The 72,089-nt window shown below is 44.0% G+C and overlaps 1 protein-coding gene across 1 annotated transcript; it reads left to right on the forward strand.

The window, feature by feature from the left end:
* Positions 1 to 38,412: 38,412 nt before the first annotated feature.
* LOC123446713 (UDP-glycosyltransferase 83A1-like) lies at positions 38,413 to 40,346 on the forward strand. The gene is made up of 2 exons (XM_045123269.1): positions 38,413 to 38,956; positions 39,288 to 40,346. Exons 1-2 carry the CDS (start codon positions 38,434 to 38,436, stop codon positions 40,190 to 40,192), a joined length of 1,428 nt encoding a protein of 475 aa, XP_044979204.1. The 5' UTR covers positions 38,413 to 38,433; the 3' UTR covers positions 40,193 to 40,346.
* The last annotated feature ends 31,743 nt before the right edge of the window (positions 40,347 to 72,089 follow it).

The raw sequence follows: 72,089 nt of genomic DNA on the forward strand, positions 1-72,089 counted from the left end.
GATCTAGTTGGCCAAACAAAACCCAAGACTCGGAGAGACTTACAAGGTTATCAAATCATGCATATAAGAAATCAGCAAAGACTCAAATATATATCATAGATAATCTGATCACAAATCCACAATTCATCGGATCTCGACAAACACACCGCCAAAGAAGATTACATCGGATAGATCTCCATGAAGATCATGGAGAACTTTGTATTGAAGATCCAAGAGAGAGAAGAAGCTATCTAGCTACTAACTACGGACCCGTAGGTCTGAAGTGAAGTACTCACGAGTCATTGGAGGGGCGATGATGATGATGAAGAAGCCCTCCAATTCCAAAGTCCCCTCAGGCAGGGCGCCGGGAAGGGTCTCCAGATGAGATCTCGCGGAAACGGAAGCTTGCGGTGGCGGAAATGTATTTTCGAGGCTCCCCTGATTTTTTGCTGAATATTTGGGAATATATAGGCCAAGCATCTAGGTTAGGGGGCGGCCAGGGAGGCCACAAGCCCTGCCACCGCCGCCTCCCCCCTGGTGGCGGAGTGGGGGCTTGTGGGCTCCCTGGAGCCCACCTGGCTTGGCCCAAAGGCCCCCTGATCTTCTTCCGTTCGGGAAAAAATTTATTTCAGGGTTTTCCTTCCGTTTGGACTCCGTTCCAAAATCAGATCTGAAAAGAGTCAAAAACACGGAAAAAACAGGAACTGGCACTTGGCACTGAATTAATAAGTTAGTCCCAAAAAAGATATAAAAGGTACATAAAACATCCAAAGAAGACAAGATAACAGCGTGAAACCATCAAAAATTATAGATACGTTTGAGACGTATTAGTGATCTATATATTCACACATGTATTACTGTTTTCGGTTAATACAATTATAGCATGAACAATAGACAATTATCATGAACAAGAAAATATAATAATAAGTACTTTATTATTGCCTCTAGGGCATATTTCCAACAAGAACAAACCATTAAAAAAAATCAATGTTAACATCTAATGGGAAATCAATTACTTCGCAAAAAAAAGATCTTTGGTGACTTACCTTGCACATCAACTACTTTTAGTATGAGAAACTCATCCGAAAGTAAGGTATGTTAAAAATATAAGCTTGTATGATAGAAAAACTAATCACTATCAACGTCCATTTTGTCTAGCTAAATGTTTTTACATCAATACACGTGCATCATGAATTATCCGAATCCGACAAATGAACAGAGCAACTAGTTGTGCATTAATTGAATACTTTATGACAATTTGAGAAGGGTCACTTTTGTGTGTCTAGCATACCAAATTAGTGATAACTTTAAAGTGAAATATTCATATAAGAAAGCAATATTGGAGTAGAAACTGCAAGGCAATAGGGAGTCTACAATTTGAAAATCTCTAACACTTGCAGAACATGCACAAGCTAGCCTTAAAATGGCTCAACTACGTCCCACCTAGGAATTCTCCTTGTTAAATAAAGTGTAGAACAACTACGTCCATATCCATATGCCCTCAATTGGCACCCCCTAATTAACTCACCATGATGTTAATGTTCTTTCTAAACCACAATACACTTTATTTATCATGATCCTCCAAATTTGTTAGTATGCAAAATCAGTGAAGTTATACCCAACACTAATGAAACAACGTCACAACATGAAAGAGATGTGCAAAAAACGAGAATACTATGTATGGAAATCAAAACAAATAGAAATATATACCCCCGAGAATGTTTTTGTTCTCCTTGATGTGCCTGTCCCAGTCCAGTGACTCATCCTTCTCCAGTTTCTTCACACCACCGTTCACCTTCTGTTGAGGTAAATCTTATGAAATATGAAATGCTACGATTCAGATCATGTTGACAAACAATGACACGTTAATTCCATATAAGAAAATGCTGCTGACTGTAGGAATAAAAATGCAGTGCCAAACTCTCACCTAGATTCGAGATGATTAGATGAGAAAAATATAAGAACCAAAATTTGTAACACAACATCAACAAAGTTTTGTAGAAATACATCCTATACTTGTATATAATGATAACAGAAGCAAATCACCTCACTCCCCCCTATCTTCTTATCGATTTTATAGCTCACCTTGCTCACCAAATAGAGGCCACTCCTTTGATTTCAGTATCTTATCAAATTATTGCAAAGGACTAACAATCTCTAGCACATACGTAACCATTATATTAATGAACCTATATAAGTACACAGTTACCTGATTTGTCCCTCAAGATCATCGATGAGGGACGGCGTCAAAAAGGTATTCAAGGATGCCTAAATATATTAACACTGCAACAGTTCGGTTTTCGTAAGTGGAACAATGAAAAAGCTTATTCTGTAAGACTAATTAATCTAGTCACAATATGTAACTAGAAGTCATTATCTGCACAAAACAGGGATGCACACTTTCTTCAGGTCCAATTTTCACAAATTAGTTCTTAGAAACTACAAGATGGCACTAATTTAACTGAAGTAAAACCAACCATGTATGTGCTCTGACTATCATAAGTGCCAGTAAAATCAGTAACAAACTATGTATACCAAAGTGTATAATGCTCCGGGTTTGGTAGGGAACAGGCACAAGGGACGGAGGACGTGTACCTGAAACATGTTGGAGTTTGCTTCGGTCTCCCTCCCAAGGGCCAACCCAAAAACATATCCACCGAACATTGTGGCTCCTCCATGTCAAGCTTCCCCCTATATTTGAAAAGAACCTAAAAAAGATGGAATTGACATCAAACATAAATCATAAGTTCTAGGCAAAGAAAAGAGAACTATGGATAAGTTAGTGTTGTCAAATTCAGTTTGATAGTACACATAACCTTTAAAATCATCAGGGGATAAGTATGAGAATATGGCTACCTTCAAGAAACTAGAAGCAAAGAATTATTCTTGAATATGACAACACAACATAACTTCAGTTAGAGATAATAATGGCCAAACAAGCACACCTTTCGACAAAACATTTCATACACAATCGTTAACATTTCGCTTTAAGAACTTGAATGCCTTCAAGGATAAAAGGATACATCATATACATACATGATGGTACATTAAACAACGTTACCAGTGAAGTATGAACTACAAGCAGATCTCTGAAAAACAAGAACCAACGAATCATCAAAAACAACCTTTGAATATAGGAAACAAGAATATATCCACAAACATTGGGTTTCAACACACGCAACATGGCAATGTTTGGTAAAGTAGGAAACAACCCTCAAAGTTATGTATTAATTATAGTTCAGGATATGAAAGTTTTGTTGGATAGTTATCTGGATGGCTCCATTGAGAAATGAGCAATTTTGATTTCCCCAACATGGACCCCTAGAAACAGGATATATATAATTCTTTCTGGAACAAAAATGAATTAGAGGACTACTCTATATTTAGGAAGCAACGTTGCATGTGTGTGTGCGCGAACAACATAACAAAACTCTCAAATCTACCACGATAGTAGCGTTTATCACCAAAAATTGATTAGCTAGTTTTGCAACAATCAAGATAAATAAAAACCAGTCTAAGTAGCAACAACAACAGTTGGGAGAGGGTTAGAGGCATGACCTTGTGTGGGGAGTAGTCGAGATCAAGATTATGATGATGTTTTGATCATGCTCACCCGCTTGCGTTTGGGTCCCGGTCGGCCTCGTCGATGGAGACAGGCAAGCGACTGCTGCACCAAATCTCAGAGAGACGAAAGTAGAGGTGATGGTCAGAGCTCGAGCAGAGTAGAGAGGAAGAGGAGGAGGGGCATGACCTCACTGATGCAGACAAGGCATCGCCCAATGCACCACGTCACCTCCTGGCCATCGGGTGTGGGAGGACCATCTATGAAGTGGAGCCATGTGGGGGTGGGGGAGGACGAGCTGCGAGAGGCTGATAGAGCCTCGCTGATGACGAAAGGGAGGCGTGCCCAAAACCCTAGCCACGGTGATGGTCGGGAATGAGCATGGGAGGCCCCTAGCGACGGATTTGGATAGATTGGAAGAAGGGGGGCAAGCGCGGGAGGCCTCTATCCATGACCTGCAATTGGGTCGTGCCATGAGGGCAGCTAAGCTTCGTGACGTTGGGGCAACTACAGGTATGTCAGAAAACACTAGCTGTTCTATTTTGCATTTCCTTGAGGAGGATATTATTTTAAATGCGAATAAGCTAGGAGTCTCGTTGGGTAATAATGGGAAGGAAATCTCTAAATATGTGAATGATCTGCTAGACTTAGAGGCGGAGAGGGCAATATAAATGGTTAGGAATATCGTAGAAGTTAAACCTATGAATGATGATGGAACTAATGCTCTTGGAATTGGGGCACTAGAGAGCCTATGTGAAGATCTAGTACCACCATCTATAATGTCACATGAGGATGATGCAATTGGTTCGGAGGGGCATATGTCTCCTACCAACCAGAGGGCGACGTTTAGCGTGAGACCGGTTGTATGGACCGGGCGGCTAGCCAGGATAAACTCAAAAGGACCTATAATACGAAGGTTTATTACATATATGCGACATGCAGAAGCACAGGATTTAAAAGTGCAAAAAATTCTACGATGAAGGATGAGAGGAATCTTTTGGAATAGTACAAGTCTATCAGACTTAGCTAAAAGAAGGTTTCTCGCGGAAGCGTCTTTGGAGCACAAACTTGACTTTATTACCCTAATGGAAACCGGTAGGGATAATTTTACTTCACAATTTCTTAGCACCCTATCCGGTGGAGTAGATTTTGATTTGCACTCCTTACTGTTGGAAATATGCCCTAGAGGCAATAATAAATTAGTTATTATTATATTTCTTTGGTCATGATAATCGTTTATTATCCATGCTATAATTGTATTGATTGGAAACACAATACTTGTGTGGATACATAGACAAAACAGGGTCCCTAGCAAGCCTCTAGTTGACTAGCTCGTTGATCAAAGATGGTCAAGGTTGTTGGGGAACGTCGCATGGGAAACAAAAAATTTCCTACGCGCACGAAGACCTATCATGGTGATGTCCATCTATGAGAGGGGATTTCCGATCTACATACCCTTGTAGATTGCACAGCAGAAGCGTTAGTGAACGCGGTTGATGTAGTGGAACGTCCTCACGTCCCTCGATCCGCCCCGCGAACCGTCCCATGAACCGTCCCACGATCCGTCCCACGATCTAGTGCCGAACGGACGGCACCTCCGCGTTCATCACACGTACAGCTCGACGATGATCTCGGCCTTCTTGATCCAGCAAGAGAGACAGAGAGGTAGATGAATTCTCCGGCAGCGTGACGGCGCTCCGGAGGTTGGTGATGATCTAATCTCGGCAGGGCTCCGCCCGAGCACCCCAGAGACGCGATCTAGAGGTAAAACCGTGGAGGTATGTGGTCGGGCTGCCTTGAAAAAGTTGTCTCAAATCAGCCCTAATTGCTCCATATATATAGGAGGAGGGAGGGGAGGCTTGCCTTGAGGCTCAAGGAGCCCCAAGGGCTGCACCACCAAGGGGAGGAGGAGTCCTCCTCCAATCCTAGTCCAACTAGGAATGGAAGGTGGAGTCCTTCTCTCTTCTTTTGGTTTTTTCTTTCTCTTGCACAAGACAGCCTTGGGCTGACCCCACCTACTTGGTGTGCCACCCCCAAGGTCCTTGGGCCCTCCCGGGTTTGTGGCCCCCCCTCCCGGTGAAGATCCGGAACCCATTCGTCATTCCCGGTACATTACCGGTAATGCCCGAAAACCTTCCGGTAACCAAATGAAGTCATCCTATATATCAATCTTCGTTTCCGGACCATTCCGGAAACCCTCGTGACGTATGTGATCTCATCCGGGACTCCGAACAACATTCGGTAACCAACCATATAACTCAAGTACGCATAAAACAACGTCGAACCTTAAGTGTGCAGACCCTGCGGGTTCGAGAACTATGTAGACATGACCCGAGTGACTCCTCGGTCAATATCCAATAGAGGGACCTGGATGCCCATATTGGATCCTACATATTCTACGAAGATCTTATCGTTTGAACCTCAGTGCCAAGGATTCATATAATCCCGTATGTCATTCCCTTTGTCCTTCGGTATGTTACTTGCCCGAGATTCGATCGTCAGTATCCGCATACCTATTTCAATCTCGTTTACCGGCAAGTCTCTTTACTCGTTCCGTAATACAAGATTCCGCAACTTACACTAAGTCACATTGCTTGCAAGGCTTGTGTGTGATGTTGTATTACCGAGTGGGCCCCGAGATACCTCTCCGTCACACGGAGTGAGAAATCCCAGTCTCGATCCATACTAACTCAACGAACACCCTCGGAGATACCTGTAGAGCATCTTTAATGTCACCCAGTTACGTTGCGACGTTTGATACACACAAAGCATTCCTCCGGTGTCAGTGACTTATATGATCTCATGGTCAGAGGAACAAATACTTGACACACAGAAAACAGTAGCAACAAAATGACACGATCAACATGCTACGTCTATTAGTTTGGGTCTAGTCCATCACATGATTCTCCTAATGATGTGATCCCGTTATCAAGTGACAACACTTGCCTATGGTCAGGAAACCTTGACCATATTTGATCAACGAGCTAGTCAACTAGAGGCTTACTAGGGACAGTGTTTTGTCTATGTATCCAGACATGCACTGTGTTTCCAATCAATACAATTATAGCATGGATAATAAACGATTATCATGAACAAAGAAATATAATAATATCTAATTTATTATTGCCTCTAGGGCATATTTCCAACAGTCTCCCACTTGCACTAGAGTCAATAATCTAGTTCACATCACCATGTGATTCCAACGAATCCAACACCCATATAGTTATGGGGTCTGATCACGTCTTGCTCGTGAGAGAGGTTTTAGTCAACAGTTCTGAAACTTTCAGATTCATGTGTTCTTTACAAATCTTTATGTCATCTTATAGATGCAGCTACTATGTGCTATTCGGAAATACTCCAAATATCTACTCTACTATACAAATCCGTTTCACTACTCATAGTTATTCGGATTAGTGTCAAAGCTTGCATCGACGTAACCCTTTACGACGAACTCTTTAACCACCTCCATAATCGAGAAAAATTACTTAGTCCATCAGTTACTCAGGATAACTTTGACCGCTGATCAGTGATTCAATCCTGGATCACTCTGTGTACCTCTTAACAGACTAGCTGCAAGACACACATCAGGTGCGGTACTCAGCATGGCATACTTTAGAATCTACGACTAAGGCATAGAAGACGACCTTCGTCTATTCTCTTTATTCTGTGGTGGTCGGGTTTTGAGTCTTACTCAAATTCACACCTTACAACAGAGTCAAGAACTCCTTCTTTGCTGATCTATTTCGAATTCCTTCAAGAACTTGTCAAGGCATGCATCTTGTTGAAACTTCTATTAAGCGTTTTGATCTATCTCCATAGATCTTGATGCTCAACGTTCAAGTAGCTCAATCCAGGTATTCCTCTGAAAAACTCCTTGTAAACAACCTTTTATGCTTCATAGAAATTCTACATTACTTCTGATCAACAATATGTCAACCACATATACTTATCAGAAATTCTATAGTGCTCCCACTCACTTCTTTGGAAATACAAGTTTCTCGTAAGCCTTGTACAAACCCAAAATCTTTGATCATCTCATCAAAGTGTATATCCAACTCCGAGATGCTTGCACCAGTCCATTGAAGGATCGCTGGAGCTTGCATACTTGCTAGTATCTTTAGGATCGACAAAACCTTCTGGTTGTATCACATACAATGTTTGCTCAAGGAAACCGTCGAGGAAACAATGTTTTGACATCCTATGTGCAATATTTCAAAAATAATGCAACAACTACTAACATAATTCTAACAGACTTTTAGCATCGCTACGAGTGAGAAAGTCTCATCATAGTCAACTGTTGATCTTGTCGGAAACATCTTTGCGACAAGTCGAGCTTTTCTTAATAGTGACTTATCACCATCATCGTCTGTCTTCCTTTTAAAGATCCATCTTTACTCAATAGTCCTATGACCATCAAGTAGTTCTTCCAAAGTCTACACTTTGTTTTCATACATGGATCCTCTCTCGGATTTCATGGCCTCCAGCCATTTGTCAGAATCCGGGCCCACCATTGCTTTCTCCATAACTCGTAGGTTCATTGTTGCTCAACATCATGACCTCCAAGACAGGGTTACCATACCACTCTGCAGTAGTACGTGACCTTGTCAACCTACGAGATTTGTAGTAACTTGATTCGATGCTCGATGATCACCATCATCAGCTTTCATTTCAATTGGTGTAGGCGCCACAGGAACAACTTCCTGCTCCCTGCTACACATTGGTTGAAGTGATGGTTCAATAACCTTATCCAGTTCTACCACCCTCTCAATTCTTTCGAGAGAAACCTTTCCTCGAGAAAGGATCCATTTCTAGAAACAAACACTTTGCTTTCGGATCTGAGATATGAGATGTACCCAACTGTTTTGGATATCCTATGAATATGCATTTATCCTCTTTGGGTTCGAGCTTATTAGACTGAAACTTTTTCACATAAGTGTCGAAGCCCCAAACTTTCAAGAAACGACAGTTTAGATTTCTCTAAACCTCGGTCTATACTGTGTCATCTCAACGGAAATACGCGGTGCCCTATTTAAAGTGAATGATGTTGTCTCTAATGCATAACCCATAAACGATAGTGGTAATTCGATAAGATACATCATAGCATGCACCATACCAATTTGTGCGTGGCTATGACGTTCAGACACATCATCACACTATGATGTTCCAGGTGGCATGAACTGCGAAACAATTTCCACATTGTCTTAACTTCGTATCAAAACTCATAACTCAGATATTCATTTCTATGATCATATCGTAGACAGTTTATCCTCTTGTTACGACGAACTTCACTCCAAAACAAAATTGAACTTTTCAATATTTCAGACTTGTGATTCATTAAGTAAATACTCTTGTATCCACTCAAATCGTCATTGAAGTAAGAACATAATGATATCCACTGCGTGCCTCAGCACCCATTGGACTGCATACATCAAAATGTATCACTTCCAACAAGTTACTATCTTGTTTCATCTCAATGAAAACAAGGCCTTGCTCATGTGGTATGATTTGCATGTCACTAGTGATTCAAAATCAAGTGAGTATAAGTTCCATCAGCATGGAGCCTCTTCATGCAATTTATACCAACATGACTCAAGCGGCAGTGCCACAAGTAAGTGGTACTATCATCATTACTTCGTTCGTATCTTTTGGCACCAATATTATGAACATGTGTAACACCACGATCGAGATTCAATAAACCATTGAAGGTGATTTATTCAAGCAAATAGACTAACCATTATTCTCTTTAAGTGAATAATCGTATTGCAATAAACACGATCCAATCATGTTCATGCTTAATGCAAGTACCAAATAACAATTATTTAGGTTTAACACCAATCCCGATAGTAGATGGAGTGTGCGACGTTTTATCATATCAACCTTGGAAACACTTCCAACACGTATCGTCACCTCGCCTTTAGCTAGTCTCCGTTTATGCCGTAGCTTTCATTTCGTGTCACTAATCACTTAGCAACCGAACCGGTATCTAATACCCTCGTGCTACTAGGAGTACTAGTAAAGTACACATCAACATCATGTATATCAAATATACTTCTTTCGACTTTTGCCAGCCTTCTTATCTACCAAGTATCTAGAGTTGCTCCGCCTCAGTGACTGTTCCCCTCATTACAGAAGCACTTAGTCTCAGGTTTGGGTTTAATCTTGGGTCTCTTCATTAGTGCAACAACTGTTTTGCCGTTTCACGAAGTATCCCTTCTAGCCCTTGCCTTTCTTGAAACTTAGTGGTTTTACTAACCATCAACTATTGATGCTCGTTCTTGATTTCTACTTTCGCAGTGTCATAGATCGCGAATCGCTCAAGGATCATTGTATCTATCCTTGATATATTATAGTTCATCACGAAGCTCTCACAGCTTGGTGGCAGTGACTTTGGAGAACCATCACTATCTCATCTGGAAGATTAACTCCCACTTGATACAAGCGATTGTCGTACTCAGACAATCTGAGCACATGCTCAACGATTGAGCTTTTCTCCTTTACTTTGTGGACAAAGAATCTTGTCGGAGGTCTCATACCTCTTAACAAGGGCACAAGCATGAAATCACAATTTCATCTCTTTAGAACATCACTTATGTTCCGTGACGTTTCAAAACGTCTTCGGCGCCTTGCTTCTAAGCCATTAAGTATTTTGCACTGAACTATCGTGTAGTCATCAGAAACGTGTATGTCGGATGTTCACAGCATCCACAGACGACGCTCGAGGGGCAGCACACCGAGTGGTGCATTAAGGACATAAGCCTTCTGCGCAACAACGAGGACAATCCTCTGCAAAGTTTGCTACTATCAACTTTCAACTAAATTTTCTCTAGGAACACATAAAAACAGTAGAGCTATAGCGCAAGCTACATCGTAATTCGCAAAGACCATTAGACTATGTTCATGACAATTAGTTCAATTAATCATATTACTTAAGAACTCCCACTCAAAAATTACATCTCTCTAGTCATTTGAGTGGTACATGATCCAAATCCACTATCTCAAGTCCGATCATCACGTGAGTCGAGAATAGTTTCAGTGGTAAGCATCTCTATGCTAATCATATAATACTATGCGATTCATGCTCGACCTTTCGGTCTCATGTGTTCCGAGGCCATGTCTGCACATGCTAGGCTCGTCAAGCTTAACCCGAGTGTTCCGCGTGTGCAACTATTTTGCACCCGTTGTATGTGAACGTTGAGTCTATCACACCCGATCAAAACGTGGTGTCTCGAAACGAAGAACTGTCGCAACGGTGCACAGTCGGGGAGAACACAATTTCGTCTTGAAATTTTAGTGAGAGATCACCTCATAATGCTACCGTCGTTCTAAGCAAGATAAGGTGCATAAAGGATTAACATCACATGCAATTCATAAGTGACATGATATGGCCATCATCATGTGCTTCTTGATCTCCATCACCAAAGCACCGGCACGATCTTCTTGTCACCGGCATCACACCATGATCTCCATCATCATGATCTCCATCAACGTGTCGCCATCGGGGTTGTCGTGCTACTCATGCTATTACTACTAGAGCTACGTCCTAGCAATATAGTAAACGCATCTGCAAGCAAAAATGTTAGTTTAAAGACAACCCTATGGCTCCTGCCGGTTGCCGTACCATCGAAGTGCAAGTCGATATTATCTATTACAACATGATCATCTCATACATCCAATATATCACATCACATCGTTGGCCATATCACATCACAAGCATACCCTGCAAAAACAAGTTAGACGTCCTCTAATTTTGTTGTTGCATGTTTTACGTGGTGACCATGGGTATCTAGTAGGATCGCATCTTACTTACGCAAACACCACAACGGAGATATATGAATTGCTATTTAACCTTATACAACGACCTCCTCGGTCAAATCCGATTCAACTAAAGTTGGAGAAACCGACACTTGCGAGTCATCTTTGAGCAAAGGGGGTTACTCGTAGCGATGAAACCAGTCTCTCGTAAACGTACGAGTAATGTCGGTCCAAGCCGTTTCAATCCAACAATACCGCGGAATCAAGAAAAGACTAAGGAGGGCAGCAAAACGCACATCACCGCCCACAAAAACTTTTGTGTTCTACTCGAGAAGACATCTACGCATGAACCTAGCTCATGATGTCACTGTTGGGGAACGTCATATGGGAAACAAAAATTTTCCTACGCGCACGAAGACCTATCATGGTGATGTCCATCTACGAGAGGGGATTTCCGATCTACATACCCTTGTAGATCGCACAGCAGAAGCGTTAGTGAACGCGGTTGATGTAGTGGAATGTCCTCACGTCCCTCGATCCGCCCCGCGAACCGTCCCACGAACCGTCCCGCGATCCGTCCCACGATCTAGTGCCGAACGGATGGCACCTCCGCGTTCAGCACACGTACAGCTCGACGACGATCTCGGCCTTCTTGATCCAGCAAGAGAGATGGAGAGGTAGATGAGTTCTCCGGCAGCGTGACGACGCTTCAGAGGTTGGTGATTATGTAATCTCGGTAGGGCTCCGCCCGAGCTCCCCAGAGACGCGATCTAGAGGTAAAACCGTGGAGGTATGTGGTCGGGCTGCCTTGAAAAAGTTGTCTCAAATCAGCCCTAATTGCTCCATATATATAGGAGGAGGGAGGGGAGGCTTGCCTTGAGGCTCAAGGAGCCCCAAGGGCTGCGCCACCAAGCGGAGGAGGAGTCCTCCTCCAATCCTAGTCCAACTAGGATTGGAAGGTGGAGTCCTTCTCTCTTTTCCCACCTTTCCTTTTTTTCCTTTCTCTTCTTTTGGTTTTTTCTTTCTCCTGCGCAAGACAGCCTTGGGCTGACGCCACCTACTTGGTGCGCCACCACCAAGGTCCTTGGGCCCTCCCGGGTGGGTGGCCCCCCCTCCCGGTGAAGATCCGGAACCCATTCGTCATTCCCGGTACATTACCGGTAATGCCCGAAAACCTTCCGGTAACCAAATGAAGTCATCCTATATATCAATCTTCATTTTGGACCATTCCAGAAACCCTCGTGACGTCTGTGATCTCATCCGGGACTCCGAACAACATTCGGTAACCAACCATATAACTCAAATACGCATAAAACAACGTCGATCCTTAAGTGTGCAGACCCTGCGGGTTCGAGAACTATGTAGATATGACCCGAGTGACTCCTCGGTCAATATCCAATAGCGGGACCTGGATGCCCATATGGGATCCTACATATTCTACGAAGATCTTATCGTTTGAACCTCAGTGCCAAGGATTCATATAATCCCGTATGTCATTCCCTTTGTCCTTCAGTATGTTACTTCCCCGAGATTCGATCGTCAGTATCCGCATACCTATTTCAATCTCGTTTACCTGCAAGTCTCTTTACTCGTTCCGTAATACAAGATCCCGCAACTTACACCAAGTCACATTGCTTGCAAGGCTTGTGTGTGATGTTGTATTACCGAGTGGGCCCCGAGATACCTCTCCGTCACACGGAGTGACAAATCCCAGTCTCGATCCATACTAACTCAATGAACACCCTCGGAGATACCTATAGAGCATCTTTATAGTCACCCAGTTACGTTGCGACGTTTGATACACACAAAGCATTCCTCCGGTGTCAGTGAGTTATATGATCTCATGGTCATAGGAACAAATACTTGACACGCAGAAAACAGTAGCAACAAAATGACACGATCAACATGCTATGTCTATTAGTTTGGGTCTAGTCCATCACATGATTCTCCCAATGATGTGATCCCGTTATCAAGTGACAACACTTGCCTATGGTGAGGAAACCTTGACCATCTTTGATCAACGAGCTAGTCAACTAGAGGCTTACTAGGGACAGTGTTTGTTGGAAATATGCCCTAGAGGCAATAATAAATTAGTTATTATTATATTTCTTAGTTCATGATAATCGTTTATTATCCATGCTATAATTGTATTGATTGGAAACACAATACTTGTGTGGATACATAGACAAAACACTGTCCCTAGTAAGCCTCTAGTTGACTAGCTCGTTGATCAAAGATGGTCAAGGTTTCCTGGCCATAGGCAAGTGTTGTCACTTGATAACGGGATCACATCATTAGGAGAATCATGTGATGGACTAGACCCAAACTAATAGACGTAGCATGTTGATCGTGTCATTTTGTTGCTACTGTTTTCTGCGTGTCAAGTATTTGTTCCTATGACCATGAGATCATATAACTCACTGACACCGGAGGAATGCTTTGTGTGTATCAAATGTCGCAACGTAACTGGGTGACTATAAAGATGCTCTACAGGTATCTCCGAAGGTGTTAGTTGAGTTAGTATGGATCAAGACTGGGATTTGTCACTCCGTATGAACGGAGAGGTATCTCGGGGCCCACTCGGTAATACAACATCACACACAAGCCTTACAAGCAATGTAACTTAGTGTAAGTTGCGGGACCTTGCATTACGGAACGAGTAAAGAGACTTGCCGGTAAACGAGATTGAAATAGGTATACGGATACTGACGATCGAATCTCGGGCAAGTAACATACCGAAGGACAAAGGGAATGACATACGGGATTATATGAATCCTTGGCACTGAGGTTCAAACGATAAGATCTTCGTAGAATATGTAGGATCCAATATGGGCATCCAGGTCCCGCTATTGGATATTGACCGAGGAGTCTCTCGGGTCATGTCTACATAGTTCTCGAACCCGCAGGGTCTGCACACTTAAGGTTCGACGTTGTTTTATGCGTATTTGAGTTATATGGTTGGTTACCGAATGTTGTTCGGAGTCCCGGATGAGATCACGGACGTCATGACGGTTTCTGGAATAGTCCGGAAACGAAGATTGATATATAGGATGACCTCATTTGATTACCGGAAGGTTTTCGGAGTTACCGGGAATGTACCGGGAATGACGAATGGGTTCCGGGAGTTCACCGGGGGGGGCAACCCACCCCGGGGAAGCCCATAGGCCTTGGGGGAGACACACCAGCCCTTAGTGGGCTGGTGGGACAGCCCACAAGTGCCCTATGCGCCAAGGAGAAGAAAATCAAGAGAGAAAGAAAAAAAAGGAGGAGGTGGGAAGGAAGGGGGACTCCCTCCCACCAAACCTAGTCCAACTCGGTTTGGGGGGGGGGAGAGTCCTCCCCCTTGGACTCGGCCGACCCCCTTGGGGCTCCTTGAGCCCCAAGGCAAGGCCCCCTCCCTCCCACCTATATATACGGAGGTTTTAGGGCTGATTTGAGACGACTTTTCCACGGCAGCCCGACCACATACCTCCACGGTTTTTCCTCTAGATCGCGTTTCTGCGGAGCTCGGGCGGAGCCCTGCTGAGACAAGGTCATCACCAACCTCCGGAGCGCCATCACGCTGCCGGAGAACGCTTCTACCTCTCCGTCTCTCTTGCTGGATCAAGAAGGCCGAGATCATCGTCGAGCTGTACGTGTGCTGAACGCGGAGGTGCCGTCCGTTCGGTACAAGATCGTGGGACTGATCGCGGGATTGTTCGCGGGGCGGATCGAGGGACGTGAGGACGTTCCACTACATCAACCGTGTTCTCTAACGCTTCTGCTGTGTGGTCTACAAGGGTACGTACATCACTCATCCCCTCTCGTAGATGGACATCACCATGATAGGTCTTCGTGCGCGTAGGAAATTTTTTGTTTCCCATGCGACGTTCCCCAACAGTGGCATCATGAGCTAGGTTCATGCGTAGATGTATTCTCGAGTAGAACACAAAAGTTTTTGTGGGCGGTGATGTGCGTTTTGCTGCCCTCCTTAGTCTTTTCTTGATTCCGCGGTATTGTTGGATTGAAGCGGCTTGGACCGACATTACTCGTACGCTTACGAGAGACTGGTTTCATCGTTACGAGTAACCCCCTTTGCTCCAAGATGACTGGCAAGTGACAGTTTCTCCAACTTTAGTTGAATCGGATTTGACCGAGGAGGTCCTTGGATGAGGTTAAATAGCAACTCATATATCTCCGTTGTGGTGTTTGCGTAAGTAAGATGCGATCCTACTAGATACCCTTGGTCACCACGTAAAACATGCAACAACAAAATTAGAGGACGTCTAACTTGTTTTTGCAGGGTATGCTTGTGATGTGATATGGCCAACGATGTGATGTGATATATTGGATGTATGAGATGATCATGTTGTAATAGAAATATCGACTTGCACGTCGATGGTACGGCAACCGGCAGGAGCCATAGGGTTGTCTTTATAACTAACGTTTGTGCTTGCAGATGCGTTTACTATTTTGCTAGGACGTAGCTTTAGTAGTAATAGCATGAGTAGCACGACAACCCCGATGGCGACACGTTGATGGAGATCATGATGATGAGATCATGGTGTAACGCCGGTGACAAGAAGATCGTGCCGGTGTTTTGGTGATGGAGATCAAGAAGCACGTGATGATGGCCATATCATGTCACTTATGAATTGCATGTGATGTTAATCCTTTTATGCACCTTATTTTGCTTAGAACGACGGTAGCATTATGAGGTGATCTCTCACTAAAATTTCAAGACGAAATTGTGTTCTCCCCGACTGTGCACCGTTGCTACAGTTCGTCGTTTCGAGACACCACGTGATGATCAGGTGTGATAGACTCAACGTTCACATACAACGGGTGCAAAACAGTTGCGCACGCGGAACACTCGGGTAAAGCTTGACGAGCCTAGCATGTGCGCACATGGCCTCGGAACACATGAGACCGAAAGGTCGAGCATGAATCGTATAGTTGATATGATTAGCATAGAGATGCTTACCACTGAAACTATTCTCGACTCACGTGATGATCGGACTTGAGATAGTGGATTTGGATCATGTACCACTCAAATGACTAGAGAGATGTACTTTTTGAGTAGGAGTTCTTAAGTAATATGATTAATTGAAATAATTGTCATGAACATAGTCTAATGGTCTTTGCGAATTACGATGTAGCTTGCGCTATAGCTCTACTGTTTTTATATGTTCCTAGAGAAAATTTAGTTGAAAGTTGATAGTAGCAAACTTTGCAGACTGAGTCTGTAAAACCGAGGATTGTCCTCGTTGCTACGCAGAAGGCTTATGTCCTTAATGCACCACTCGGTGTGCTGCACCTCGAGCGTCGTCTGTGGATGCTATGAACATCCGACATACACGTTTCTGATGACTACACGATAGTTCAGTGCAAAATACTTAATGGCTTAGAAGCAAGACGCCGAAAACGTTGTAAAACGTCACGGAACATAAGTGATGTTCTAAAGAGATGAAATTGTGATTTCATGCTTGTGCCCTTGTTAAGAGGTACGAGACCTCCAACAAGATTGTTTGTCCACAAAGTAAAGGAGAAAAGCTCAATCGTTGAGTGTGTGCTCAGATTGTCTGAGTACGACAATCACTTGAATCAAGTGGGAGTTAATCTTCCAGATGAGATAGCGATGGTTCTCCAAAGTCACTGCCACCAAGCTGTGAGAGCTTCGTGATGAACTATAACATATCAAGGATAGATACAATGATCCTTGAGCGATTCGCGATGTTTGACACTGCGAAAGTAGAAATCAAGAAGGAGCATCAATAGTTGATGGTTTGTAAAACCACTAAGTTTCAAGAAAGGCAAGGGCTAGATGGGATACTTCGTGAAACGGCAAAACAGTTGCTGCACTAATGAAGAGACCCAAGATTAAACCCAAACCCGAGACTAAGTGCTTCTGTAATGAGGGGAACAGTCACTGAGGCAGAGCAACTCTAGATACTTGGTAGATAAGAAAGCTGGCAAAAGTCGAAAGAAGTATATTTTATATACATGATGTTGATGTGTACTTTACTGGTACTCCTAGTAGCATGAGGGTATTGGATACCGATTCGGTTGCTAAGTGATTAGTAACACGAAATGAAAGCTACGGCATAAACGGAGACTAGCTAAAGGCGAGGTGACGATACGTGTTGGAAGTATTTCCAAGGTTGATATGATCAAACGTCGCACGCTCCCTCTACCATCGGGATTGGTGTTAAACCTAAATAATTGTTATTTGGTGCTTGCGTTAAGCATGAACATGATTGGATCGTGTTTATTGCAATACGATTATTCATTTAAGGAGAATAATGGTTACTCTATTTTCTTGAATATTCACCTTCAATGGTTTATTGAATCTCGATCGTAGTGTTATACATGTTCATGATATTGGTGCCAAAAGATACGAGTTAAAGATGATAGTACCACTTACTTATGGCACTGCCGCTTGAGTCATGTTAGTATAAATTGCATGAAGAGGCTCCATGCTGATGGATCTTTGTATTCACCTGATTTTGAATCACTAGTGACATGCAAATCATACCACATGAGCAAGGCCTTGTTTTCATTGAGATGAAATAAGATAGTAACTTGTTGGAAGTGATACATTTTGATGTATGCAGTCCAATGGGTGCTGAGGCACGCAGTGGATATCATTATGTTCTTACTTCACTGACGATTTGAGTAGATACAGGAGTATTTACTTAATGAATCACAAGTCTGAAATGTTGAAAAGTTCAATTCCGTTTCAGAGTGAAGTTCGTCGTAACAAGAGGATAAACTGTCTACGATATGATCATGGAAATGAATATCTGAGTTACGAGTTTTGGTACGCAGTTAAGACAATGTGGAAGTTGTTTCGCAGTTCATGCCACCTGGAACATCATAGTGTGATGATGTGTCTGAACGTCATGGCCACACACTATTTGGTATGGTGCATACTATGATGTCTCTTATCGAATTACCACTATCGTTTATGGGTTATGCATTAGAGACAACCGCACTCACTTTAAATAGGGCACCGCGTATTTCCGTTGAGATGACACAGTATAGACTGAGGTTTAGAGAAATCTAAACTGTCGTTTCTTGAAAGTTTGGGGCTTCGACACTTATGCAAAAAAGTTTCAGTCTGATAAGCTCGAACCCAAAGCGGATAAATGCATCTTCATAGGATATCCTAAACAGTTGGGTACATCTCCTATCTCAGATCCGAAAGCAAAGTGTTTGTTTCTAGAAACGGATCCTTTCTCGAGGAAAGGTTTCTCTCGAAAGAATTGAGTGGGAGGGTAGTAGAACTTGATGAGGTTATTGAACCATCACTTCAACCAGTGTGTAGCAGGGCGCAGGAAGTTGTTCATGTGGCGCCTACACCAATTGAAGTGGAAGCTGACGATGATGATCATTGAGCTTCGAATCAAGTTACTACAAACCTCATAGGTCGACAAGGTCGCGTACTGCTGCAGAGTAGTACGGTAACCCTGTCTTGGAGGTCATGTTGTTGAGCAACAGTGAATCTACGAGTTATGGAGAAAGCGATGGTGGGCCCAGATTCCGACAAATGGCTGGAAGCCATGAAATCCGAGAGAGGATCCATGTGTGAAAACAAAGTGTAGACTTTGGTAGAACTACTTGATGGTCATAGGACTATTGAGTAAAAATGGATCTTTAAAAGAAGACAGACGATGATGGTGATAAGTCACTATTAAGAAAAGCTCGACTTGTCGCAAAGATGTTTTCGACAAGATCAAATGGTTGACTATGATGAGACTTTCTCACTCGTAGCGATGCTAAAGGTCTGTTAGAATTATGTTAGTTGTTGATGCATTATTTATGAAATATTGCACGTAGGATGTCAAAACATTGTTTTCTCGACGGTTTCCTTGAGCAAACATTGTATGTGATACAACCAGAAGGTTTTGTCGATCCTAAAGATACTAGCAAGTATGCAAGCTCCAGTGATCCTTCAATGGACTGGTGCAAGCATCTCGGAGTTGGAATATACACTTTGATGAGATGATCAAAGATTTTAGGTTTGTACAAAGTTTATGAGAAACTTGTATTTCCAAAGAAGTGAGTGGGAGCACTATAGAATTTCTGATAAGTATATGTGGTTGACATATTGTGGATCAGAAGTAATGTAGAATTTCTGTAAAGCATACAAGGTTGTTTGAAAGGGTTTTTTCAAAGGAATACCTGGATTGAGCTACTTGAACGTTGAGCATCAAAGATATATGGAGATAGATCGAAAGCACTTAATGGAAGTTTCAACAAGATGCATGCCTTGACAAGTTTTTGAAGGAGTTCAAAATAGATCAGGAAAGAAGGAGTTCTTGGTTGCGTTGTGAGGTGTGAATTTGAGTAAGACTCAAAACCCGACCCCGGCAGAATAAAGAGAATAGACGAAGGTCGTCTTCTATGCCTTAGCCGTAGAATCTAAAGTATGCCATGCTGAGTACCGCACCTGATGTATGCCTTGCGGCAAGTCAGTTAAAGAGGTACACAGAGTGATCCAGGATTGAATCACTGATCAGCGGTCAAAGTTATCCTTAGTAATTGAATATACTAAGTAATTTTTCTCGATTATGGAGGTGGTTAAAGAGTTCGTCGTAAAGGGTTACGTCGATGCAAGCTTTGACACTAAATCCGAATAACTATGAGTAGTGAAACGGATTCGTATAGTAGAGTAGATATTTGGAGCATTTCCGAATAGCACGTAGTAGCAGCATCTATAAGATGACATAAAGTTTTGTAAAAGAACGCACGGATCTGAAAGTTTCAGAACCGTTGACTAAAATCTCTCTCACGAGCAAGACGTGATCAGACCCCATAACTATATGGGTGTTGGATTCGTTGGAATCACATGGTGATGTGAACTAGATTATTGACTCTAGTGCAAGTGGGAGACTGTCGGAAATATGCCCTAGAGGCAATAATAAATTAGTTATTATTATATTTCTTAGTTCATGATAATCGTTTATTATCCATGCTATAATTGTATTGATTGGAAACACAATACTTGTGTGGATACATAGAACAAACACTGTCCCTAGTAAGCCTCTAGTTGACTAGCTCGTTGATCAAAGATGGTCAAGGTTTCCTGGCCATAGGCAAGTGTTGTCACTTGATAACGGGATCACATCATTAGGAGAATCATGTGATGGACTAGACCCAAACTAATAGACGTAGCATGTTGATCGTGTCATTTTGTTGCTACTGTTTTCTGCGTGTCAAGTATTTATTCCTATGACCATGAGATCATATAACTCACTGACACCGGAGGAATGCTTTGTGTGTATCAAACGTCGCAACGTGACTGGGTGACTATAAAGATGCTCTACAGGTATCTCCGAAGGTGTTAGTTGAGTTAGTATGGATCAAGACTGGGATTTGTCACTCCGTATGAACGGAGAGGTATCTCGGGGCCCACTCGGTAATACAACATCACACACAAGCCTTGCAAGCAATGTAACTTAGTGTAAGTTGCGGGATCTTGTATTACGGAACGAGTAAAGAGACTTGCCGGTAAACGAGATTGAAATAGGTATACGGATACTGACGATCGAATCTCGGGCAAGTAACATACCGAAGGACAAAGGGAATGACATACGGGATTATATGAATCCTTGGCACTGAGGTTCAAACGATAAGATCTTCGTAGAATATGTAGGATCCAATATGGCATCCAGGTCCCGCTATTGGATATTGACCGAGGAGTCTCTCGGGTCATGTCTACATAGTTCTCGAACCCGCAGGGTCTGCACACTTAAGGTTCGACGTTGTTTTATGCGTATTTGAGTTATATGGTTGGTTACCGAATGTTGTTCAGAGTCCCAGATGAGATCACGGACGTCACGACGGTTTCTGGAATAGTCCGAAAACGAAGATTGATATATAGGATGACCTCATTTGATTACCGTAAGGATTTCGGAGTTACCGGGAATGTACCGGGAATGACGAATGGGTTCCGGGAGTTCACCGGGGGGGCAACCCACCCCGGGAAGCCCATAGGCCTTGGGGGAGACACACCAGCCCTTGGTGGGCTGGTGGGACAGCCCACAAGTGCCCTATGCGCCAAGGAGAAGAAAATCAAGAGAGAAAGAAAAAAAAAGGAGGAGGTGGGAAGGAAGGGGGACTCCCTCCCACCAAACCTAGTCCAACTCGGTTTGGGGGGGGGGAGAGTCCTCCCCCTTGGACTCGGCTGACCCCCTTGGGGCTCCTTGAGCCCCAAGGCAAGGCCCCCTCCCTTCCACCTATATATACGGAGGTTTTAGGGCTGATTTGAGACGATTTTTTTCCACGGCAGCCGGACCACATACCTCCACAGTTTTTCCTCTAGATCGTGTTTCTGCGGAGCTCGGGCGGAGCCCTGCTGAGACAAGGTCATCACCAACCTCCGGAGCGCCGTCACGCTGCCGGAGAACTCTTCTACCTCTCCGTCTCTCTTGCTGGATCAAGAAGGCCGAGATCATCGTCGAGCTGTACGTGTGCTGAACGCGGAGGTGCCGTCCGTTCGGTACTAGATCGTGGGACTGATCGCGGGATTGTTCGCGGGGTGGATCGAGGGACGTGAGGACGTTCCACTACATCAACCGCGTTCTCTAACGCTTCTGCTGTACGGTCTACAAGGGTACGTAGATCACTCATCCCCTCTCGTAGATGGACATCACCATGATAGGTCTTCGTGCGCGTAGGAAATTTTTTGTTTCCCATGCGACGTTCCCCAAGAGTGTTTTGTCTATGTATCCACACATGCACTGTGTTTCCAATCTATACAATTATAGCATGGATAATAAATGATTATCATGAACAAAGAAATATAATACTAACTCATTTATTATTGCCTCTAGGGCATATTTACAAGAGTCTCCCACTTGCACTAGAGTCAATAATCTAGTTCACATCACCATGTGATTCCAACGAATCCAACACCCATATAGTAATGGGGTCTGATCACGTCTTGCTCATGAGAGAGGTTTTAGTCAACGGTTCTGAAACTTTCAGATTCGTGTGTTCTTTACAAATCTTTATGTCATCTTATAGATGCATCTACTATGTGCTATTCGGAAATACTCCAAATATCTACTCTACTATACGAATCCGTTTCACTACTCATAGTTATTCGGATTAGTGTCAAAGCTTGCATCGACGTAACCCTTTATGACGAACTCTTTAACCACCTCCATAATCGAGAAATATTACTTAGTCCATCAGTTACTAAGGATAACTTTGACTGCTGATCAGTGATTCAATCCTGGATCATTCTGTGTACCTCTTAACAGACTAGCTGCAAGACACACATCAGGTGCGGTACTCAGCATGGCATACTTTAGAGTCTACGGCTAAGGCATAGAAGACGACCTTCGTCTATTCTCTTTATTCTGTCGTGGTCGGGTTTTGAGTCTCACTCAAATTCACACCTTACAACACAGTCAAGAACTCCTTCTTTGCTGATCTATTTCGAATTCCTTCAAAAACTTGTCGAGGCATGCATCTTGTTGAAACTTCTATTAAGCGTTTTGATCTATCTCCATAGATCCTGATGCTCAACGTTCAAGTAGCTCAATTCAGGTATTCCTTTGAAAACTCCTTTCAAACAACCTTTTATGCTTCACAAAAATTCTACATTACTTCTGATCAACAATATGTCAACCACATATACTTATCAGAAATTCTATAGTGCTCCCACTCACTTCTTTGGAAATATAAGTTTCTCATAAGCCTTGTACAAACCCAAAATCTTTGATCATCTCATCAAAGTGTATATCCAACTCCGAGATGCTTGCACCAGTCCATTGAAGGATCGCTGGAGCTTGCATACTTGCTAGTATCTTTAGGATCGACAAAACCTTCTGGTTGTATCACATACAATGTTTGCTCAAGGAAACCGTCGAGGAAACAATGTTTTGACATCCTATGTGCAATATTTCAAAAATAATGCAACAACTACTAACATAATTCTAACAGACTTTTAGCATCGCTACGAGTGAGAAAGTCTCATCATAGTCAACTGTTTGATCTTGTCGGAAACATCTTTGCGACAAGTCGAGCTTTTCTTAATAGTGACTTATCACCATCATCGTCTGTCTTCCTTTTAAAGATCCATCTTTACTCAATAGTCCTATGACCATCAAGTAGTTCTTCTAAAGTCTACACTTTGTTTTCATACATGGATCCTCTCTCGGATTTCATGGCCTCCAGCCATTTGTCGGAATCTGGGCCCACCATTGCTTTCTCCATAACTCGTAGGTTCATTGATGCTCAACAACATGACCTCCAAGACTGGGTTACCGTACCACTCTGCAGTAGTACGTGACCTTGTCAACCTTCGATATTTGTAGTAACTTGATTCGATGCTCGATGATCACCATCATCAGCTTTCACTTCAATTGGTGTAGGCGCCACAGGAACAACTTCCTGCTCCCTGCTACACACTGGTTGAAGTGATGGTTCAATAACCTTATCAAGTTCTACCACCCTCCCACTCAATTCTTTCGAGAGAAACTTTTCCTCCAGAAAGGATCCATTTCTAGAAACAAACACTTTGCTTTCGGATCTGAGATAGGAGATGTACCCAACTGTTTTGGATATCCTATGAAGATGCATTTATCCGCTTTGGGTTCGAGCTTATCAGACTGAAACTTTTTCACATAAGTGTCGAAGCCCCAAACTTTCAAGAAACGACAGTTTAGATTTCTCTAAACCTCAGCCTATACTGTGTCATCTCAACGGAAATACGCGGTGCCCTATTTAAAGTGAATGCGGTTGTCTCTAATGCATAACCCATAAACGATAGTGGTAATTCGATAAGAGACATCATAGCATGCACCATACCAAATAGTGCGTGGCTATGACGTTCAGACACATCATCACACTATGATGTTCCAGGTGGCATGAACTGCGAAACAATTTCCACATTGTCTTAACTGCGTATCAAAACTCGTAACTCAGATATTCATTTCTATGATCATATCGTAGATAGTTTATCCTCTTGTTACGACGAACTTCACTCTGAAACAGAATTGAACTTTTCAATATTTCAGACTTGTCATTCATTAAGTAAATACTCTTGTATCCGCTCAAATCGTCATTGAAGTAAGAACATAATGATATCCACTGCGTGCCTCAGCACCCATTGGACTGCATACATCAAAATGTATCACTTCCAACAAGTTACTATCTTGTTTCATCTCAAATCGTCATTGAAGTAAGAACTAATTTATTATTGCCTCTAGGGCATATTTCCAACAAAGGTTTCCTGGCCAAAGGCAAGTGTTGTTACTTGATAACGGGATCACATCATTAGGAGAATCATGTGATGGACTAGACCCAAACTAATGAACGTAGCATGTTGATCGTGTCATTTTGTTGCTACTGTTTTTCTGTGTGTCAAGTATTTATTCCTATGACCATGAGATCATATAACTCACTGGCACCGGAGGAATGCCTTGTGTGTATCAAACTGCACAATGTAACTGGGTGACTATAAATATGCTCTACAGGTATCTCCGAAGGTGTCCGTTGAGTTAGTATGGATCAAGACTGGGATTTGTCACTCCGTGTGACGGAGAGGCATCTCGGGGCCCACTCGGTAATACAACATCACACACAAGCCTTGCAAGCAATGTGACTTAGTGTAAGTCACGGGATCTTGTATTGCAGAACGAGTAAAGAGACTTGCCGGTAAACGAGATTGAAATAGGTATGCGGATACTGACGGTCGAATCTCGGGCAAGTAACATACCGAAGGACAAAGGGAATGACATACAAGATTATATGAATCCTTGGCACTAAGTTCAAACGATAAGATCTTCGTAGAATATGTAGGATAGAATATGGGCATCCAGGTCCCGCTATTGTATATTGACCGAGGAGTCTCTCGGGTCATGTCTACATAGTTCTCGAACCCGCACGGTTTGCACACTTAAGGTTCGACGTTGTTTTATGCGTATTTGAGTTATATGGTTGGTTACCGAATGTTGTTCGGAGTCCCATATGAGATCACGGACGTCACGTGGGTTTCCGGAATGGTCCGGAGACAAAGATTGATATATAGGATGGCCTCATTTGATTACCGGAAAGTTTTTGGCATTACCGGGAATGTACCGGGAGTGACGAATGGGTTCCGGATGTTCACCGGGGGGGGAACCCACCTGGGGAAGCCCATAGGCCTTAGGGGTGCCGCACCAGCCCTTAGTGGGCTGGTGGGCAAGCCCAAAGAGGCCCCTGCACAAAGAGATAAGAAAATCAAAGAGAAAAAAGGGGAAGTGGGAAGGAAGGGAAGGACTCCACTTTCCAATCCTAGTTGGACTAGGATTGGAGGAGGAATCCTCCTCCCCCCCTTTGGCCGAACCCCTTGGGTCTCCTTGAGCCCCAAGGCAAGGCCCGTCCCCTCCCACCTATATATACAGAGGTTTTAGGGCTGATTTGAGACAACTTTTCCACGGCAGCCCGACCACATACCTCCACGGTTTTTCCTCTAGATCGCGTTTCTGTGGAGCTCGAGCGGAGCCCTGCTGAGATTAGATCACCACCAACCTCCGTAGTGCCGTCACCCTGCCGAAGAACTCATCTACCTCTCCGTCTCTCTTGCTGGATCAAGAAGGCCGAGATCATCGTCGAGCTGTACGTGTGCTGAATGCAGAGGTGCCGTCCGTTCGACACTAGATCGGAGCGGATCGTGGGACGGATCGCGGGACGGTTCGTGGGACGGTTCGCGGGGGGATCGAGGTACGTGAGGACGTTCCACTACATCAACCTCGTTTATTAACGCTTCTGCTGCGCGATCTACAAGGGTACGTAGATCTGAAATCCCCCTCGTAGATGGACATCACGATGATAGGTCTTCGTGCGCGTAGGAATTTTTTTGTTTCCCTTGCGACGTTCCCCAACAGTGGTATCAGAGCTAGGTTCATGCGTAGATGTCATCTCGAGTAGAACACAAAAGTTTGTTTGGGCGGTGATGTGCGATTTGCTGCCCTCCTTAGTCTTTTCTTGATTCTGCGGTATTGTTGGATCGAAGCGGCTCGGACCGACATTACTCGTACGCTTATGAGAGACTGGTTTCATCGCTACGAGCAACTCCGTTGCTCAAAGATGACAGGCGAGTGTCGGTTTCTCCAACTTTAGTTGAATCGGATTTGACCGAGGAGCTCCTTGGATGAGGTTAAATAGCAATTCATACATCTCCGTTGTGGTGTTTCCGTAAGTAAGATGCGATCCTACTAGATACCCATGGCAACCACGTAAAACATGCAACAACAATTAGAGGACGTCTAACTTGTTTTTGCAGGGTATGCTTGTGATGTGATATGGCCAACGACGTGATGTGATATATTGGATGTATGAGATGATCATGTTGTAATAGTTAATATCGACTTGCACGTCGATGGTACGGCAACAGGCAGGAGCCATAGGGTTGTCTTTAAACTAACGTTTGTGCTTGCATATGCGTTTACTATATTGCTAGGACGTAGCTTTAGTAGTAATAGCATGAGTAGCACGACAGCCCCGATGGCGACACGTTGATGGAGATCATGATGATGGAGATCATGGTGTGACGCCGGTGACAAGAAGATCGTGCCGGTGCTTTGGTGATGGAGATCAAGAAGCACATGATGATGGCCACATCATGTCACTTATGAATTGCATGATGATGGCCTTATCTTGCTTAGAACGACGGTAGCATTATGAGGTGATCGCTCACTAAAATTTCAAGACGAAATTGTGTTCTCCCCGACTGTGCGCCGTTGCGACAGTTCGTCGTTTCGAGACACCACATGATGATCGGGTGTGATAAACTCAACGTTCACATACAACGGGTGCAAAACAGTTGCACACACGGAACACTCGGGTTAAACTTGACGAGCCTAGCATGTATAGACATGACCTCGGAACACAAGAGACCGAAAGGTCGAGCATGAATCGTATAGTTGATATGATTAGAATAGAGATGCTTACCACTGAAAGTATTCTCGATTCACGTGATGATCGGACTTGAGATAGTGGATTTGGATCATGTACCACTCAAATGACTAGAGAGATGTACTTTTTGAGTGGGAGTTCTTAAGTAATATGATTAATTGAACTAATTTTCATGAACATAGTCTAATGGTCTTTGCGAATTACGATGTAGCTTGCGCTATAGCTCTACTGTTTTATATGTTCCTAGAGAAAATTTAGTTGAAATATGATAGTAGCAAACTTTGCGGACTGAGTCTGTAAAACTGAGGATTTTCCTCGTTGCTGCGCAGGAAGCTTATGTCCTTAATGCACCACTCAGTGTGCTGCACCTCGAGCGTTGTCTCTGGATGTTGTGAACATCCGACATACACGTTTCTGATGACTACGCGATAGTTCAGTGCAAAATACTTAATGGCTTAGAAGCAAGGCGCCGAAGACGTTTTGAAACGTCACGGAACATAAGAGATGTTCTAAAGAGATGAAATAGTGATTTCATGCGTGTGCCCTTGTTAAGAGGTATGAGACCTCCGACAAGATTCTTTGTCCACGAAGTAAAGGAGAAAAGCTCAATCATTGAGCGTATGCTCAGATTGTCTGAGTACGACAATCGCTTGAATCAAGTGGGAGTTAATCATCCAGATGAGATAGTGATGGTTCTCCAAAGTCACTGCCACCAAGCTGTGAGAGCTTCATGATGAACTATAACAAACAAGGATAGATACAATGATCCTTGAGCGATTTGCAATGTTTGACACTGCGAAAGTAGAAATCAAGAAGGAGCATCAATAGTTGATGGTTAGTAAAACCACTAAGTTTCAAAAGGGGCGAGGGCTAAAAGGGATACTTCATGAAACGACAAACTAGTTGCTGCTTTGATGAAACCCAAGATTGAACCCAAACCCGAGACTAAGTGCTTCTGTTATGAGGGGAACGGTCACTGAGGCGGAGCTACCCTAGATGCTTGGTAGATAAGAAGGCTGGCAAAGTCGACATAAGTATATTTGATATACATGATGTTGATGTGTACTTTACTAGTACTCCTAGTAGAGCGAGGGTATTGGATACCGGTTCGGTTGTTAAGTGATTAGTAACACGAAATGAAAGCTACGGAATAAACGGAGAGTAGCTAAAGGCGAGGTGACGATACGTGTTGGAAGTATTTCCAAGCTTAATATGATCAAACGTCGCACGCTCCCTCTACCACCGGGATTGGTGTTAAACCTAAATAATTGTTATTTGGTGTTTGCGTTAAGCATGAACATGATTGGATCGTGTTTATTGCAATACGATTATTCATTTAAAGAGAATAATGGTTACTCTATTTGCTTGAATAATCACCTTCAATGGTTTATTGAATCTCGATCGTAGTGTTACAGATGTTCATGATATTGGTGCCAAAAGATACAAGGTAATGATGATTGTACCACTTACTTGTGGCACTGCCGCTTGAGTCATGTTGGTATAAATTGCATGAAGAGGCTGCATGCTGATGGATCTTTATACTCACTTGATTTTGAATCACTTGTGACATGCAAATCGTACTACATGAGCAAGGCCTTGTTTTAATTGAGATGAAACAAGATAGTAACTTGTTGGAAGTAATACATTTTTGATGTATGCAGTCCAATGGGTGCTGAGGCACGCAGTGTATATCATTATGTTCTTACTTCAATGACGATTTGAGTAGATACAAGAGTATTTACTTAATGAATCACAAGTCTGAAATATTGAAAAAGTTCAATTCTGTTTCAGAGTGAAGTTCGTCGTAACAAGAGGATAAACTGTCTATGATATGATCATAGAGATGAATATCTGAGTTGCGAGTTTTGGTACATAGTTAAGACAATGTGGAAGTTGTTTCGCAATTCATGCCACCAAGAACACCATGGTGTGATGGTGTCATAGCCGTGACCTATTTGATATGGTGCATACTATGATGTCTCTTATCGAATTACCACAATCATTTATGGGTTATGCATTAGAGACAACCGCATTCACTTTCAATAGGGCACCGCGTAATTCCGTTGAGATGACACTGTATAGACTAAGGTTTAGAGAAACCTAAGCTGTCGTTTCTTCAAAGTTTGGGGTTGCGACTCTTATATGAAAAAGTTTCAGTCTGATAAACTCGAACCCAAAGCGGATGAATGCATCTTCATAGGATATCCAAAACAGTTGGGAGCATCTCCTATCTCAGATCCGGAAGCAAAGTGTTTGTTTCTAGAAACGGGTCCCTTCTCGAGGAAAAGTTTCTCTCGAAAGAATTGAGTGGGAGGGTGGTAGAACTTGATGAGGTTATTGAACCATCACTTCAACCAGTGTGTAGCAGGGCGCATGAAGTTGTTCATGTGGCGCCTACACCAATTGAAGTGGAAGCTGATGATAGTGATCATTAAGCATCGGATCAAGTTACTACAGACCTCGTAGGTCGACAAGGTCGCGTACTACTACAGAGTGGTACGGTAACCCTGTCTTAGAGGTCATGTTGTTGAACAACAATGAACCTACGAGTTATGGAGAAGCAATGGTGGGCCCGGATTCCGACAAATGGCTGGAGGCCATGAAATCCGAGAGAGGACCCATGTATAAAACAAAGTGTAGACTTTGGAGGAACTGCTTGATGGTAGTAAGATTATTAAGTAAAGATGGATCTTTAAAAGGAAGACAAACGATCATGGTGATAAGTCACTATTAAGAAAAGTTCGACCTGTCGCAAATATGTTTCCGACAAGATCAAATAGTTGACTATGATGAGACTTTCTCACTCGTAGCGATGCTAAAAGTCTGTTAGAATTATGTTAGTAGTTGCTGCATTATTTATGAAATATTGCACATGGGATGTCAAAACATTGTTTCCTCGACGTTTTCCTTGAGGAAATATTGTATGTGATACAACCAGAAAGTTTTGTCGATCCTAAGGATGCTAACAAGTATGCAAGCTCCAGCGATCCTTCTATGGACTGGTGCAAGCATCTCGGTGTTGGAATATATGCTTTGATGAGTTGATCGAAGCTTTTGGGTTTATACAAGGTTTGTGAGAAACTTGTATTTCCAAAGAAGTGATTGGGAGCACTATAGAATTTCTGATAAGTATATGTGGTTGACATATTGTGGATCAGAAGTAATGTAGAATTTCTGTAAAGCATAAAAGGTTGTTTGAAAGGAGTTTTTCAAAGGAATACCTGGATTGCGCTACTTGAACGTTGAGCATCAAGATCTATGGAGATAGATCAAAACGCTTAATAGAAGTTTCAACAAGATGCATGCCTTGACAAGTTTTTGAAGGAGTTCAAAATAGATCAGCAAAGAAGGAGTTCTTGGTTGTATTGTAAATTGTGAATTTGAGTAAGACTCAAAACCCGACCCCGACAGAATAAAGAGAATAGGTGAAGGTCGTCTTCTATACCTTAGCCGTAGACTCTAAAGTATGCCATGCTCAGTACCGCACCTGATGTGTGCCTTGCTACAAGTCTATTAAGAGGTACATAGAGTGATCCAGGATTGAATCACTGATCAGCGGTCGAAGTTATCCTTAGTAACTAATGGACTAAGGAATTTTTCTCGATTATGGAGGTGGTTAAAAGAGTTCATCGTAAAGGGTTACGTCGATGGAAGCTTTGACACTAATCCAAATAACTATGAGTAGTGAAACGAATTCGTATAGTAGAGTAGATATTTGGAGTATTTCCGAATAGCACATAGTAGCAGCATATATAAAGATGACATAAAGATTTGTAAAGAACACACGGATCTAAAAGTTTCAGAACCGTTGACTAAAACCTCTCTCACGAGCAAGACATGATCAGACCCCAGAACTATATGGGTGTTGGATTCGTTGAAATCACATGGTGATGTGAACTAGATTATTGACTCTAGTGCAAGTGGGAGACTCTTGTAAATATGCCCTAGAGGCAATAATAAATTAGTTATTATTATATTTCTTTGGTCATGATAATCGTTTATTATCCATGCTATAATTGTATTGATTGGAAACACAATACTTGTGTGGATACATAGACAAAACAGTGTCCCTAGTAAGCCTCTAGTTGACTAGCTCGTTGATCAAAGATGGTCAAGGTTTCCTGGCCATAGGCAAGTGTTGTTACTTGATAATGGGATCACATCATTAGGAGAATCATGTGATGGACTAGACCCAAACTAATGAACGTAGCATGTTGATCGTGTCATTTTGTTGCTACTGTTTTTCTGCGTGTCAAGTATTTATTCCTATGACCATGAGATCATATAACTCACTGGCACCGGAGGAATGCCTTGTGTGTATCAAACGTCACAACATAACTGGGTGACTATAAAGATGCTCTACAGATATCTCTGAAGGTGTCCGTTGAGTTAGTATGGATCAAGACTGGGATTTGTCACTCCGTGTGACGGAGAGGTATCTCGGGGCCCACTCGGTAATACAACATCACACATAAGCCTTGCAAGCAATGTGACTTAGTGTAAGTCACGGGACCTTGTATTACGGAACCAGTAAAGAGACTTGCCGGTAAACGAGATTGAAATAGGTATGCGGATACTGACGATCGACTCTCGGGCAAGTAACATACCGAAGGACAAAGGGAATGACATACGGGATTATATGAATCCTTGGCACTGAGGTTCAAACGACAAGATCTTCGTAGAATATGTAGGATCCAATATGGGCATCCAGGTCCTGCTATTGGATATTGACCGAGGAGTCTCTCGGGTCATGTCTACATAGTTCTCGAACCCGCAGGGTCTGCACACTTAAGGTTCGACGTTGTTTTATGCGTATTTGAGTTATATGATTGGTTACCGAATGTTGTTCGGAGTCCCGGATGAGATCACGGACGTCACGAGGGTTTCCGGAATGGTCCGGAGACGAAGATTGATATATAGCATGACCTCATTTGCTTACCGGAAAGTTTTCGGCATTACCGGGAATGTACCGGGAGTGAAGAATGGGTTCCGGATGTTCACCAGGGGTGGGGGCAACCCACCCGGGGAAGCCCATAGGCCTTAGGGGTGTTGCACCAGCCCTTAGTGGGCTAGTGGGCAAGCCCAAAGAGGCCCCTGCGCAGGGAGATAAGAAAATCAAAGAGAAAGAAAAAAAAGGGGAAGTGGGAAGGAAGGGAAGGACTCCACCTTCCAATCCTAGTTGGACTAGGATTGGAGGAGGAATCCTCCTCCCCCCCTTTGGCCAAACCCCTTGGGGCTCCTTGATCCCCAAGGCAAGGCCCCTCCCCTCCCACCTATATATACGGAGGGTTTAGGGCTGATTTGAGACAACTTTTCCACGGCATCCCGACCACATACCTCCACGGTATTTCCTCTAGATCGCGTTTCTGCGGAGCTCGGGCGGAGCCATGCTGAGATTAGATCACCACCAACCTCCGGAGCGCCGTCATGCTGCTGGAGAACTCACCTACCTCTCCGTCTCTCTTGCTGGATCAAGAAGGCCGAGATCATCGTCGAGCTGTACGTGTGCTGAATGCGGAGGTGCCGTCCGTTGACACTAGATCGGAGCGGATCGTGGGACGGATCGCGGGACGGTTCGTGGGACGGTTCGCGGGGCGGATCGAGGTACGTGAGGACGTTCCACTACATCAACCTCGTTTATTAACGCTTCTGCTGCGCGATCTACAAGGGTACGTAGATCTGAAATCCCCCTCGTAGATGGACATCACCATGATAGGTCTTCGTGCGCGTAGGAAATTTTTTGTTTCCCTTGCGACGTTCCCCAACACTTACCACCAAGAGGAAGGTTCGATGGGATCTTACTTGGGGTTAAGTATGAGACGCTCGAAGTCCGGAACTTGTTGTTCAGGGACTTTGCTGTCAAGTTTAGGGTGCGCTCGAAGGAGGATGGGTTTCAGTGGGCGCTTGTGGCCGTTTGTGGAGCCGCCCAGCCTGAGCTCACGATGGACTTCTTGGCTGACATGTCAGGGTTTGTGGAGACGAACGGTTACGGTTTTAGTCTGGGGAATTTTCATATCATAAGAAGGAGAGATGAAAAAATAATGATAACTTTGATGGCAGATGGTCATTTATGTTTAACACGATCATCGAAAGTTTAGACTCGAAAGTTTAGACTTGCACGATATTGAACTCTCGGGAAGAAAGTTTACTTGGTCAAACACGCTACCCGATCCAACTTTTGAGAAGTTCGATCGGGTTCTGACTAGTGTGGAATGGGAACAGAAATTCCCTCTGGTGAGTGTCCAAGCATTGCAAAGAGCGATCACCGATCATATCCCACTACTTGTTGACTCCGGGGAAGCAACACACGTGGGCAATAAGAACATTTTTTCTTTCGAACTAGACTGGTTTGAGAGAGAAGGCTTTATGGACCTCATAACTAGAGAATGGGCTAGGGCCAGAGGGGGGGAGATCCTAAGGGGTTGGGCAAAGAACGAAAGCGGAATTGATAAGGTGGGAAAAGAAAGGCTTCTTAACCTTATAAACGAGTTAGATATAAATGTTGAATCCTCATTGCTAAATGCAAATGATAGGGCATCTAAAATGAAGGCTCAACAAAAGTTCAAACAACTTCTCAAAGAGGAGGAGGTGAAGGGGCACTCATAGCTAATGTGCGACAGGTAGTAGAAGGGGATGACAACACACAGTTCTTCCATTTGATTGCTAATGGGAAGGGGAGAAAGAAAAATATTCCAACTTGAGAAAGATGAGGGTACAATTGTAGGACATGAAAACCATAAATTGTATATCTCTGAATAGTATAAACAACTGTTTGGGGCTCCCAAGGACAACCTTTTGTCCATGGATGAGAAAATGGCCGGAGATATCCCTTAGCTCGGAACAAGTGAGAATAAGATTCTCTCCGCACCATGCACAAAGAAAGAGGTGTTTGAGGCCATTGCACAAATGAAGAATAATAGGGCACCATGCCCGGACGGGTTTCCGGCTGAGTTCTATAAGAGATGTTGGCATATCATTAAAGTTGATTTACTTCCAATGTTCAATGGTCACTTGCATCTTTTCCACCTGAACTTTGGGACTATCACGTTGTTGCCAAAGAAGGAGGGGTGGTTGTAACACCCCGGACACACCCGCCGGTGGTCGTTACTCCTGACGGGATCTAGACTCGCCCCTGTGCACTTTGTCCTCACTCATGCGCACCCGGGATCAGCTTCCCGGTCGATCACCCATCCTAGAACTATTCCAAACCGAGCACGCTTAACTTGGGAGTTCTGTTCGAATGGGCTCTCGGAAAAGAAGGAATTCCTTTTTGATATGAGTAGTCTACCATCCCTAATAACTAGTCGAGTATGTGTGCTATGACGTGTGCCACGACAGGTCACAAACGTCATGAACAACATGACCGCACACCTATCCGCAAACATCCATGTAACCTTGAGGGTTGTCTCTGATACCAACTTGTAACGCCCCGGACACACCCGCCGACGGTCATTACTCCTCACGGGATCTAGACTGGCCCCGCATATCAATACTAGTCTGTGTGCGCACTTTGTCCTCACTCATGCGCACTTGGGATCAACTTCCCGGTCGGTCACCCATCCTAGAACTTATTAATTCAGTACTCACGAGCATGCCGATGTTCCTTCTATCCTTATTTGAGATACCTGTAGGGGTACGCAAAAGACTGAACTTGTATAGATCCCGCTTCTTCTGGCAGAGTGATGATGGTAAGAGAAAGTTTAGTCTTCGGAGATGGGATATTATTTATAGGCCCAAAGACTATGGGGGATTGGGGATTGAGAATTTAGAGGTAAAGAACAAATGTCTGCTCAATAACTGGTTTTTCAGACTGCCTGTGGAGACGGAATGCATGTGGGTACAAATTTTTACTACATAAGTACCTACAAGCTAAGACATTGGCCCAGGTCACCGCCAGACCCAACGATTCGCCAATTTGGAAAGGCTTGATGAGAATGAAAATAGCTTTCTTCCATAGATATAAGTTTATCATTGGAAATGGTGAGTCGGCGAGATTTTGGGAGGATACATGGTTGGGGGAGATGCCACTAGCCACACAATATCCTTCTCACTATAATATCGTACAATGTAAGGAGGCTTAAATTGCTACAGTATTAGAGTCATTTCCTCTAATAAACAATTCCGAAGGGCTCTAGTGGGTGATCAATGGGTGGCTTGTCTTCATCTAATCGGAAGGTTGATGGATGTTCATCTATCAGATGAATGTGATAGACTTCATTGGAATTTATCTACGGATGTCATCTTTTCGGTGAAATCGATGTATTTGAACCTTATTAACTCTGGACCGATTCCCAAGTCCATTCATATTTGGAAGATAAAAGTGCCCTTAAGAATCAAAGTCTTCATGTGGTTCGTTCACAAGGAGGTGATTCACACTAAGGGTAATTTGGCAAAATGTAATTGGGAGGGCAAGACAAGATGCAGCTTCTGTGATCACCATGAGACCATCAAACACCTCTTTCTAGACTGTCCGTTAGAATTTTTTTGTGGAGATCCATTCATATAGCCTTTAATATCACACCCCGAGATAGTATTCACACGTTCTTTGGGACGTGGCTAAATGGAGTAGAGATATATACTGCGAGACATATTTGGATAGTAGTATGTGATTTACTATGGGCTATATGGAATTGCAGAAATGACATGGTTTTTAACAAACAAAATCATACATTTTTTTGCATGTATTACACAGGGCTACTTCTTTGATCCATATGTGGTCGTTACTCACTCTCGCAGAAAACCAGGAGCCTTTGGTTACTGGGTCTACCCGATGGGAGATGGTAGCTCGGGATATCTACAACCTGTTTGGATGGCGATCCATTAGTAGGATAGGTGGTTAGGCATCGAATCCTATTTTCCGCCGGTTTTGGCAAAATTTTCATTTTGAGATTATTTCACAACTTCTTTGGAAGATTGTATTTGAACCGCGGACTTTTTCGTGGCTTTATTTAATAAAGAGGCCGCCTGCGGCGAGAGGTACTCCTCCTTTTCTAAAAAATAATCCCTTTTACCACGAAAAAAAGTGTACCATATATCTCAGTGTCACCGAGATATAGTCGCTATGAAGTTATCCCGTTTGGGGCTGCGATTGGAACTTTCTTTTACTTAAGAGCAACTCCAACGGTGCGACCCATTTCGTCCGCCGCCGTCCGTTTGGGTCTGCGCGGACAGAAAACACAGCCCAACACGATGATCCAAATGGACGCACGTCCGCTTTTTGTCCTCCCGCTGACCCATTTCCGGCACAATTTTGAGCCTGATTTGGGTCAGCGCGGACACAAAGCGACGCGGACGACGCGCACTTCCTCCATTCCCTGGCCCGCCAGCCGGTGGCACATTGGTCGTTCTCCACCCCTATCAGCAGCGCCGACAGCTAGCCCTCCCCCCGCCTCTCCCCAGCCCCCTCGCCGTTGCTGCCGCCCAGTTCCGACGGCCTCCTCCCGTACCTCCCCAGCGCCTACCCACATCGCTGGTCGCATCCCTGCCGGGGCACCGCAGCTTCCCTGACCGCAATCCGCCGCTGGTCAACTTCATCGTCCACGCCCACAAGATGTTCGACAGTTTGCCTCAAGGTACAAATGGACTGCGCCGACGAGTTATTTTTCCATAATGTTATGTACGACTCCGATGATTCCTCATCCGACGATGAGGAGATGCTGCTTGCCATGTTGGTCCATGCCCACATTAATAGGCAGTGGCCGTTGTTTCGTGGCTCGATTCCGGAGCATGTTTCGGCGTTGAATCGCAACTGAGAGAGCGGCCATTTCCTTCTATGAAAGGACTACTTTGACACAAGCAACCCGCTGTTCAAACATCAAAAATTACGGCGGTGTTTCCATATGGCTAGGCATGTTTTCAACCGGTTTCAAGAGGGGGTGGTCGGATACGATGACTACTTCGAGTGCAAAGAGGATGCCATTGAAAAGATTGGCTTCTCATCTTACCATAAATGGACTGCAGCCATCCGGATGCTTGCTTATGGAGTACCCGGTGATCTTATCATGAGTACGTCCATATGAGTGAGTCTACGTGTCTAGAGTCGTTGTACATATTCTACAAGGCTGTGATTGCAATGTTTGGCCCTGAGTACTTGAGAGAGCCGACTATTGCAGACACAGCCCGCTTGTTGGCGACCAATGCCAGCCGGGGCTTCCCAGGGATGCTTTGCAGCATGGACTGCATGCACTGGGTGTGGAAGAATTGCCCTTCTTCTTAGCAAAGCTAGTACAAGGGCCATGTCAAGGCTTGCACTGTCATACTTTAGGCCATGGCCTCTCAAGATCTCTGGATCTGACATTCTTTCTTTGGCATGGCCGGATCACACAATGATATCAACGTGCTTCAACGATCGCCCGTGTTTGCAAGGCTTGCCGAAGACAACAACCCGCTGGTCAATGTTAACAACAATGGTCACAACTACAACAAAGGATACCATCTAGCTGACGGAATCTATCCACAATGAATCACTATTGTGAAGACAATCTCCAACCCTATCGGAGAGAAGAGGAAAAGATTTGCCCAAGATCAAGAGAGTGCTAGGAAGGATGTCGAGCGTGCCTTTGGTCTTCTGCAATCTCGATGTGGCATAGTTTGGTATCCTGCTAGAACTTGAAGCACCAAGATGTTGTGGGAAGTGATGACTGCTTGTGTGATCATGCACAATATGATCGTAGAGGATAAGCACCCGAAACGTCTTCATGATCAAGGGTTTTAGTTTCAGGGTGATAATATGGCGTCTCAGCATGGCGGAGAAGCGGCATCGTTTGGACAGTTCATCCAATTTCATAATGAAATGCGTGATTTAGAAACTTATATTCAGTTACAAGATGATTTGATTGATTATATGTGAGATCATGTTGACAATCAATAGATGTATCTTGTAGACAATTTAACTTTTAAACTAAACTATGCCGCATCGGAGATGCTCTAACACCTTGGACAAGGGTTAGTTCATTATACGTGTCTACGTCTTCATCCTGTTCCTTATAGCGAGCAAGGATTGTGTATCCCCCCTCTCTCTTACGGCCTTACGGGAGACTCAAGTGGCAGTCACTCGGAACTCCAGTCGTATGAAACGCTGCGTTGCGTACCGGTTTGATGTTTTTGATGCAGAGAATCCGGGTAGCCGCCGAAGCATGCCACACGGCGACTGGTTTGACCCGCACACGCGTAGTTCCGGCCCGCGGCGTATTTAAACAGCAACGAGGACGGCACATCATCACACAATATTTCCAGTTCCCACGCACGCTATGGCCACCTCCGCCGAGCCTGCGTCAGGGCACGCCCTCTTCCTCCCCTACCCGGCGCAGGGCCACGTCATCCCGTTCATGGAGCTCGCCCACCGCTTCCTCGACCGCGGCTTCGCCGTCACCTTCGTTAACACCAAGTTCAACCACCGCCGCGTCGTTGCAGCCGCCGGCGGCGCGACGACGACATACACTTCAGCAGCAGGAGGACGGCTGCGTCTCGTTGCGGTCGACGACGGGATAGACGACGACGACGGGGACCACGAGAACCTCATCCTGCTCAACGCCGCCATGCAGGAGGCCATCCCGCCGCAGCTGGAGACGCTTCTTGACGGCGAGGACGCGACCGGCGAGGGGCTGGGGAAGGTGACATGCGTGGTGGTCGACTCCGGCATGTCGTGGTCGCTGGATGTCGTGAAGCGTCGGGGGCTCCCGTCGGCCGCGCTCTGGGCGGCGTCTGCGGCCGTGCTCTCGGTGCTGGTCAACGCCAAGAAACTGATACGTGATGGCGTCATCGATGACGACGGTAAGATAAGCAACGCAACTCGTGTTCTATATTCTCGTCAAAGTCGTTGCCGCAATTTATGGGCTTCACTGTACGCCTCACATGCTCACATAGTCACACGTCGTTTGTCCAACACACAGTTATCCATTTAAGAACGACATCTGCATTCTGCCGAAAATTATTTCAATATCTACAAGAATTTCAAAAATCTTAAAATGAAATGCATCCGGGGTCACCGCCCATTTACAAATCATTTTATGCTACACATGATGTTTCCGGAAATGTAGTCGTTGTCCCCATTGCGTTCGGTTGAGCTTCAAATGGCGTGTTAATTCTTAATTCTATGTTGCAGGAGCACCCGTTAACTTGAAGAACAATTCATTCCATCTCAACGAGTCCGCAACGTCCATGGACGCGACCTTCCTCGCCTGGAATTACATGGGCAACCGTGACGCCGAGCGCCTTGTGTTCCACTACCTCACCTCCACCGCGCAGGTGGCCGCAGCGAAGGCCGACTTTCTCCTCTGCAACACATTCTCCGACATCGAGCCGGCCGTCTTCTCCGGCCCCACGCCGGCCACCATCCTCCCCATCGGCCCGCTCCGCACATGGCAGCGGCCGACGAGACATGCGCCCGTGGGGCACTTCTGGCACGCCGACGACGCCGTCTGCATGTCCTTCCTGGACGCGCAACCCGGCGGATCCGTCGTGTACGTGGCGTTCGGAAGCATCAGCGTCATGACCGTGGCGCAGCTTCGGGAGCTCGCGCTCGGGCTCGAGACCTCCGGCCGGCCGTTCCTGTGGGTCGTCAGGCCTGAGCAGGCCGGCAAGCTCCCAGCCGGGTTTGCGGACGCCATTGACGGGCTCGGGAAGGGCAAAGTGGTCGGCTGGGCGCCGCAGGAGCAGGTGTTGGGGCACCCTGCGGTGGGCTGCTTCGTTACACACTGCGGGTGGAACTCCACGCTAGAGGGCATCCGCAATGGACTGCCGATGCTCTGCTGGCCATACTTCACCGACCAGTTCACGAACCAGACATATATCTGTGACATCTGGAGGGTCGGGCTACGGGTTGCGTCGGCCGATGGTGGCGGGCTGGTGATGAAAGAGAAGGTGGTGGAGCTGCTGGATAGGATTTTCAAGGACGAAGGTGCCAAGGAAAGAATGCTGAGGTTGAAGGAGATGGCGGAGAAAAACATGAGCGAAGAAGGCCAGTCGTTGAACAATATGAATGTGCTAATGGAGTCCATGGGAAGGTAGATGCTGTACGGGAACATAATGATTGTTGGCTCACGTGTCAACGTTGTGTCGGCTGTGATCAGTATTGAGATTTCTCATTGTTTAGCACTTGGAATTGTTAGAGTAAAACGAGATTGAATGAAAGTGAATGGACGACCAGTCCTCTTTCTATTGATTCTCAAGTATATATACATCTGAAACAGGTGCGAAGAAGAGGTGTCTGTTTGAAGGCATCCCTCCAGAACAGATGCCTGTTGGCAATAGACACAAAGATGAGACACGATTGTTTGGATTGGACATATCCCTTGAATTAATCTACTAATTAATTTCTAACACTCCCCCTTGTACAACATCGCTCCTTGAATGTTTCATCGTTGAAAGCTTCTTGCATATAGATCTTCCATCTTGAGAAATCTTCTAGATAATCTTGAGAGTCTCCCGCAAAAACCCTGTGGGAAAAGTATGAGGAGAATAGAGTAGATATGTTGCTAAAACTCCTTTAAACCCAGTGGAAAAAAATAAGGAGAAAATGATGCAACATATGATGATTATTGTCTCTTGATAACTCATATGAGAAAAACCTTTGAAGAAGGAGAAAACTCATTGATAAGTTTAGAGAACAATTAATATGTCTTGAGTACTTCCTTTAAAAACCGTGGTAGGGAAAATAGAAAGTATGACATATGATCTTTGAGAAGATATTGCCTCACTAAAAACCATTATGAGAAACTTTAAGAGAAAACTCATAAGGGAAAAGAGTGCAATCGTACATTCCATTGAAAACTCCTTTAAAACCCAATGGGAAAAATACAAGGAGAAAATGATATGGCATATAAAGACACTTGTGTTTATATTGTCTCGTTAAAAACCTTTTATGAGAAACCAATAGGGAAAACTCATCAAGGGAAAAAGAGTACAATATATGCAATCTGATGATTGTTAATAGGTTATAGTTTGGGAGATTACTCCCCCTGAACTTTGCAAATATGAAGGATGTCTCATACCAATTCCATTGACATGAATATGAGATTGTGTATAATCTTTTGGATTATAACAGTAGTTTGTTTGCAAATTATTTCCTCACTTTTCTATAATCCGTGAGGCTAAGTAATTTCCGAGCAATGTGATTTATGATATTGCTCTTCATATAACCTATAGGTATTGAGTAACACAAGTGGAAGTATCTTGATAAATCAAGTTATGTGATTCTGATGAATCTCAACCACATGATTTTGAGTGTGGTTAACCATTCTACTAAGTTATGCATATTTTGCAATGCCTTTAGATAAATCAATTATGTTAGAATGATAACTGGAAATAACCACTAAAATCCATTTATATGACTTCCATGTGAAGGCTATTCCAGCAAATTCAGTCATTGATATGGCATCATTGGGATCAAATAAAGAGCCAATATCATTACATCATATCATGGTCATATCTTCTATTTCCTGATGGAAATATCCAAGATTTACTGTAATCTTCAGATATAAGATGATATTACTTATATCAACCATATACCTTTTGTTGGGGGTTGCACTCTGAATAAAGATAGAAAATATAGTGTCAGGCCTGACGTAGTTTGCAAGTATATGAGTGCTTTGACATTAGTGATATATAGAACTTCAGGTCCTAGTATCACTTCATTATCACCCCTAGGTATGAATGGATTTGTACCTTATCAAAGGTAGTATGACCATACATGTCTTTTGTTGTTATGATATATTCACACTGAACTTCTCGTATATGTTTTGGATATATGTAGACTGATACTAATTCTTGATAGAATGATCAAGTTGCAAACTTAAGCTAAATTTGGTTAAATCCAAATTTTCCGTCTTGAGATGATTTTGTGTATGTTTAGGTCTTGTAGAGACATTGATGATGAAATCATCGATATACACTTAGGTGATATAAGGAATTCAAATTTGGGATACCTTTATTAACAAATAACAATTTATCATCCTTTGAGTAATCCTTTGAAGAAGGAACTCATTTAGTCGGTAGTACCATATGATTTCCGACTATTTCAAGCTATAGAGTGACTTCTGAAATTTTACACATATATGTTGCGATTTATTTTGGATTCGGAACTGTAAGCCCTTGAGGTACTTCGTTATAAATTTCCGAAATGAGTAACCCATATGAGTATGTAGTCACTTCATCCATTAACTACATGGATAATATTATTTGTACTGCCAACGATATTTGTTATCGAAACTTAATTCCACTCATACCAAGAGGGTATGTTACATCATAATTTGATGTCGGGTCTCTGCGTGAACCCTTTTGCTACAAGCCTCGCTTTCTCACCACCTCATTGAATTTGTCTATGAATGAGAAGTTCTTAGTATTCCATATGGAAGATAATTATGAGGAGTAGGTATTACTGTGGTAAATACCACTCGTTTGTAGAGCGAGGCTATTCTTCATTACTTGCTTCCTTTTATGTGAACCAATATGAGTGCAATAGGGACTCTACCATGGATTTTGGTTCAGGGCCCAAAATGTTTTAGCAATTTTGAGAATAAATATATGTCGACAAATGTAGTCTTTATTTTATATGATTCTGATGGAATCGATGAAATTTGTGGAAATGTATTTATTCCTTTTAACTCCTTGTGATTTCCTACAACAATCGAGTCAAGGTGTTTCGATGTCCCGACACCAAAACATTTGTGCACATTTATGTCAGGATTTGGATGATGAGCATCCAGTGAGGTGTCTTTCAACTTGATGTTGAATTACATTTACTAGTTGAGGATTTGATTTCCTCTATTTCCGCGGAAGCATATGCGAGATTATATCTCGTGTGGTCAGATTTCTCCCCCTCTTGCTCTCATTTTGGGAGAAGACTGGTTTATCAGGTATCTCCACTCTTTCTGACACTTTACTCCAGGAATATAAAATTGAGTGACACCTTTGTCATCAGTAAATGTATGTGGCAGATTTGCAATGTGTTGCAAATATGTGATTCTAAACTTCTTGTTCAAATTCTTTGAGTGCGTGGATATAAGGGCTGAATGTGAATAACATTCCTAATTTATTTCTTGGCATTCTTTGTGGTACTTATCTTCCCCTAATGCCAGAAATGTCCTTATTGCTGATGCAATCAGCATACGGGCTATGAATAATTTTAATTGAAGGATAAATTGTCATTCCTCACTTAGATCCCTAATTTTTTGTGAGAGCCCATTGATGTATGCTGGAGTGGTGATATCGGTATGTAACCGAATTATCGCAGATAGGAAATACTTTGTTGATTTCCACGTAATTACTAAAAGGGGAAAGTAGTATGCTATGCAGTTGGTATGATTTATATCATACTTTCGGTGTGTAATGTTGTATTTGTCTAGCATGAGGCTAGTAAATCATGATTCTATAAGTTTGGTCATATTATTAATTTCACTATCTTTGATAAGATATTGAACTAAACCATTTTGGGTATGTACATAAAGTATTATATATAATCAGATATTTCTTGTGAAATGAGTTCAACAAAGTTGTCCATTCGAATGGATTTATCCCTTGATTAGGATAACTTGCTCTTACTTTGAGAATTTGAGCAATTGATTTAGTCATATCATTCATGGTTTGTGTGACAAGAGACACACCAGAAATCATTTTATAAATGTTTCCATGAGTATCATAAAGTATTTATAAAATACCACACAATGGTTGAGAATGCACATATATTCTGAATGTGTGCAAGGAAGAATGAGTTGGCTCATTTAGAATTGTAAGGTGAGAGTTCCTTAAATTAATTTCCCTTATGGCACATGTGGTGCACATAAAATCTGATGATTTGGAAAATTTTGCAACTTGTTAAGTTGTGACCAATAGAATTGTCAATAATTTTTTAAACAACCCCAAACCTGGATTGTAAGGCTTAAAACCAAATATTTTGTAAGATTTAGAAAATTATTGTGTACGCAACAAAACTGAGTATGAATTGATTCATACATGCAAAAATTATCAAATATAATGTCCAAGAAATAGGATATTTGACATGTATACTACATGTAGTAGTACGACTATAGGCAAACAATATTTTGGGAATAATCGGGATATTACATGAGGCCTCCCATATTACGGAAAAATGAGTTATTCAAACATATCATAGGCACAAACGAATTGATCATTCTTTTATTGCACTATATTTTTGGTTCTCCTTCTGATGAAGATTCGAGAACATCATTTACCAGAATAGTTTCTGGTCGTATGTTTGCAAATTTTCAAATACCACAATGAACTTATTTGCCTTTTAATAAACTCATGGTGTGATTTGACCATATGTTTGAGGGTTTGGTAATCATAGGTACGATGTTTAAATAACCACACACTTGACAAACTTGAGAGTTGTCGTTGATCGTTTGAAAACGATATATTCCCTATTAAGAAACAATTCCATCTTTGGTTGTATTTTAGCCTCCACTTTACCTTGAATACATCATGGTTCTATTTTGTGACCAATGACTTGATTATTATTCACAATACTAGCAAGAATTTCAAATAATGGAATAGCACCCGTTGGGTGTATCTCATGATTTTATGAAATTCCATGTTTCTTTACCATGAAAATGGTAATACCATCATAAGGAGATGTAAAGTGTATCAAGGGCTTTTCAACCTAATTTTCATATAAAAATGTCAGATCATGAGATCTCAACTTCAAGTTGATTTTATAATTACCAAAATTGTAAGTTGCGATAAACTTGAGGTCTTGAAAAATTATTGGGTGATCATTCCAAATGTGCTCGGGGCAGCATGTTTCTCTTAAGGGAAATATTCAAGGTGAATAAATATTCATCCATTATGTACTTAGTTTGAGAACTAAGTGAAGTTGGTGAGAGATGAAATACATATGATCATACTTAGCTATTAAGAGAATAGCATGACACATATTCCGAAGGTGAGGTTATAGTAGCAATAATACCTCGGGTGGATACAACGACTGATGTCGTAAATCATCTTACAATAAATAATCTCACCTAACATGTACTTACTGTATTTGAAAATGTGAGCCATGCGTTACTTGAAAATGCTAATGCATTTATTTAATTTACTTCTAGGAGTAAGTGGCATCTATAAATAAATGATTTGTTTGAGAACAATCATGGTCAAGGTGATCCTTGGTGAACCTGGGTGTATCCTTCAATATAACACATGTGATTAAATTATTGCTAATGTTTTGGACTTCATTCTTGAGGAAGTGTGTGACTTTAGAGTCACTGCCAAAACGTATAGACTTGCATGCTTAACATTGGTTAGTCACTATGAAATTATAACCACGATGTCTTGTGGACCTTGCGAAAGTGTTGAGACACTTAATCATTGTCATAAATTATGTGGTCCATCATGATGGATGAACGACACTATAATTAGAAATATTGTCGTAGGCTTCATTGCTATGTATTTTACCAATGTAATAGAAGGTAATTACAAGTAAATGCAAATATTTATGTAGTTCCCTATGACATATTCAAGCAAAAAGAGGCTTGAATAATTGATATTGGTAGATAATACCATTCAACATGCAATGATCATGCATGAATTTACTATGATAGTAAATCATTTTAGTGAACAACAACAATTGCTTTAGAGGAGCAAATTTTAGTACGGCTCATGCCATATAGCCATATGTGTAGATCTCAATTTATATAGGATAACACTTTAAAGATAATCACCAATATGGTGTAGATCTCGCAGTAATAGAAAACATAGTCTGACTATAGTGAGTGGATGTTTATAATTCTATTACCTTATGTTATGCTAAATGTATGAAATCACTTTGAAGGCAATCATTTGTCAAAGTGACATGATGTAGACCTTGCAGTAATAGTGGATAGTCTGTAATTTTTTATTTTTTACAGTAGATGCCAATATTACCTTATGATATCTAGAGGTAGTCACATATTAATATTTGGAAGGGAACTTTGAAGGTAATCATCTTATCAAAGTGGCAAGACGTAGACCTCGCAGTATTGAAGGATAATTTGCAAATTATGCAGTAGATGCCACCAGTACCTTGTGATTCATAAATAAATGTGGTGGTCACATTGAGTATGACACTTCATAATCCATGTTTGAATTACATTAAGATTTGCAAGAAAAAAAAATCAATTGCAAAAATATAGTTGTAGTACTAAAATGGCATAGTATAGAGGATGTTGATGCAAATATATAGAGCATGCAATAAATTTCAATGGAATTGTATCTAAAATGTAAGAAAAACATTCATTTTAGCATAGTACTTGTGTCGAAATACATGCAAATGAAAATACACATTCTCTTGCAATACATGAAGCCGTTGAGCTTCCCTGCATAATTAACTAAGCCTGAGGGCTTGACAAAAGGGTCTAAGTCGCATAGTTTACTAAGGCTGATGGCCTTATTTGGCAATAAACGAAGTGATAGTGCTAAACTGGCATATTAGAGTGGATAATGTTTCAAATAAACGAAGTGATGGCCTTATATGCAAGTTACATAACTTGTTTTCGAATAATAGAAACTTGAAGGTCTTTGTCTCAAATGACCGAATGGATAATGTTTCTACCCTCGTCCACTCATTCTCGATGCATCACAAATCAATCGCTTTGTTTACCTTTGCACAGAGGCACCGCCGCTGCGGTTCATGGGGTCGTTGGCCATAGCCGGTAGAAGGCGAGGGAGTGGCCGTCCCAGAGGGCTTGTGCGTGCGTCGGGGTGCAAGGCCGGGTCGGCACCGCTGCGCCGTTGGCCACCATGGCCGCGTACCGTCCCGTCCGCGCTTGACAGAGCCGCCAGATTTCCCCGCGCCTGAGGTTGTCGTCGTCACAAGCGCTCATGGTCCGCGCATGCCGGAAAGCCATGGCACCGTGCCTGAGGACTGCGACGTCCAGAGGATTCAGCATAGCCTCTCTAGAGGCCAAAACCAAGAGTGCTTGCGCGACGGGTACCGGAGGGTCGCCGTCGCCGTAGCAAATCGTCGTGGCCGGGCCAGAGGGAGAAGGCGCAGTCACGTTCATTCGCTGACTACAATACCGGCCCATGCGCTGCGCTTCAAGAGAAGGCCATGGTCGCGCCTCGCGCCCGATGGCTTCGTCGTTGGGCTGTCTCCGGAGGCCGCCGCAGCAGGAGGTCCAGGATGCGCCGTTAGCCTGAGAGCGCTACCGTCGCGCGCCTGGGACCGACGCTCGCCGTACCTTTGAGAGGCCGCGGTGACGCCGTCGTGTGGAGGATTCTCTCCGCCCCGCGGTAGACTTCGGTTCTTCTTCTCTGTTTAGTGGCCTAATAGCTCGCTTTAGGGCAAAGTGCATTATAACGTGTTAGAGTAAAACGAGATTGAATGAAAGTGAATGGACAATCAGTCCTCTTTCTATTGATTCTCAAGTATATATACATCTGGAAGAGGTGCGAAGAAGAGGTGTCTGTTCGGAGGCATCCCTCCTGTTCATCCAGAACAGGTGCCTGTTGGCAATAGACACAAAGAGGAGACACGACTTTTCGGGTTGAACATATCCCTTGAATTAATCTACTAATTAATTTCTAACAGGAATAAATTAGAAGAGTTGTGCGTGTTTTACTGCATCGTTAATGTTATTAGGTTTTCATAATGTATTTACTTCCTCTATTTTAAAATAGTAGATGCATTAGTTATTTGAAAAGTCAATTCTCATTAAGTTTGACTAAAATTTCTAGTAAAATATATCAATGTCGATAATAACAAATCAGTGTCATTTAATTCATCATGAGATGGTTTTTTATTTAATATTTTGGATGTCGATATTTTTGTCATTGAACTTGATCAATGTTGAAGGAATTTCTTTAAAAAAAACTAATGCACTTTATTTTTTGAAATCGATGGAGTATTTTGTTTGGCAAGTCGGAGAAATGATAGAGTGTATTTTACTTTTAGTTATAATGCTGTGTTTTTATGTGCCTTTTATGGTGGGATTATAGGTTATTTGTTAATCAAGTCATACTTATATGAAAAACATTTGTACATCGATGGTTCCGTGTACTATATTTGTGTTATGACATCTTATGTCTGTGCTTCTTTTTTCTAGGTGCTGCTATGTTTCTCTACGCGAGTTGTTGTTGATTGATTTGTAAAAACTGTTGTCAACCAAAATATGAATTAGATCTAAAATTGAGTACCACAACCAAATAGAAGAGCTTCAGAATTAAAGAGTGTAGAAAATTAAAAAAATAGAGTGGGCCCAATTAATAAATTTATGATTTGGTTAAAATTGAGTGATCAGATTTTAAATTAAAGACCTCAATTAATTAAGAGGCCTCTAACTTAGGGAGCATAATGCATTGCATAGATAGATGAGTGATCCAATTTCATCTCCTTCACAAATTATTGACCTGGTCAAAATCGCGTGATCAAATTTTAATTGAAGACCATAGTTAAATGTGGGCTCTTTAAAATTAGGAAGCTTAGTGTTATTAGCAGGACTAGGTGTGCTTTGCTGCGCTGTTAGATTACAAAAGCCTAATCAATCTGTTTCAAACTACAATGTGTATTACTTTTAAAAAAGTTGAAGTTTGAAATTTAATTCAATTTGCAGATAAATATATCAAAATCAATAATATCAAATTATTGTGATTAGATTCAGTGTTAAATGAATTATCATATTTTTTTAATTTAATATTGTGGATGTCAATATTTTTGCTCTCACCTTGGTCGAAGTTGAAGAATTTGACTTTCTAAAAAACTAATACCCCTTATATGTTGAAACTAATGGAATATTTCATTTGATGTGTGAGGGAAATGACATAGTATGTTTTATTTTTATTTATAATTCGGTAATTTGATGGGCATTTCGTGGTGTGATTCTATATTATATGCTAACCAACCTTATATATGTGGAAAAATTTCTACATAGATGGCTGCATAAACGTGATTGATATGTTTTTATAGGCCGGTTGCTGTTGATTAATTTGAAAAACAGTTATTTCGGTGAGAATAGTAAACCAAACCCATTAGGAAGCATAATGTATTTGTCTAAAAAATTAAACGAAAGAGTTTTGAGAAATTGTTGACCGGTCAAAATGAGATGACCCGGTTTTAGTTGGAGTCTTGGAGTCTTCAATTGAATGTGACTCTTTAAAACTAAGGGGTCTAGTGTTATAAAGGTATAAATAAAATAACTAAATGAAAGAGATTTGAAAAATTATTGACCAAATTAAAAACAGGTGTCACAATGTCAATTGAAGACCTCAATTGAATGTGGGCTCTTCAATTTTAGGGAGATTAATGTTATAGTATATAGTATAATATGTTGCGTACATTCTACATTTCCAATTTCATTGTGGGTTTAGACTTTAGACATGCTATATAGCAGGGACGTTTCTGAAAGTGTCGAGGGCTTATCTAGATGTGACATAGTCTCAAAGAGTCTTTTGTTCCGATTTATATATAACAACAACAATCAAACTGGTGCACGGTCGAACAATACAAGGTGATCAGGTAGCTCTCTTACAAAGCCGATCCTGATATAGTCCACACACACAGAACACATGCGACTACTACCAGCAAAGAACACCAAGCAAATCTAAGCTCCACGACAACACCCCCAAAAGGGAAACGACGGAAAGCGTTGCCATTGTCGAGTCCACACTAGACAAAGGTCTTCACCCGGAGCCTTGACACAAAGAGAAGATCCATGACGACGTCTTCAAGAAGAATACGGAACCCACGGGTGTCGTTGTTGTTGGTGCCAAAGCACAAAGCTTTCACTCGGCAACTCATCTCTGTCACCTCGAGATTGTCAGGAGGAGTGCGGCAGTGCTAGCATACCTAATCCGGATCAGGATGCCGCCCCTCTAAGGCAGATGGCACATCCGAGCTACCAACCATAACTCCTCTCGTTGCCCACACAACCTTAGAGGATAGCTACTGACATCGCAATGATGCCCGCCGGAGAGCAACCATGCGAACCGCCATCCGGGGCCGCCGCCCTAACTTCTCTGTCGCTAGGTAGCATATGTCGCATACATCACAACACACACAACCACGGAAAGTAGAGCGACAACATTCCATCTACTCCTAGCCCAGCATCAGTCTCAGCTCCGATGGGCTAGCAGGGACACGCCTCCAAGACTGCTCACGGTCACCGATGAACCAGCTGCAAGCCCTTGGCCGAGAGACTCACACGACGCCATGTCCATGGTCACCGACGTCGATCCGCGCACCGACGCATCACTACTACGACCACCACCACCGAGCACCATACTCGCGAGGAGACCCGCGAGCACATCGCGGGCCAGGCCCAACTTCTCCTACCCGAAGCCCATGCTTCAATCCACCCTGGACCCTAACCAGGCACGCACGGGCAAAGAACCTAGATCTGAGCCACCCGTCGGCACACATCCAAGAGAAGGAGGGCGCCGCTGTCGCCCCGTGCCGCCTGCGAGACCACAGCTGCCACACCGACACCGCACTACAGGCCCACACCTCCCTCTGCCCAACCGAGGCACCAACGCCCGGACTGTGCAGGGTTCACCATCGCTGGCAACCATGCCCACAAGGCGGAGCAGCCAACTTGGGCCACCTACGCACCCATCGCATGTCGGTCAAGCCGATCGCCATCGCCAGGCGCGCTCCATCTGCCCCGCCACGTGTGAGCCAAGCCGGCCATCGTGGTAAGGCGCTCTCCATCCGCCCGCTGCCCTTGGCCCACGCCATGACCTCCAGAAGCCCAACAGAACCGTCAGTAGCCACCCTGGCACCAGTGCGCCACGGCGCCGCAATGCCCTCATCGCGCCGAAGATGGAGGAGCTGCACCACACCAGCCCTAGCAATCGAGGGGACGAAATGGCCCCACCGCCGGCGGCTCCGGTCGGGCTTTGGCCAGCCGAGCCCTAGGGCAGCGGCGACGTCTCACTTAGGGTTCTCTCCGGTCTGGCTTAAGGCGCTTATCGTTGTTTTATACGTAGTTCCATCTAGATGCGGCATAACCATGTCATATCTAAACATGACATCAATGCTATCTCACCTCAAACAAGCCCATTTCCTTGTTTGTTTGTTTGTTTTCTTTTTTTGTCCCATATTCTTTTTGTGTTTGTCCTGTTTTTCGTTCTCCTGTTTTTTGTACTCTGTACCGGTGTGCCGCACGAACAAGGGCGTGTTTGTTTACATTGCAATCTAGCCTGGCCCGGCTAGCCTGGCTCTAGTGAGCCGGTTTGAGGGGATGCACGCAAAAAGACCCCTGATGCACATAGTTTGGTTGCCTGCATGTACCTTAGTTGCATGAGACAACCATTTTTGACCCAACGTTTGGTTGCCTGCTACTTCTCAAACAACAACGCCATAATTTGACACGTTGACGAAGACTTGCTTGCGTTGGTTTTTCCCTTGAAGAGGAAAGGGTGATGCAACACAGGAGCAGTAAGTATTTCCCTCAGTTGAGAACCAAGGTATCAATCCAGTAGGAGAATCTCGTCAAGTCCAGAGTACCTGCACAAACACAAAAGAGCTTGCACCCAACACTATAAAGGGGTTGTCAATCCCTTCAAGATTGATTGCAAAGTGAGATCTGAAGGCGGAAAGTGCAACAAAGAAAAGGAGTAAGGCTGGAAATATAGTGTGGAGTAGACCCGGGGGCCATTGTGTTCACTAGAGGCTTCTCTCAAAATAGCAAGTACTACGGTGGGTGAAAAAATTACTGTCGAGCAATTGATAGAACCGCGCAAAGTCATGATGATATCTAAGGCAATGATCATACATATAGGCATCACGTCCGAGACAAGTAGACCGATACTTTGTGCATCTACTACTATTACTCGACACATCGACCGCTATCCAGCATGCATCTAGTGTATTGAGTTCATGACGAACAAAGTAACGCCTTAAGCAAGATGACATGATGTAGAGGGATAATCTCAAACCAATGATGAAAACCCCATCCTTTTACCCTTGATGGCAACAACACGATACGTGCCTCGCTACCCCTTCTGTCACTGGGTGAGGTCACCGCATGATATGAACCCAAAACCAAGCACTTCTCCCATTGCAAGAATCATAGATCAAGCTGGCCAAACAAAACCCACGACTCGAAGAGAATTACAAGGATATGAAATCATGCATAAGAGAGATCAAAAGAAACTCAAATAAGATTCATAGATAATCTGATCATAAATCCACAATTCATCGTATCTCGACAAACACACCGCAAAAGAAGATTACATCGGATAGATCTCCATGAAGATCATGGACAACTTTGTATTGAAGATCCAAGAGAGAGAAGAAGCCATCTAGCTACTAGCTATGGACCCGTAGGTCTATGGTGAACTACTCACGCATCATCAGAGAGGTCATGGTGTTGATGAAGAAGCCCTCCGTATCTGAATCCCCCCTCCGGCAGGGCACCAGAACGTGCACCAGATGGGATCTTGCGGAGACTGAAGCTTGCGGCGGTGGAAACGTATTTTTGATGATCTCGTGATTTTTTCTGGGATTTTAGGGAATATATAGGCGGAAGACCTAGGGCAGGGAGCCACGGGGAGCTCACAAGCCTGCTTGGCCCGGCCCCCCTAGGTCGGGCCTGGTGGGCTTGTGACGTCCTCCGAGGTCTCCTGCCTTGGTTCTCAAGTCTCCCGTGTCTTCTGTTATGGAAAAAATCATTTCGCAGATTTTATTCCGTTTGGAATCCGTTTAAAATTCTCCTCTGAAAAGGGTGTAAAAAAAAAAGGAAAAAACAGGAACTCACACTTGGCACTGAGTTAATAAGTTAGTCCCAAAAAAGATATAAAAGGCATACAAAACATCCAAAGTTTGAGAAGATAATAGCCTGAAACCATAAAAAATTATAGATACGTTGGAGACGTATCATTGCCCGCATTGCATTAGGCGCATATATGACATGGTGTTTGGTTGCAACCTGCATAAGTTGTTGTCACCACTTCTAACTAGTGGTGAGCTTACCGCACACAGTGTGACTATGTAGTGCCAGCTAGTTAAACAAATGATAGTTCATCCTAACTACTATCAAACGATAGAACAAATTATTAATAGCCATTGGCTAAATAGGGAATAGTTCATCGGTTTTGCTGCTACGAGATCTTCCTCTTCATCTTCCTCTTCTTCTTCTTCTGCTTCTGCTGATGCTGCTTCTTCTTCTTCCTCCTCCTCTTCTTCAAATCAATCACCGACCTCTGTTAAGCCACATTGCCTCTGCCCACTCCAACCTTTTGTTCTTCCAAGCATCATTGTCAAATGCCTCCACACCATGGCCGGAGTTAACAACATGGTCTGGCTCGACCACTTCCTCCTTAGGCACGTGTTCATCAAAGCCCCACTAGAGGATCCAGTTATGCAAAATGCAACAAGCAAGAACAAGCTTAACCTGAGTGGGGGTATGGGTGGAATGGTTTCTGATCCAGGATCCTAAAGCTATTCTTCAGAGCTCCAAATGCCCTCTCAACAGTTACTCTAAGGCTGGAGTGTGTGATCTTAAAAAGCTCATGTGTAGTCCTAGGGTAATTCCTACCACGAACTCATTGAGATGGTACCTAGATTTCCTAAAGGGTGGAAGGACGCCCGATCGACATGCATAGCCATCATCTCCAAGGTAGAACTTGCCGTCGGGGATGTTGATCCCATCAGGTCGAGTCGTGCTTTCACTAAGAATGTTAGCATCATGCGATGACCCCTCCCAGCCAGCCAGCACATATGTGAACTTCAGATCAAAGTCAATAGCAGCAAGCACGTTCTGGCTTGTGTAGTGCTTCCCCCTTGTATGGTGTAGACTGTGACCTAGTAACTTTGGCACTGACATGAGTACCATCTATTGCCCCAATGCAATCCTGAAAATGGCATCACAATCCTGTGTTGGTGCTCAACTTTAACAATACAAGCATATCAAGCCATGAAAAGTGTATATTGTCAATGCTCACCTTGAAGTATGGATACCATCTTGGGCTTCCTTGAATCTTGGGTGGAGTCCAGCCAGATGGTCTCCTGATCAGCTCTCGTCTAAGCTCCCCAACAACAAAAAGCACCTGTTTGAATTACCTAGAGATGACCTCCATTGATCCCCTGAACGTGTTGTGAATGACTCTGAACCTCTGGTTATGGCCAACAACATGGAGAAACATTACCACTTCCTCTTCCACATAGATGTTCATGTTATCTTGTAGCAGCCTGATACGTCTCAAACATATCTATATATTTTGATGGTTTCACGCTGTTATCTTGCCATCTTTGGATGTTTTATGTACCTTTTATATCTTTTTTGGGACTAACTTATTAATTCAGTGCCAAGTGCCAGTTCCCGTTTTTCTGTGTTTTTGACTCTTTTCAGATCTGATTTTGGAATGGAGTCCAAACGGAATAAAAACCCCGAAATGATTTTTTTCCCGAACGGAAGAAGATCAGGGGGCCTCTGGGCCAAGCCAGGTGGGCTCCAGGGAGCCCACAAGCTCCCACCACGCCACCAGGGGGTGGCGGTGTGAGGGATTGTGGCCTCCCTGGCCGCCCCCTGACCTAGATCCTTGTCCTATATATTCCCAAATATTCAGCAAAAGATGAGGGGAGCCTTGAAAATACTTTTCCGCCGCCGCAAGCTTCCGTTTCCGTGAGATCTCATCTGGAGACCCTTCTCGGCACCTTGCCGGAGGGGACTTTGGAGTTGGAGGGCTTCTTCATCATCATCATCGCCCCTCCAATGACTCGTGAGAAGTTCACTTCAGACCTACGGGTCCGTAGTTAGTAGCTAGATGGCTTCTTCTCTCTCTTGGATCTTCAATACAAAGTACTCCATGATCTTCATGGAGATCTATCCGATGTAATCTTCTTTGGCGGTGTGTTTGTCGAGATCCGATGAATTGTGGATTTGTGATCAGATTATCTATGATATATATTTGAGTCTTTGCTGATTTGTTATATGCATGATTTGATATCCTTGTAAGTCTCTCCGAGTCTTGGGCTTTGTTTGGCCAACGAGATCTATGATTCTTGCAATGGGAGAAGTGCTTGGTTTTGGGTTCTACCATGTGGTGACCTTTCCGAGTGACAGTAGGGGAAGCAAGGCACACATCAAGTAGTTGCCATCCACTACAAGGAATATGCTAGTACACGACGCTATTTTTTCGTCGCTACATCGTCACGGTTTTTCATTTACGACGATTGCACGACGAAAAACCAAGCGTCGAAAACGGAGTGTCAGAAATGAACAACAACGACGCTTTGGTCAAAATCGTCGTAACTTTACGACGATTCCTGGGTTGTCGTAACCTTTACGACGATCCTAAATCATCGCTGACAATCAAACCCAGTCCTACGTGGCAGTCCTACGTGGCAAAATTACGACGAAATCAAAACGTCATGGCTGAAATCAGCCCAACCCATTTCAATTGATCACATGGGCTCGTTTTATTTTTTTTGGGCTCTTCTTATTGGGCTTCTTTTGGGCCTTGGCCTATTTTCAGCCACTTTAGTTTTTTTTTTGAATTTTTTTATCATTCTAATTTGGACACTAGCCTTTTAGTGCCCAAATACATATGGTCCAATTTCAGTTTTGGCCTTTTTTTCATTTTCGAATTCAGCAACTTTTTGTTCCGGAACTTGGTTTCATTTCTATTTGTTGGGCTTTTCAACCCAATTATTTGTCCAGTATTAAATCCAATACTATTTCACATTCAAATCAAGAAAACTCCAAGTCGAATTAAAATCATTCATCATATAACATCACAAAATGCATATCCCAGGTTTACATAACATAATAAGTCATCTCATGAATACATTTTTACACAAGAATATAACAAGAATAGTACAATGGACTGTTGGAATTATGCCCTAGAGGCAATAATAAATGTATAGTTATTATTATAATTCCTGTATCAAGATAATAGTTTATTATCCATGCTATAATTGTATTGAATGAAGACTCATTTACATGTGTGGATACATAGACAAAACACCGTCCCTAGCATGCCTCTAGTTGGCTAGCCAGTTGATCGATGATAGTCAGTGTCTTCTGATTATGAACAAGGTGTTGTTTCTTGATAACTGGATCACGTCATTGGGAGAATCACGTGATGGACTAGACCCAAACTAATAGACGTAGCATGTTGATCATGTCATTTTGTTGCTACTGTTTTCTGCGTGTCAAGTATTTATTCCTATGACCATGAGGTCATATAACTCACTGACACCGGAGGAATGCTTTGTGTGTATCAAACGTCGCAACGTAACTGGGTGACTATAAAGATGCTCTACAGGTATCTCTGAAGGTGTTAGTTGAGTTAGTATGGATCAAGACTGGGATTTGTCACTCCGTGTGACAGAGAGGTATCTCGGGGCCCACTCGGTAATACAACATCACACACAAGCCTTGCAAGCAATGTAACTTAGTGTAAGTTGCGGGATCTTGTATTACGGAACGAGTAAAGAGACTTGCCGATAAACGAGATTGAAATAGGTATGCGGATACTGACGATCGAATCTCGGGCAAGTAACATACCGAAGGACAAAGGGAATGACATACGGGATTATACGAATCCTTGGCACTGAGGTTCAAACGATAAGATCTTCGTAGAATATGTATGATCCAATATAGGCATCCAGGTCCCGCTATTGGATATTGGCCGAGGAGTCTCTCGGGTCATGTCTACATAGTTCTCGAACCCGCAGGGTCTGCACACTTAAGGTTCGACGTTGTTTTATGCGTATTTGAGTTATATGGTTGGTTACCGAATGTTGTTCGGAGTCCCGGATGAGATCACGGACGTCACGAGGGTTTCTGGAATGGTTCGGAAACGAAGATTGATATATAGGATGACCTAATTTGATTACCGGAAGGTTTTCGGAGTTACCGGGAATGTACCGGGAATGACGAATGGGTTCCGGGAGTTCACCGGGGGGGGGGGGGGGGGCAACCCACCCCGGGGAAGCCCATAGGCTTTGGGGAGACACACCAGCCCTTAGTGGGCTGGTGGGACAGTCCCAAAGGGGCCTATGCGCCAAGAGAAGGAAATCAAAGGAAAAGAAAAAAAAAGAGGGAGGAAGTGGGAAGGGAGGGGGACTCCTCCCACCAAACCAAGTCCAACTCGGTTTGGGGGGGGGAGTCCTCCTCCCCTTGGCTCGGCCGACCCCTTGAGGGTCCCTTGGACCCCAAGGCAAGGTCCCCCTCCCTCCTCCTATATATATGGAGCTTTTAGGGCAGATTTGAGACGACTTTCTCACGGTTGCCCGACCACATATCTCCATAGTTTTTCCTCTAGATCGCGTTTCTGCGGAGCTCGGGCGGAGCCCTGCTGAGACAAGATCATCACCAACCTCCGGAGCGCCGTCACGCTGCCGGAGAACTCTTCTACCTCTCCGTCTCTCTTGCTGGATCAAGAAGGCCGAGATCATCGTCGAGCTGTACGTGTGCTGAACGCGAAGGTGCCGTCCGTTCGGTACTAGATCGTGGGACTGATTGCGGGATTGTTCGCGGGGCGGATCGAGGGACGTGAGGACGTTCCACTACATCAACCGCGTTCTCTAACGCTTCTGCTGTACGATCTACAAGGGTATGTAGATCACTCATCCTCTCTCGTAGATGGACATCACCATGATAGGTCTTCGTGCGCGTAGGAAATTTTTGTTTCCCATGCGACGTTCCCCAACAGTGGCATCATGAGCTAGGTTCATGCGTAGATGTATTCTCGAGTAGAACACAAAAGGTTTTGTGGGCGGTGATGTGCGTTTTGCTGCCCTCCTTATTCTTTTCTTGAATCCGCGGTATTGTTGGATTGAAGCGGCTTGGACCGACATTACTCGTACGCTTACGAGAGACTGGTTTCATCGTTACGAGTAACCCCCTTTGCTCAAAGATGACTGGCAAGTGACGGTTTCTCCAACTTTAGTTGAATCGGATTTGACCGAGGAGGTCCTTGGATGAGGTTAAATAGCAACTCATATATCTCCGTTGTGGTTTTGCGTAAGTAAGATGCGATCCTACTAGATACCCTTGGTCACCACGTAAAACATGCAACAACAAAATTAGAGGACGTCTAACTTGTTTTTGCAGGGTATGATTGTGATGTGATATGGCCAACGATGTGATGTGATATATTGGATGTATGAGATGATCATGTTGTAATAGAAATATCGACTTGCACGTCGATGGTACGGCAACCGGCAGGAGCCATAGGGTTGTCTTTATACTAACATATGTGCTTGCAGATGCGTTTACTATTTTGCTAGGATGAAGCTTTAGTAGTAATAGCATAAGTAGCACGACAACCCCGATGGCAACACGTTGATGGATGATCATGGTGTGGCGCCGGTGACAAGAAGTTCGTGCCGGTGCTTTGGTGATGGAGATCAAGAAGCACGTGATGATGGCCATATCATGTCACTTATGAATTGCATGTGATGTTAATCCTTTTATGCACCTTATTTTGCTTAGAACGACGGTAGCATTATGAGGTGATCTCTCACTAAAATTTCAAGACGAAATTGTGTTCTCCCCGACTGTGCACCGTTGCTACAGTTCGTCGTTTCGAGACACCACGTGATGATCGGGTGTGATAGACTCAACGTTCACATACAACGGGTGCAAAACAGTTGCGCACGCGGAACACTCGGGTTAAGCTTGACGAGCCTAGCATGTGCAGACATGGCCTCGGAACACATGAGACCGAAAGGTCGATCATGAATCATATAGTTGATATGATTAGCATAGGGATGCTTACCACTGAAACTATACTCAACTCACGTGATGATCGGACTTGGGATAGTGTAAGTGGATCATGAACCACTCAAATGACTAGAGAGATGTACTTTTTGAGTGGGAGTTTAGCATATAATTTGATTAAGTTGAACTCTAATTATCTTGAACATAGTCTAAGTCCACTTTGAATATATTTGTGTTGTAGATCATGGCTCACGCAAGTGTCATCCTGAATTTTAATACGTTCCTAGAGAAAGCTAAGTTGAAAGATGATGGAAGCAACTTTGTAGACTGGGCTCGTAATCTTAAGCTAATCTTACAAGCTGGAAAGAAGGATTATGTCCTTAATGCTGCGCTAGGAGATGAACCACCCGCTACGGCTGATCAGGATGTTAAGAACGCTTGGTTAGCGCGTAAGGAGGACTACTTAATAGTTCAATGTGCAGTCTTGTATGGCTTAGAACCGGGACTTCAACGTCGCTTTGAGCGTCATGGAGCATTTGAGATGTTCCAGGAGTTGAAGTTTATCTTTCAGAAGAACGCCCGGATCGAGAGGTATGAGACCTCCGATAAATTCTATGCTTGCAAGATAGAGGAAAACTCGTCTGTCAGTGAACATGTGCTCAAAATGTCTGGGTACTCAAACCGCCTGGCTGAGCTGGGGATTGAACTCCCTCAAGAGGCTATCACTGACAGAATCCTTCAATCACTGCCGCCAAGCTATAAAGGCTTTGTGTTGAACTACAACATGCAAGGGATGAACAAGTCTCCCGGCGAGTTGTTTGCGATGCTGAAAGTCGCAGAGTCTGAACTCCGTAAAGAGCATCAAGTGTTGATGGTGAGCAAGACCACTAGCTTCAAGAGAAACGGCAAAGGCAAGAAGGGCAATTCGAAGAAGAGCTGCAAGCCTGTTGCCAATCCGCCGAAGAAACCCAAGGCTGGACCTAAGCCTGAAACAGAGTGCTTCTATTGCAAGGGTATGGGTCACTGGAAGCGCAATTGCCCCAAGTATCTGGCAGATAAGAAGGCGGGCAAAGAAAAATCAGGTATATTTGATATACATGTTATTGATGTGTACTTAACCGGCTCTCGTAGTAGTGCCTGGGTATTCGATACCGGTTCTGTTGCTCACATTTGCAACTCGAAACAGGAACTGCGGAATAGACGAAGGCTGGCGAAAGACGAAGTGACGATGCGCGTAGGAAATGGTTCCAAGGTTGATGCAATCGCCGTCGGCACAGTGTCACTTCAGCTACCATCGGGATTAGTGATGAACTTAAATCATTGTTATTTAGTGCCTGCGTTGAGGATGAACATTATATCTGGAACTTGTTTATTGCGAGACGGTTACTCTTTTAAGTCTGAGAATAATGGTTGTTCTATTTCTATGAGTAACATCTTTTATGGTCATGCACCAAATGTGAGAGGATTGTTCATATTGAATCTTGATAGCGATACACATATACATAACATTGAGACCAAAAGAGTTAGAGTAAACAATGATAGCGCCATATTTTTGTGGCACTGCCGCTTGGGTCATATTGGTGTAAAGCGCATGAAGAAACTCCATGCTGATGGGCTTTTGGAGTCACTTGACTTTGATTCACTTGACACGTGCAAACCATGCCTCATGGGCAAGATGACTAAGACTCCGTTCTCCGGAACAATGGAGCGTGCAAGTGACTTGTTGGAAATCATACATACCGATGTGTGTGGTCCAATGAGCGTGGAGGCACGCGGCGGATATCGTTATTTCCTCACCTTCACTGACGACTTAAGTAGATATGGTTATGTCTACTTGATGAAGCACAAGTCTGAAACATTTGAAAAGTTCAAGCAATTTCAGAGTGAAGTGGAAAATCATCGTAACAAGAAGATCAAGTTCCTACGGTGTGATCGTGGGGGTGAATATCTGAGTTTCGAGTTTGGTACTCACTTAAGACAATGTGGAATTGTTTCGCAGTTAACACCGCGTGGAACACCACAGCGTAATGGTGTGTCCGAACGTCGTAATCGTACTTTGTTAGAGATGGTGCGATCTATGATGTCTCTTACTGATTTGCCGTTATCATTTTGGGGTTATGCATTAGAAACAGCTGCATTCACTTTAAATAGGGCACCATCAAAATCCGTTGAGACGACACCATACGAACTGTGGTATGGCAAAAGGCCAAAGTTGTCGTTTCTTAAAGTTTGGGGATGTGATGCTTATGTCAAAAAGCTTCAGCCTGAAAAGCTGGAACCCAAAGCGGAAAAATGCGTCTTCATAGGTTACCCAAAAGAGACAGTTGGGTACACCTTCTATCTCAAATCCGAGGGCAAAGTGTTTGTTGCTAAGAACGGAACTTTTCTCGAGAAGGAGTTTCTCTCGAGAGAATTGAGTGGGAGGAAGATAGAACTTGACGAGGTTGTCGAACCTCTCATCCCTCTGGATGGTGGCGCAGGGCAAGGGGAAACCTCTGTCGTTGCGATGCCGGTTGAGGAGGAAGTTAATGATGATGATCATGAAACTCCAGTTCAAGTTTCTGTTGAACCCCGCAGGTCGACGAGATCACGCGCTGCTCCAGAGTGGTACGGTAATCCCGTCTTATCAATCATGTTGTTAGACAACAATGAACCTGCAAATTATGAAGAAGCAATGGTGGGCCCAGATTCCAACAAATGACTAGAAGCTATGAAATCCGAGATAGGATCCATGTATGAGAACAAAGTGTGGACTTTGGAGATACTACCTGAGGGCCGCAAGGCTATTCAGAACAAATGGATCTTTAAGAAAAATACGGACGCTGACGGTAATGTGACCGTTTATAAAGCTCGACTTGTGGCAAAGGGTTTTTCACAAGTTCCAGGAGTTGACTACGATGAGACCTTCTCACCCGTAGCGATGCTTAAGTCCGTCAGAATCATGTTAGCAATAGCTGCATTTTTCGATTATGAAATCTGGCAGATGGATGTCAAAACGGCGTTCCTTAACGGTTTCCTTAAGGAAGAGTTGTATATGATGCAACCCGAAGGTTTTGTCGATCCTAAAAATGCTGACAAGGTGTGCAAGCTCCAGCGATCCATTTATGGACTGGTGCAAGCATCTCGGAGCTGGAACAAACGCTTTGATGAGGTGATCAAAGCATTTGGGTTTATACAAGTGGTTGGAGAATCTTGTATTTACAAGAAAGTGAGTGGGAGCTCTGTGGCGTTTCTAATATTATATGTGGATGACATATTACTGATTGGAAACAACGTAGAGCTTTTGGAGAGCATAAAAGGTTACTTGAATAAAAGTTTCTCTATGAAGGACCTAGGAGAAGTTGCTTACATTCTAGGCATTAAGATCTATAGGGATAGATCAAAACGCCTGATAGGACTTTCACAAAGCACATACCTTGATAAAGTTTTGAAGAGGTTCAAAATGGAACAGTCCAAGAAAGGGTTCTTGCCAGTTTTACAAGGTACGAGATTGAGTAAGACTCAATGCCCAGCAACTGATGAAGATAGAGAGCATATGCGCTCCGTCCCCTATACTTCAGCCATAGGTTCTATCATGTATGCAATGCTCTGCACTAGACCGGATGTTAGCCTGGCCATAAGTATGGCAGGTAGGTTCCAGAGTAATCCAGGAGTGGATCACTGGACAGCGGTCAAGAATATCCTGAAGTACCTGAAAAGGACTAAGTAGATGTTTCTCGTGTATGGAGGTGACGAAGAGCTCGCCGTAAAAGGTTACGTCGATGCAAGCTTTGACACAGATCCGGACGACTCTAAGTCGCAAACCGGATACGTATTTATTCTTAATGGGGGTGCAGTAAGCTGGTGCAGTTCCAAGCAAAGCGTCGTAGCAGATTCTACATGTGAAGCGGAGTACATGGCTGCCTCGGAGGCGGCTAAGGAGGGTGTCTGGATGAAGCAGTTCATGACGGATCTTGGAGTGGTGCCAAGTGCACTAGATCCGATGACCTTGTTCTGTGACAACACTGGTGCCATTGCCTTAGCAAAGGAACCAAGGTTTCACAAGAAGACCAGACACATCAAACGACGCTTCAACCTCATCCGCGACTACGTCGAGGAGGAGGACGTAAATATATGCAAAGTGCACATGGATCTGAATGTAGCAGACCCGCTGACTAAACCTCTTCCACGGCCAAAACATGATCGACACCAGAACTGTATGGGTGTTAGATTTATTACAATGTAATTCACATGGTGATGTGAGGGCTAGATTATTGACTCTAGTGCAAGTGGGAGACTGTTGGAATTATGCCCTAGAGGAAATAATAAATGTATAGTTATTATTATAATTCCTGTATCAAGATAATAGTTTATTATCCATGCTATAATTGTATTGAATGAAGACTCATTTACATGTGTGGATACATAGACAAAACACCGTCCCTAGCATGCCTCTAGTTGGCTAGCCAGTTGATCGATGATAGTCAGTGTCTTCTGATTATGAACAAGGTGTTGTTGCTTGATAACTGGATCATGTCATTGGGAGAATCACGTGATGGACTAGACCCAAACTAATAGACGTAGCATGTTGATCGTGTCATTTTGTTGCTACTGTTTTCTGCGTGTCAAGTATTTATTCCTATGACCATGAGGTCATATAACTCACTGACACCGGAGGAATGCTTTGTGTGTATCAAACGTCGCAACGTAACTGGGTGACTATAAAGATGCTCCACATGTATCTCCGAAGGTGTTAGTTGAGTTAGTATGGATCAAGACTGGGATTTGTCACTCCGTGTGACGGAGAGGTATCTCGGGGCCCACTCGGTAATACAACATCACACACAAGCCTTGCAAGCAATGTAACTTAGTGTAAGTTGCGGGATCTTGTATTACGGAACGAGTAAAGAGACTTGCCGGTAAACGAGATTGAAATAGGTATGCGGATACTGACGATCGAATCTCGGGCAAGTAACATACCGAAGGACAAAGGGAATGACATACGGGATTATACGAATCCTTGGCACTGAGGTTCAAACGATAAGATCTTCGTAGAATATGTAGGATCCAATATGGGCATCCAGGTCCCCCTATTGGATATTGGCCGAGGAGTCTCTCGGGTCATGTGTACATAGTTCTCGAACCTACAGGGTCTGCACACTTAAGGTTCGACGTTGTTTTATGCGTATTTGAGTTATATGGTTGGTTACCGAATGTTGTTCGGAGTCCCGGATGAGATCACGGACGTCACGAGGGTTTCCGGAATGGTCCGGAAACGAAGATTAATATATAGGATGACCTTATTTGATTACCGGAAGGTTTTCGGAGTTACTGGGAATGTACCGGGAATGACGAATGGGTTTCGGGAGTTCACCGGGGGGGGGGGTGGGCAACCCACCCCGGGGAAGCCCATAGGCTTTGGGGAGACACACCAGCCCTTAGTGGGCTGGTGGGACAGTCCCAAAGGGGCCTATGCGCCAAGAGAAGGAAATCAAAGGAAAAGAAAAAAAAAGAGGGAGGAAGTGGGAAGGGAGGGGGACTCCTCCCACCAAACCAAGTCCAACTCGGTTTGGGGGGAGGGGAGTCCTCCCCCCCTTGGCTCGGCCGACCCCTTGAGGGTCCCTTGGACCCCAAGGCAAGGTCCCCCTCCCTCCTCCTATATATATGGAGCTTTTAGGGCAGATTTGAGACGACTTTCTCACGGTTGCCCGACCACATATCTCCATAGTTTTTCCTCTAGATCGTGTTTCTGCGGAGCTCGGCGGAGCCCTGCTGAGACAAGATCATCACCAACCTCCGGAGCGCCGTCATTCTGCCGGAGAACTCTTCTACCTCTCCGTCTCTCTTGCTGGATCAAGAAGGCCGAGATCATCGTCGAGCTGTACGTGTGCTGAACGCGGAGGTGCCGTCCGTTCGGTACTAGATAGTGGGACTGATCGCGGGATTGTTCGCGGGGCGGATCGAGGGACGTGAGGACGTTCCACTACATCAACCGCGTTCTCTAACGCTTCTGCTGTACGATCTACAAGGGTATGTAGATCACTCATCCCCTCTCGTAGATGGACATCACCATGATAGGTCTTCGTGCGCGTAGGAAATTTTTGTTTCCCATGCGACGTTCCCCAACATGGACTTCATTCCGCTTTCCCATGAGGCATGATTGAGATGCGACAACTTGTCATCCTACAAGAACATTACACTGCACATGAATCAATCAAAAGGAAATAAATATCAAAAATATTACAAATAATTTTTTTGTATTCATCCTTAAGATGATGTCAAAAATCCTGAGATATAAACGCTGGAGTATAATTAGTCCAACCTAAACAGGTCACAGAAGCTGAAAATTAAACTTCAAACTATCTAAGATTGTTCCAGAAAATGTGTTCCCCTCATCTGATAACTCAAAAGCATCAAGTTATGCAGTACAGATTATATCATCTGTGAATAATTGAAATGAAATAATTTTCTGGGCTAACAACAGTAAATAAAGCAGTTAATTGTAAAACCAAGACAGTGAGAATGGGCTATAGGTGACGTACAAGTCCATGCATCTGTAGTAGTTAAGCCCTCGTGTAAACCCTGTCTTCTCAAATTTGTCTGTGTAGAATAGGAGTAGCTGGTTTGCGCATTCCAAAGACCGTCTTAAACTTATGACTCATGTCGTATACATAAAATTCAGCTTCAGCGACTCCGGGCTCCTGCATGCATAATTCAGTAATGCATATGAACGACTGTTTCGACAAACCAAATCTGAAGCGATGTTGGTGGAGAGGAAAACTATATCCAAGAATAAGCAATTAAACAACAGTATCTAGTACTGCATCAGGAGATACATTTTAGCCTGAGTCTGCAGGTAGGAATTGGTGATGACAAGATGGACAATTATAATCTAAGACAGGAGTCAGTTAAAGACACATAATTCACAAGGACAGCCATCACAGCAGCACCAGTTCGAACGAACAGCAGGAGACAGAGGCGCGGAGGGGAACCAAGACGCTTACCACGAAGACCTGCTTGACGTTGGGGTGCTTCTCCCTGTACTCCTTCCTGAAGGTGTCCGTGCGAAACAAAGACCAAATCCTCGATCAGGATGCGACACCACAGCACACCACAGGAAAACAAGGCGAATCGAACCATGAACAACGACGAGCCGAGCCTGGGAACTAACATGAAGACGAAGAAGGCGCTCGGGGGCGCTTGGGCTTGTTGGGGTCCTTCTCGGCCTTGCTCTTCTTCACCGCGAGCCTACACCACCAGAAATAAACAGCAGCAGCAAACCGAATTAGAGCCCAACGTGAAACAGCAGCAGGAAACCTGGCCATTCTCTAGGCGAGCTTTATATACACGGCCGAAACCTCCCTCACCCAACATGCAATCTTGTCTGAAGTTCTTAGTGGCGGCAACAATCTCACGGAAAGTGAAAATCTGTGCGGCAATGTTTCAGAGTGAGCAATCAGTTGTAGTACAAGCAGTTAAACTCAATAATTCAACAGAAAAAACTGTGCCACTACATTAATGCAACTTTGCTAATCTGGAAGGACCTTAACTTTAAGGTAAAACTCGTTTTTAATCATTAATCTTCAAAAAAATACCACATTCCTTCCGTGGGGGGCTAGTGAACACCTACATTTAAGTAGAGGCTCAGCAGTACTCACTTTGGAAGTAATATTCAAATTGTTTGAAAGAGAAGTTCAAGTAAAATTCATCAATGAGTCTCCAAAATACTACCTCCGTACCAAAATAATACATTACCGCAATGATGTAAATAGCGAATAAGTATTTCCTACAATTCCTCTACTACTGAGTTCATGAGAAGAAAGGATCCTCTACCAGTTTTTTTTTCTACACCATAACAGACAGAGTCATCTTATTAATCTTTTCTGCACTACAATTGTCCTGCTTTTTATGGTGCCAAACCGGCAAAACTCCCCAAGGAGAGGAATTGCAGACAATTTGTGCATCGGCAAGACGAGTTAGCGGCCTAGCGGGACAAATACACTGGCTCAAACATAACCACTGTATGTAAAAGGAGTATTGAAATGACAGCCACATCATGCCGCGTCTTTATCCTATCCTCTCCCAAAATACTTGACTCGGTGACGCTTCATCCTAGTTTCTTGAGATAAGATGAATACACTTTTTGCCACAGCTTCTTGCTGTTTTCTCTTGGAAAAAAATACAAGGAAAAACTATATGGCCATGCTATATAATGAAACAGTCAGTAATCTTGTTCAAAGTCCAAACTTTAGCTCCACCTACTTGCAGATTTCTATGAAAGGGAAACAACAAAAGTATTACTCCCAAGTCGTCTTTGAATGTACACCGAAAGGAGTGTGTGCGTGTGTGTCCCATCATGCAATGTATCATGACAATTACCTACAATGACATCATTCATATTTGTCTAATAGAAAGATTACCAATAGTACTACAGTAGTGTCTTGTTCATTGTTAAGAGTGAAGGGAAGATCACACACTCCTGAGATGCAGTAAGCAAGGTTGTAACAGGTTCAACCATTGATCTCCTATATCAGTGCAAGCAAATAAATAAATAGTGGCAAGCTCAGGACTAGTGCAATCATACGTCTTTTTCCAGTTACTGTCAGCGTGAATCACGATATCCCTAATGCCACAATCCTCCTGCATATAGAGACATTATCCCCTTCGAACTAAAACTGCTTCATATGCAGAAATTAGAAAAAGCAGATAGAAAATATGCTTCAGGTAGACACATATTGAACATTTGAACTATATTTTTGCTGATCCACAACATTCTTGAAGTAAGGCTCCCAACTCTCAAACAAAAGTAGGCATACAGTCCGCTGCAAGAATAGCTGTGACAATAACCAATATAGTCTATAATGTTTTAGTAGGCACTAGTTAATTTGACCAGTAATGCTTCCTTAGTGTTGGAGTGGATGCATTTTTTTCCCTGTGTATTTCTTGCAAGAGAACAATTTCGTTTGGTTTACCTACAATGAGCAGATTCCAGTCTTCTAACTTAAAATCCATGTGTGTTGTAGGAGTTCTTCCTAAAGGATACATACATTGAGAGCAAAGATCAATCAATTCCGCCATGGAGGTGGTGACTGGGGCCATGGGAAGCTGGGAGAACCTGGGCGCCAGGGCTGGCCCTTGGCATCCTCGGGCCGGAGCATGAGCTTGGTGACGCAGGAGCCGTCATCCACGAACAGCCTCCCGTCGCCGACGCTGTAGTCCGTGCGCACCACCACGCCCTGCCTGCTGTAGCGAGCCGTCAGTGCAGAGCAAAGGAAAGGAAAGGAAAGGACCGGGAGAGAGGGCGGGACCTGGATCCAGGCGCGCTGGAAGCGGATGCCGAAGAGCATCTGCGTCGGGAAGGAGCCCTCGGAGGAGGGGGCCGTCGTCGATCCCGCCGGCTGCGAGGCGAACAGCTTCAGCGCCGCCAGCGAGTAGTCCATGACGGTCCGGCCGCCGCGGTGGATACGACTATGAGGCGCACGGGTCGAGGAATGGACGCCGCCTCGTCGTCGGGTCGAGGAGGCCCGCCGGCTGCACCATCCCCGTCGGCGGGGAGGAGGGTGCCTGACGGGATCTCACAGGGACGGGGTTCCCTTCTTGTCCACACGGCGCGGGGCTCAGATCTCGCACAGCGCGGCGCGGAGGCAGGCGGAGGAGGATATGCGGCGTCCGATCAGGGCTCAGGCGGGGGCCCTGCCACGCGCCGCCAGGGAGCGGAGGCCGGATCTCGCCGCGAGGGAAGCCATGGGAGGCCGGATCTCGCCGCTAGGGAGGAGTGTGAAGGGATCTGGATCGGGTGGGGAGAAGGAGGGTGCAGACCGGTGGCCTCCTCCTGCGCCCCTCCGCCCCTCCGCTCGCCTATACCCGCGTCATCGCCGTCATTGCGAGCCGCTCCCCACTCCCGGCGTCGCGTGGGCCGTCTTCCCTCTCGTCTCCGGATAACTACTCTACACGTAGCGATCGGAGTCCGTCTGGTACCCGAACGGTCGACCTTAGCGGCACCGTATTCGGTCTACCGTCGGACGTCTCTCGGTGTTTTTAAAATCGTTGCCGCGTCGCCCGTTTTCCCTCTCGTCTCCGGATAACTACTCTACACGTCCCCGTAGTCTGTCCCGCGTTCGGAATCACTCGAATCCGACCGGGCGGTTGGATCCGGAATGGAATTCCGGTTAACCTAGCCCCCCATTTGCCTATAAATAGACCCCTGTGCCATTATTTAGACAAACCCTCTCTCTCTCCCTCGAAATTCGTGCCTCCCCTAACCCTAATCCACTCTCTCTCCTCCCTGTCCCCCTCCTCCAGCCGCTGGGCCCGCCCGAGCCCGGGTCAGCCCCGCCCCAAGCCCATCTCGCCCGAGCTCCCTGCTCCCGCGCCGTTCCCCCCGCCGCCGTTGGAGCGAGGCTCCCGCAGCCCTCCCGAGTTCCTCGATGGCCGCGCCGTCCCTGGCCGCCTCCCCGCCGCCTAGATCCGGCCTCGCCGGGCCCTGCCTGCCGGATCCCCGAGCCCCGCCGCCTGGATCCCGGATCCGCCGCCGCCTTTGACTGCGAACCGTGCTCGCCGCCCCGCCGGCCGATCTCTTCGCCCCGGGCCCGCCTCGAGCCGCCAACGCTGGGAACGGAACTTCGGTAGCCGGGTCCACCCGGGGCCGCCGGTTCCCCGCCGTTCCGTCACCCCTCGTGCACCCGCGTGCTAGCAGCAGCGCCGCCATGACCTAGCTCGCCCAGGTCGGGAGGTAGACGGAGTACCAGCTCGGCTGGGCCCCGCAGCCGGCCCAGCACCAGCTCGGGCCCCCAGTCGCGCGCCGCATCATGTCGGCCCAGCTAGCCCGCCCCGACCAGGCCGCCTCCCGTGGGCCCCGTTCGGTCTCGAGCTCCGCGCCCAGGCCGGCCTTTGGCCCGAGGTGAGCTCCCCTTCAGCCCCTCCCTGTCCGACGGCCCGGGCGGGATTTTTTTTAACCAGTGCCCATCCCTGTTTCGGCCTGGTAGAGAGAAATCGGCCCGTTTCGTTTTTTTTTCGTTTAACTATTTAGTTATTTTCACGGAATATACCGTATATTAGAACGCCTGTATCTTTTAATCCGTACGTTGGATCGCGATGAGTTGTATATGCTTTTGGCATAGAATTTCGCGTAGAATCCGATTATAAAACTTGCATATTTGTTTGACGTTGTTTAGCGTGCCATAGGCCTAGAAACGTGTGCTATCTTTATTGTTTCGTCCCGTAGATATTTTTTGCGCAAGACCGGATTGCTCGTATGTCGTAGTAGAAATGTTCATGTTTTAGGAACCACTTTTCCATGTATTTTAGAGTAGTCATTCGTATTTTTGCGTGTAGGGATTTGCCGCTTGATCATTTTCCGTGCTTAGGACGTTATCCCGCATTTACGTGTGGCATTATATTTGTTGTGCAACCCCACATATTTTATATGTTTTCGGGATAGAAAAATCCATTGGATTTTTCTGTGCAATTAGTTTTAGCATTAGAGCAAGTTAGTTCGCGCGATATTTTGCCATGTTGCCCTCTTGCCTCTTTCGTAGGATTTATTCCGTGCTTCGTTTGATTAAGTTGTCAACTAGAGAGTTGATCTTTGATGTTTAGTCTAGCCCCTGGTATTTTTAGTTCCAATAGAAATGCATGTTTAGGTGTGGTTTGCTTGCTCTCAAGTTGCTAGGAATAGTGCTGACTTGGAGGTGCTGAAATATTTCTAAGTCTGAAATCTGTTATATTTTGTTGTTGTCTTGTCTTGCTTCTATCTTGTGATCTGTAGCTCTTTTGAGGTTGGTCCAATGGAGTAAGTTGTAGACCTTGTGACTCTCGAGCACGCTGAGAATTTTCATGCCATTTGGAGTCCTGTAGCTTATGATTTTGCTGCTGTCAATATGCCTTCAGACCGAAAACTGCACTTTCATGAAGTGTTATTTTCACTAAGTCTGAAACTGTGTGTGAGATGCCATTTTGTGACTTCTTTCCCTAGTGATCCATGATGCCATGCTAGTTGTTGTTAGTTGTTTGTGGTAGTGCTTCTTTCCCTCTTTCGTGACATGCCTTGGTTGAGTATATTGGAGTTTTGTAGCTCGTAGTTGTGGGGTGTAGAAAATGCTATGTGGCTGATTTTGGCAGATTATAGTGTTATCTTGTTTTGCTCGTAGTTTTTGATCCGTAGCTCCGTTTTGATCGTGTCCTACATGAAACTTGCTTAGAATCTCGTGTAGTTTCATTTTCTCTTTCTGGTTGTATGTTTTGAAGTGCTCGTGACCGTCGTTGCACCCATATTGCATTGATGCCATCATATCTTGTGGTGCTTGTATCTTTTGAACCGTAGCTCCGTTGGAGATGATCTCTATGTGTAGATTGCTTGAAATGACGCGTAGAATCACGTGAACCTATTTGTTTTGCTATTTAACAACTAATTAAATGCGTTAGTTCAGATCTGGACATAATTGTAATTTAACTTGTGAGGTCGTCTCGGAGGTGCTATATGCATTTCCGACCTCATTTAAAATGCCAAGATAGGTAGATTAATTGCGCTTCACCTCTTGCCATGTTTAACCGCATTTAATATTGCCGTGTATCTAATCGGGATAGAACTAAATAATTAAGCGTGGAGTTAATGTGTAGTATTTGTTTGTCGTGGTTTGTCATGCCGTGACTTGCATGTATTCAGCTTTTCATGCATCATTTGCGTTGTGCATGGTGTGGTGAATTCTATGTGTTGATTTGTGTTTCCGGTTTGCTTCTTCTCGATAGAGTTCCGCAGCGTGCCGGTTTGTGAGGACCCGTTCGACTATGTTTGTTTGTCTGCTTCACGGAGGCATTCTTATTCCAAGAGGGATCTCACGCAAGCTGACCATTTCCCCAGATACCATTACTATCATTGCTATGCTAGTTTTACCGTTGCTACCGTTTACGTTTCGTTGCCTACCACATGTTATATATGAGCCTCTCAACAATGCCATGAAACCTTCAACTTGTCCAACCTAGCAAACCACTGATTGGCTATGTTACTGCCTGCTTAACCTTGTGTTAGCGTTGCTAGTTGCAGGTGCAGTTGCTTCCATGTGAAAACATGGGTTCCTTGTCATATCACCATATTTTAATGCTATTTAACTTAATGCACCTATATACTTGGTAAAAGGTGGAAGGCTCGGCCTTTCTAGCCTGGTGTTTTGTTCCACATTTGCCCCCTTAGTTTTGGCTACCGGTGTTATGTTCCATAATTGTGCGCTCCTAACACGATCGGGGTTGTTATGGGGACCCCCTTGATAATTCGTTTTAGATTAAAGCTGGTCTCGCAAGGCCCAACTTTGGTACTACATTTGCCTAATCAC

Source organism: Hordeum vulgare, chromosome 4H (genome assembly GCF_904849725.1).
Source record: "Hordeum vulgare subsp. vulgare chromosome 4H, MorexV3_pseudomolecules_assembly, whole genome shotgun sequence".
NCBI classification, from domain to species: domain Eukaryota; kingdom Viridiplantae; phylum Streptophyta; class Magnoliopsida; order Poales; family Poaceae; genus Hordeum; species Hordeum vulgare.

Bases quoted from the DNA above. Each gene is read 5' to 3' on its own strand.
- LOC123446713 (XM_045123269.1), top strand. From the start codon at position 38,434: ATGGCCACCTCCGCCGAGCCTGCGTCAGGGCACGCCCTCTTCCTCCCC. The intron at 38,957-39,287 runs GTAAGATAAGCA...TCTATGTTGCAG, and splicing joins TGGCGTCATCGATGACGACG to GAGCACCCGTTAACTTGAAG.